The following is a 72,089-nucleotide window of genomic DNA, read 5'->3' as shown; positions in this document are numbered from 1 at the left end:
AGGAGCGAAAGTTTTAGTTTGCAATAATCAGGATGTGTTTTCTTCCCTGCCAGGATGCACTGCCTTAATAGAGCACAAGATAAATACACCTGGAGGAGTGGTGTAAAGCAGTGACCATATCATATTCCTGAGGCACGGCGACAAGCTATCCAGCAAGAAGAAAGTCCAGTCCCTGTACTTCTCACTAGACCGCTCAGATGTCACAATGGTTCTTGGAGGGATATGTTGTCCATGGAGTGGCGGGGAAAAGTACAACCCAGCGTCCGTAAGAAACGAAGACTATATGTCCCTGTGTCAGAGTGTGCCACATTCAGGGAAAATAAAGTATATACGCCAGAGAAGGGTAAAATTAAGTACTGTACCAGCCAGGTAGTCGACACAGAAACATGGACGTCTTCTCTAGAGGAAGTAAGATGACTAAAGGGTGTCGGCCATCACCAAGGAATATGTGCGCTTCCCCAAGCTTGGAAAAGTGAAAAGAGGGGATGTGTGGTGAGAAGGGTTGTCTCTTATCTGAATTGCCCATGTTCTGGTGGAATCAGCTCCCTCCAAGGTAGGTTGGAGTGAAACCTGTGCGTTCTGCATTAGCAGTGGAGGTGTGGAATTCCAGGTTTTCACATTTACACAGAACCAGCTGGAATAATCACTGGAGCACAGGAAGGGTTTAAACTCCCACACACCTGATGCTCCTTGCTCCTGATGCCGGACAATCTGGCCAGGCGATAGGCCGGGGGTGGTGGTTAACATTAGGGTGCCAGGACCAGGAAGGTCCACAGATTTTGTAACTACTACCTGTTAAGCACAAGGAGTGCTGGAACATTTACTTTTATATTTGTTTGCTTATTTTCTGTTATGTGCCTGTGTGCACACCCCACATTTTGAAAGAGAGAAAAAAGCATTAAAAGAAGGAAAAAGTGAAGCTGAAGAAAATTTATCAATTATTGTTTAAAATATATCTTTAATTATTCACATTTAAAAAGAAATAGATAATTATGCCCGGTATAAATGGTCAAAGAAAAAGTGGGGTGGGGGGAAAAACACAAACGAGTATCATCAACACAGCATTAACATTCAGATATATGTCAGTATGATATATCTGATAAGCTTTATCTACGCCAAACAACAACAAATATATTCAATTATATATTTTTTTCTCAATTAGTTGTTAATGGCAACTGGTAATAAAGATAACAAATTCATCTTAGGACATATTTACAATAATTTATCAACAATTTAAACAGCACTTATAAATGATGTTTCGAAAGATATCTCAGTCACGTGCACGCAATAAATTTAAGAGATTACCATATGTAAATGTATAGTCCTGCATCATTAATTGCAATCTGAATATACCAGAAACACTTGAGTATAATTGATAATAGATGGTATGGCATACGTAGCAAACATAGAAAATTATTATAAATTAATACAGTGACCATGAAGGATCAACCTTCATGTGTGCTGAAACAAAGGCGAAAATAAGACACAACATATATAACATGACATAGTGACATAATACATATAATAATTATTAAAAAGGTATTCACCAAAATCCAAAAAAATCAATCAATTTATCTCAATGGATATAATGGTAATCAGAGGCGTCCCTCTGTTATACCTTGGAGAGTGTACAGTAAAAATATATCTAAATAGTGATGAAAATTATAGGTCAGATTCTGCTGTTCCACGTCTTATGCATATAGAGGACGTGGAATGAGTTTCAATGTATCATGGCACAATAGGAACAGCGCAGTCCGCCACTGCTTAGTGCCAGAAAGATAATGAAATCCCTGTTGCTCTAGGCAGCACAGGGAATCACATTCAGTGGCAGCTAATGAGAGAGCAGAGAAGAATAAAGGCACACATACCTGTCTGGAATACTCTCCAAGTGGATAAATGGTGTGGGGGTCCTGAGTGCACACTGGGATCCCCCCAGCTGACGAGCCGAGGAGCGTTTCTCCGGAGATAGGCTTTATCAAGGACACTATATATCTATATACTCTAGGGAGCACCCCCTGATTTCATGTATGCCTGTTCTGGTATTTGTTTATACTGTACATACTCCTGTGCAGTTGTGTGTCCCATTTCCCTTTTTCTCTCTCATACACAATGTGCCTGTGTGTATCCAGGCCTATGCTCATGTATGCTAAGGTGCAGTGTTTGCTGCCATTGAAATACACTGTTTCACCGAGTACCTGCATGTCTGGAGTCCTCATTTCAATATTTGATGTTAAATTAGCTTTGCTAAAAAGTCTAAAAAGGAAAGGAGGTGTTACCCTTAGCAACCAATCAGATTCTCGCTATAATTTCTTACAATGTACTATATAAATGGGACCTAGAATCTGATTGGCTTTTCCTTTCTAAGGCCGGTACACACTAGATGATGTATAGTGTGTACTGACCTCATTAGCTATGGCACCCAGCGGGATGCCGGCATCGGCAGGTGCATACACAAGATTTGCTGCTCTTTGCGGATTTCCTGTGTGAGCTAAAGCCATCTTCAGAAGGCATTAGCCCATTACTTGCAATGGAGCTGCCCTGCCGGAGAGATATCTTGCGATCCTGCTCCGGGGGGCTGCAGGAGGTCTCGCAGCGCATCATGAGGTTTTCCGCACTGCACATGCGCAGCTGCGTGGGATAAGGCCATCAGTTTTCTATGGGTATGGTATCTATCAATATTTGCTTTTCTTTGCGGATCTTGCCTGCATGAGCTAACGCCATCAAGGCGTTAGTCCATTACCTGCAATAGAGCTGTCCTGGCTATAAGGGATCTTACGATCCTGCTCCGGTTGGCTTCAGAAGATCTTGCAGAGGATCACAGGGTTTTTCCGCACTGCCCATGCATAGTCTGTAGGTAGAAGTAAAGTGTTACATACCAGTGAAAAAAGAATCATCCTTATTGCTGCAATATACGGCGACAAGGATTCTTAATATTCTGGGGCAGACCGCATACTTTAATAAACATTCCTCTTAAAGTGGAAATGGGCTTGTACTGTAGCTCTGCAGCAGAAGCATGGATGGACTGGTTCTTCCTGTAATGAGAGTTAAAAGTTAGATTGCCTCTTGGCAGACCTGGGACCTAGTTGCTAAATGTAGGGAAGGACAGGCATGACAAATTTGCTACACCTCAAAGACAGTGCAGCACTTTGGCAGAAACACAACAACCTAGAGGCTTTAACCTTGTGAACCGATAGGAAGCTATTGGTCCATATAGTCAAATTCCACTGCCCGTAATGCAGCTCAGGGGGCTGTGGAACAATGATGGAACCATCCCTGGGTACTTAAGGGAAGAGTGGGTTTTTTAACTTGTGTCATCCCCTTCACCCCTATACTATTTAGCTACAAAACTATGTCTGAAACAGTTAGGCATAGCAATGTGTCAAAATGAGCCTCCTTATTCATATTATGCATACACAGGTGCACACCAACCTTCAGATTTGTAAAGCTTAAATCAATAATGAGAGTAAGGGAACCGTGTCTTTATTTTGTATGTATTATAGTTGAGTTGCACAGATATAATTTCATCATAAATCTAGTAGGTGTTATATGCTGAGAATTCACTGTAGGTCATTAGGTCCTTTTTAAGTAACAGTATCAGGTTTTCTAACAGTAAAGGTAAAGAGGCTGAGGCTTGGTTGGACAGCATTCCTGGACGATTAGTATCTATCCATCAGCTTGCTGGAATCTTCAGTGTGTCAAGGTCAGATAGAATAAAGATGTGAATAACAAAATCCCAAATTCAGAATGTTATATCATTATATGAGAATCAATGTAAGTGTTATGATGATATATCCCCTGTTGTATATCAGTGAAGAATAATTTGGATATTAATAAAAAAAATAATTGTCATTTGCTAGACACGGAGAATATACGAGTATTTGCCTTTGGAGGTGCTGTTATTACTGACATCAGAGAAGTTTCCCTTTGCCCTGAGGTCGTCCTGTGCTGACATTTGGCAAGTCTGTGCAAAGGCTAAAATAAGTCCATCTTCCAATTTTGCAAGCTGTAAAAATTTAGCAGGACAGGGTAATAACAATTAAAACCTACATGCTGGGTAATGACCACCCAAGCCCTGCAATCCTCTTTGCCTATACTTCTGCTGGTCACATTTATGTTGAGCTCCATTGGTAGAGTAACACTGACTTCAGGGCTCTAAATACTTAGGTAGTTTTCTACTGTCAGATGTTGACTAGTCAGACTTGTAAAGCCAGGTATGCTGTGAATATACTATATCAGTTTATAGCAAACTCAGATTAAAAGCTCATTTCTTTCTTAAATAATAAACAATGACCATGTTGAACAAAAATATAATTTTTCTGTAATAAAGCCACAAAATAATTATATAGTAATCCTCCGGTTTAAGCTTTTTCGATTAGAGGGGTTTTTTTTATATAAAGTTATTTTTATTTTATACCGCTTAAAAAAATAAAATGATGTTAAGCTAATTTTTGCTTTGAATGAACATGAATACTATTGGAGAAGGATTACATTTTATCTGTGAATCAGCTATTAATATGGTTGGAGACAAAAGATATCTTACAGTATATGAAGCAGACAGTTTATGGCATGAGAGCAGTAGAAGCTAATGCTGTCAATTCTGGTTACCTTCGGAAAGCCGCCATCGAATGGTGAAAACACTATCATCGAAAGGAAAATATTGATGGTAGTAAATCATCGGAATCCAATATCCATCCCTACTGTAAAACAGTCATGTCTGTGTGCCTCTTGCACAAGAAGTATGGCCTGTACATGTGTCTGTGTTTCTCTGGCACAGGCCACCCAAAAGTCTAGTTACGGCTCTGCCTAGGAAGGTGGAACTGTGGTGGGAAAGGGGGGGTCCAACACAGGCTGAGTACAGTAAAAATCTGTACACTTAATTGCAAATAGAGCCAGGACTGCATGGATGCTCATATGTGCCAGTTAGGAGTAAAGATGAGCAGTTCGGTTTTATTTGGTTTTACTCTGTTATGATCAGATCTCAAAAACATCATCATATCGGCTATCCGGCTTTCACGTGTTTTGGATAGCCAATAAGATAAATCACAAACAAATCCAAACAAGCACTGATTTTGAGAAAAGATTCAAGTAAAAACGAACCACTCATCTCTTTGTTAGGAGCTGTATCAACTGCGGTTGCCTGAAAACAGCTGATGGATCGTGCATATATTATATGATTTTGCACAAGCATATTATAAAAATATTTTCTACATTTTTTTATTTTGCTAGTTTCCTTTGTATGCAAGAAGTCTTGGATCTGCTGTATTATAGATGCATTTTTCCCACAAAATATTTTATTTGTCAACAAAACACCAGTAAAATTACAGCAAAGTACATCAGGATGTGCGAGTGGACAATAATAAACTCACATCCAAATAGGAAAATAACAGGTAATACATCAACATTATAGAGACAATAAAATAATAAAAAAAAGAAACAAAAAAATATGAAGTATAAACTTTTCATGTGCTTATGACCTTGTTGGAAGTATGTATGTATATAAACCTGGCACATATACTACTGGTACAGATCTTGTGATGCTTATGCCTCAGCCTTTGCATGTAAATAGTAAATACGGTATTTTTATATATGGCTTTTTAGAGATTCATTTATTGAATATGTAAAGTAACTACGGGAAAAATAGTCATTTCAGCATTCGTCCCATAGCTTTAATTTTATGTTATTTTCCATTATGGTTATTTTTCAGAATTAGATAAATTGCAGAAAATTACTCTGAAATACATAATAGATGCCAACATCATGGAGGTCTGGGGGACATGGTGCAGTAAGGTAGACAGTGCAGTAGAAATGGCACCAAGATTGCTTCACAATGGACTGACCACCACTATACTCAACTGTGATTCCCAGAATTGTAGAGTGGGGGGCGGAGCAACAACAACGCAAATTAGCACAAATTGAATCATCAAACCGCACGGACTGAACCACTTTGATCAGGAAGCGGGCGGGAGCGAGGGCTCAGGTAAAATGACTTTTCTAGGAATCTGGGAGAGCCGTCCGAGATTCGGGAGTCTCCTGGAGAGTAGGCAAGTATGAAATACATTCACATAGTCCTAAATATAATGAAATACTGTACTTGCCAATTCTCCCTGATTGCTACTATGTCAGGGAGTCTGCCTGACAATCACCCTGACTCCCTGAAGAGTATAGCAATCTCCTTGATTGCACCTTACCCTCATTATGTAACTGTTATATACTTAATAAAACAGAGCTATAAACATTCAAATGGTATAATCAGCGCCAAATCCCTGCATTGTTTATAAGGCAAAATGATCCCTATGGCTACATGAATTTTCATATAAGGTTTCTCTTGGTCACGTGTTTTTATCAACAAATATATCTTACTAACTGCTTTGGGACTCGTTTACCTTTGGATGTAAAGATGGGTACACATTAGACGATATACGTACCCAGCGATGCGACAGGATCGACATATCAGGTGGCCGGTACACATTAGACGATCCGGTGCCCGACCACCTGATATGTTGGCACCAACAGCATCCCTCTGCATGGGGTCGTCAGTCGCATTGTCAGATTGAGCTGCATTTAGGACCGACCTGATGATGCGACTGACAACCAAACGGGAGCGTGTATGGCCCAACGTAGTGGGTACACATTAGGCGTTTTTAGGCGAAATATTGCTATTGTGTACCCAGCTTCATAGGCAAACGCAGGGGGGGGTTCTGTCTACCTGGAAACCCCCCTCCCCAGTCCCACACCATAACAATAGAAATAGTAGATTGTTACTAGTGCTGCATGTTCTCAGTATCACAAATGAAATAATTAGCACCCCCTGTGGATCTTTTAACATGTATCAGCTAGTAATAAATAACTTGTGCACCAACTAGAAGATCTGGAAAACATGCACTGCTAGAGAAGCACTGTTATAGAGCCCAATATGTACATATATGTCCAGGGCAGTGCTAGGTTCTTCTGCTGCTCCTCCAGGATTCCAGACTTGCTCCAATAGTCTTGAAGGTGCCCACATCTAAAATAAATACATTCAGCTCAGGCAAGATGGCCTACTGGCGCATCTAATGGCTTACTGTGATCACTGGTCCTGCATATGCTGGAATTAATACACTTTGTATGACACTTATTAAAGCTGGTTAAGTACTAATTCTGCCCTCTTCATTGACTGGCCGCACTCGCTCTAAAATTAAGCATTTGGAAACCCCCATCTGGAAATCCTGCGTTTGCCACAGAGTTTTAGTACATTTTATGGCACGCCTCTCAGATGCAGCACACATCCACTTTACCACCGCGCTCATAGGTGTTGCTCTCACTGTCTCACTGAAATGCTATTTCAAAAGTAGGGAAGTGTGTATAAGGATAACAAATATGTACTATTTATTTAAACTGTGAGAAACTATTAGGAGAGTTCATACTCCGGTAAGTCTCCCCTATTTTTATTTGTAAACAATGCATTGCTGGAATGGATCTTATAGTACTGCATTAGGAGCTATCTGATCCAGCTAACCTTACCAAAGACCACGCCTGCCACATGCTGAGAGCCAGCACTCTAATTTAGGCCCGTATTCAATTAATTTCGCACCCACAATACTTTTTCGCATACAGAACTTTTTGCCTACATCACGTATTTTAGCCGTGGAAACTTATTGCATGCGTCTTCAATTCCAAAAGATGCGAAAACGCAACCCGACGAATGCAAAACAGGCGAAAAGTGCTGTCAGAATAGGGAAAATCAGCCTGACACCCCCTAGAAGATGCACTCAATGTACATGCCCCCAAATAGCCCTAATAAAGCTATTTGGGGTACTTAAGGTGTGTCAATATCTTCTAATTAGCGTCTTTGGACATGTGGTGAAGAAATAGTATTAAGCAGTCCTGTCAAATTTGGGGTACTTGAAAATGGGTGCAGGCATGGTTTAAAGTCGCTAAAGTAAAGTTTTAAAAAATAAAAAAAAAGCACCTGAAGCAACCACCTGCAATAAAAAAACACCTCACCCATACTTGCAGACCTCCCAAAAGTCTATTTCGCTACTTTTTAAGTTTGTACCCCCACTTTGTACTTTTTCACCCCCATTTTCAAAGTGCTTTTTTGGGTGTTTCTCTCTTTTTTTTAGTTTCTTTTTATGCAGTTATCCTTTGGGGGGCTGTCCCAAGGGTGCCGAGTGGTTTCCCCACCTTTGCACTCCAAAATAGCGATCTTGCACTTTTTTTCTCCACCTATTCAGAGGCAAATCTTTTTCGCCTACTACATTGCATTGCGTTTTCGCGTACGCGAAAAGTGTTTGCAATTGAATATGGAGATAAGTTTCCATCTGGCGAAAAGTTGCAATCGGCGATACTTTTCGTGGATTAGGACTTTTCGCGGCTAATTGAATATGGCCCTTAGTCAGAAACAGAATTACAGTATGTGGTCATCCCCCTCTTATGCATTTTTAATCTTCTCATAACAAAGCTGGAATCTAACACAATGTTTTTCACTTTCTTGTGACATGTTTACAAGGAACCTCTTGCATCCCTGACTGTTATTACCCAACCCCCTTTTTATTACTGTTTTGTTCTCAAAGAGCAACAGAATTTGCTGGCACTATATATATATATATATATATATATATATATATATATATACTTTTTAGTCAATTCCGCACTCACTTTAGAAAGATAAATGCTGGGGTGCAACATCAGATTGTGGTTCAGGTAAATCCAAGAAACCACAGATAAATAGAGAGTTTTGTAGGGGTGCACTCACCAGACTTCAAACAGGAGTTCAAAAGATCAGCTTTATTCCAAACAACGCTATTCCTACGTTTCGGCATGGGCAGGTAAAACTGTTGCTCGGTGCTGCGTGCCAAATTTCAGGGCAAAACCTTAAAAAAATCAGGATTTGGGAGTAATCTAAACTTCCAACTGTCAGTTTTTTCTGACACTCAGTTAGGACCACTTTTTTGCTGTTCTCTATGGGGATTATGGGAAGGCATAAGTCAGGGTAGGGGGCGAATTTAGACTTGGGGTTTGTTTTATTAGGTAGTTATTGTTCCAGGGTAGGGCCTTTTGGGGTTCAGGTAATTGAGAAAGTTACAGTTTTTAAACTATTACCTCACGAATCCACCAATATAAAGATTTATTAAAGAATATTAAAGAATATTAAAGAAGTTTCAATTCCTTGCGTAGTCTCAGTAGGAGCCTTCATCAGGTGTACTCACTGTGGGTTCACTTGGGTGCACCAAGATGGCTGTCCTCTGCAGGCGGTAGCGGGGGTCGGGACCAAGGTGCAGGAAGCCGGAGTTTGCTGTGTTGCCGGAACCCAGGGGGAGGTAGCAGGTGTTAGCGGCGGCCGAGACCCGGGGGAGAAAGCAGGCACATAGACTGCATGTGTGTATTCCAATGAGCACACAATTCTGTGAATTAGCAGCTCCACCATTTTGTGAGTGACAGCAATCTCACTCTGGGCCTGATTCAGAGCCGCTCGTAAGCGGCCGCTCATTCGTTCCGAGCGATGTTCGCACATCTGCGCATGCATATGGTTTTTAGTACGCATGCGCGAACCTGTCAGTGCGGCCGAAAATCGTGTGCTCGCAAAATAGCGAATGCCTACTAATTTGATTGACAGAATGAGGCGTTTGTGGGTGGTAACAGGGGAAGGTGCTTGAAAACGGGGAGTGGAGATCCGAACGCAGGCGTGCCAAACGGTCAAAGCAGGCGTTTTAAGGGTGTGCATAATTAACAAAGCAGCGTCATTGACCACGTCACTTGGTTGTCTTTTAGCCTGAACTGCTCGCATGATTGCGGAAGGAAAATCCAACCACAAACACTGCGAGCAGTTCATACGCCTTTCGATGTACTCGATTAATCAAATAAATAGCGGAGATGACGTAGGATGCGAGCGGCCAGGGGGCATTTTTTCCTAAAAAGTGAGCGCATGTTTTGTTCGCTCGTTCAGACATAGAGGCGTCAACAGACCGCAAAGAGCGAGCGCTTAATTTAAATAGCCAGGCCCTTTTTCTGAACGAGCGTCCGCAAATAGCGTCCGGCTCTGAATCAGGCCCTCTGTGAGAGTGCTGAATCTGCAGTTAACCACATGGTGTCATTGTCAAGGCATGCCATATCTGTATTACGCAAGAAACATGTCCATTAAGGCGTCAGCTTTAATGATCGTAATTTCATTGCTTTTCGAAGTTTGAGTGGCAGAAATTCAATAGGTGTTGAGAAATTTCAGATCAAGTCTAAGAAGCCTTAATGGGACATGTGAAACTGTAATGTTTTTTTGTCAATGGAATATATATATATAAAATATATATATATATATATATATATACACAGTATATAATAAGTAATAAATACAGTAAATATAAGCACATCCAGAAAGACTGAATTGTGCTTAATTAATGAGAGAGAAGCATGTACCATAAGCACATAGACTCCAGGGGTTCTCAAACCCGACATTACTACCCAGGTCTTATGGATGTTCATGCTTGAGCACAGGTAACTTAATTAGTACCTCAGTCAATTTGATTTAACCATCTCATTCTAGACTCAAGCATGGATATCCTTAAAACCTGGTCTGTAATGGCTGAGTTTGGGAAACTCTGATAAAGACAGTTACACAGGACACAGGTAAAGTGCTATATTTAAATTTAGGGAATGGCACCGCTGATCTCAGAGGTCTTATGGACAATTCAGAAATCTGCTGTTTATTTTACTGCTACCAGATATATTACAGATCCAGATACAGATGTGGACCTCACTATTGCTGTTTTTTGCTGTTTTTCTTTAATGATAGCATCTGTTTAAACGGTTTAACACAAGGCAAGCACCTATTACACATAAGCAAATCTGCCTGGATTATAGGTGGGCAGTTTGGCACGGTCCAGAGGGATTGTGGACCAGCCGCAGCAATGTAAAGTCAAATGCCAAGTTGCTATGATTTGTGGGTCTATAACTGAGGGGGCAGGGTTAATATGACATTATTCTATGATCCAGGGCCTAATGATGAGAAGCACTCCGCCCTGTCTCCATCAGCAGTCAATTGCATTTCTTTTCCAGGGCGGGATGCAACAAGCATCGCATTTTGCATGCAATGCATCCCAGCACTCATTGCATACATGCCAGGCGTTAATGCATGCATGAAGAAAATGGAGCTCTCCCAATAAGAGCTGCCCTGTGCGATAGAGGGACTTTCGGGTTTATGACTCAGAAGTCCCTCTGACATTCTTCTGCACATGCTCACAATGATGCGTGCACTCTGGGGGACACTGGGAGGGATCTGATTGGATCCCTCTCAGGTCAGAATGTGATAAGAAGCCCATAGGCTCATAATGTCATCTGAAGATGGTATTGCCCATCAGCTCCAAGCTGCGGAAATCTTTGCTTTCCAAAGCTTGGTACATATGAGAAATGAAGTCAGACCCCCGAAAACTGCATTTTTGGTGGTCTGACAGCAGAATAGAGGATAGTGCATCCTGCCCCAGAGAGGAGAAATCATATGTAGACAAGTATGCCTCTATATCACAGTTGAAATAATTAGCTTTATCTGTGGATCTTTTAAAAATGTATCAACGAGTTACAGTATGAATTAATCAGGTCAGTGGCGGAACTCCCGGAGACAATGGAGTCATTTGCTGCCAGGCGCCAGCCCTGAGGGGAGAACACCTGGCTCCATTGTCCCCGGGAGCTGCATGGAGAAGGAGCGCCGCTGATCGACGCTCCACCTCCATTGGCGTAACTACAAAGGGTGCAGGGTTGCGGTCGCACCCCCTGTACCCTCCATTTGCCGGGCGCCCGCTGAGTGTGTTACCAGCGGGCGCCCGGCTCCTATTCAAACCCCCGGTGGCAGCCGGAGGACGGAGCTCCCTCCGTCTTCCGGGTCATGTAGTGTACTATGGGAGCGACGTCATAACGTCACTCCCATAGTGCCGAGGAGCGGATGCCAGGGACAGAGCTCAGGAGTGAGCTCCGTCTTCCGGGTCCCACAGTGCACTATGGGAGTGACGTAATGACGTCACTCCCATAGTGCCGAGGAGCGCACGCCGGGGATGGCCGGCAGCAGCACTGGAGCGGGGATAAAGGTAAGTGTTTTTTTTTGTGTGTGCGCGCGTGCGGGTGGGGGGGCCTTCACTACTGGGGGCAATTATAGGGGGCTCACTACTGGGGGCAACTACAGGGGGCTCACTACTGGGGGCAACTACAGTGGGCAACTACAGGCGGCTCACTACAGGGGCAACTACAGGGGGCTCCCTACTGGGGGAAACTACAGGGGCCTCACTACTGGGGGCAACTACAGGGGGCTCACTACTGGGGGCAACTACTGGGGGCTCACTACTGGGGGCAACTACAGGGGGCTCACTACTGGGGGCAACTACAGGGGGCTCACTACAGGGGGCTCACTACTGGGGACAACTACTGGGGGCTCACTACTGGGGGCAACTACAGGGGGCTCACTACTGGGGGCAACTACAGGGGGCTCACTACTGGGGGCAACTACAGGGCGCTCACTACTGGGGGCAACTACCGGGGGCTCACTACTGGAGGTACTGCATAGGGGGACCATTACAGGGGGCACTACATAGGTGGGCACTGCATAGGGGGACCACTACCGGGGGCATTACATAAAAGGAACTGCATAAGGGGGGCGGCGGCAGCTGGGGCTGGCATAGGTGCTGGGGGGTGGTACATTTTAGTTTGGGGGGGCACTAACATTTATCTTGCCTCCGGGCACCTGGGATGAAGTTATGCCACTGAATCAGGTTATCAACTAGGAGATCTGGAAAACATGCATACTATGAGTCCCTGAGAGCTGAGATTGGGAAACACTGCTATTAGCCATCTTTAGTGGTAATTATTAATTTTATACACTATTCAGTGTATAAGTAGACCAGTGTGTACATATATGTCCAGGGCGGGTGCTAGGTTCTTCTATCGCTCACCCAGACTCCTGAACTTTCTCCAGTGCTCCGCAAAGCAGGGAACTTGGATTGTGGAATGGTGCCCACATCCGAAATAACACACATTCAGCTCAGACGGGATAGCCCTACCGCCGCATCTAATGGCTTATTGAGATCGCTGGTCCTGTATGTCTGAGCATCACATACACTGCACTATCTGTATAAGGTAGACTAAAACAAATTATGTCATTTTCATGGACTAGCCACATTCGCTTTAAAATCAAGCATTTGTAAACCCCTCTATAGAAATTCTGCATTTGCCCCATGCTGATATGTTATATTTAAAAAAAAAAGCACAAAACAATGATAAAAAAAACATCTTGGGAATGCTGATATCTAGATAGATGTAAAAATAGACTTGCGCTCACAACACTTATTAAATACAAAACGCCATTTTTGCATTTAATAACTCCTGTGTGTGCCAGTTTATCTCTACAATTTATATTCTATAGCAAAACACCCAAGCAGGTTTTACACAAGGTCAGTTGGAGGGCCCCTCTCTTTACGCACAGTGGAAGAGATAAATTACTAACCAATCAGCTCCTAAGGTCTCTTTAGCAAGAGTGACGATGTTAACCCGAATATTATCAGGCAACATCATCACAATATTTTATCCATTATTACATTTTATGGCCCCTATTCAGCATTTTGTTTTATGCAGGGATAGCGGTTGCGTTAACGCGCTGTCCCAGCGATGTTGCAGAAGGCATTGTTTTTGGGATTTCAAAAACAAAACCTTCTGATTCTTCTTCTGCGCATGCTCAGTGATGCGCTTGTGAATAGTCTCCGTCCCTGCTTTGCTGTGACTGCCGGGGGTCCAACTCCAGCCTGTCAAAACTGTCTAAATTGATTGAAATGTGTACACAGGCTTTATATTAGTCTGTATATATTTAGATTTATGTGCTTTTATATTTCAGATGTTTAAATTTTTTAATTAATGGGATGTGCAGGCTCGGTTCTACTCGGTTCCGTTCGTTTTTTTTTACCGAATCTTATTGGGTATCAGCTGTCACGAGTTTTGGATAGCCAATAAGATTCGGTAAAAAAAAAACGGAACCGAGTAGAACCGAGCCTGCACATCCTATATATACATGTTAAATATAAAAGCATATAAATATATACAAACTAATATAAAGCCTGTGTAAACATTTCAATCAATTTAGACAGATGTGACAGGCTGGAGTTGGACTTACCCTCAGCGGTCACTGTAGTGACAGGGATTGGGGCTGAGTTTCAAGATCCTACAGTGACTTATGGGAAAATTATCCTCTGTTCCTGCAGTTTTCGGGATAATAAAGAATTTTCTTCATATAACGCCATTTTGAGACAGCGTTATATAAAGTATAGATTGTTTGAGTAATTTAATGCTTTTTGCCTGGCTGAATAGCAAAAAGTGTTAAAGCACTGTAGAGATCAATGGCCAGTGCGATACTCTGCGATATGGTAATTAATGGAGAAGATAATTTATCTTCTCCATTAACTCATTAACTGAATAGTGGAAATAGTTTCCATACTGTTTAAGTAAAGATTCATTGCTGAATAGACCCCTAAGTGACAGTGTACAGGCAGTGTTTGAAAAATTACAGTTAGGAGCTGATCGTTGGTAGTTTCTCTCTCTCACCAGTTTCTCTCTGGGCCAGATGTACTAAGCTCTGAAAAGTGATACAGTGGAGAGTGATAAACCACCAGCCAATCAGCTCCCAACTGACATTTTTCAAACACAGCCTGTAACATGACAGTTAGGAGCTGAGTTGGCTGGCCGTTTATCACTCTCCACAGTATCACTTTTCAGAGCTTAGCACATCGACCTCATTCATGATGGCCTGTCACACTGTCTGTGTTTCTGAATATATGGAATATAGGTGAAGCCAGAGACCCAATAATGTGGCCTCTTCTCGCCTGCCCGCCGCCTGCTTCAGCTGTTGACAGTCTGCAGTAGTACTAGAACTAGAGCCTGACATTTGCAGATCAGCTGTGTGCTCCCCCCTCCACCTCTGTCCCTCCCTCTGCTGCTTTGAATGAGAAAAAAATAATAGGCAGCTCTGTGTGCTGGATGGGCTGGATTCCCTCCAGATCTCAGTGGATCAGCAGCTCAAGGGAGCACTGCCGTTTCCAGCTCAGAGCTAAGCAAGTCTGCAGTGTCCCCTTGAAGGACCCGCACTACGAATGCAGCAAGAAGCCGGGACCATGTAAGTGTACTGTAGCCTGTGTGCTGCTGACCTCTGTCCATCCCACTCTGTGGGGCTGCATGTACAACTTTCTGCTAAGCCTGTGCAGTCTGTCACTGTACCAAGTCCTGCTTGCTGCTCTCTGTCAGCGCCTCCCTGTCACTCTCTCCTCCCGGTGGCGGGCAGCATGCAGGATGCTAGAACTAGAAACAAGGCTGTGTGTGTGTATGTAGGTCTTACTGACCCTTCAGGTCAGCATGAATGGTATGTGCTGTATCAGGTGTGATAGAGGATGTCAGACCGGCTGGATATTATTCTATACTTCTTTCCCCTACTCGGTAAAGTTGATTTTTGTTGCAGCAGTGACAGTATTAATTTGTCGTGACTTATTATTGCTTTGTTATATGGTTATTAATTATTCCCGGCACCTACATGATCTGATCACTGCATGCCAGTAGGGTCAGCTTTGATCACCTTAGAGAAAGTGTTAGCTTTTGATAAATGAGTGCCAGCCTTACCCTGGCAGTGTACAGCACTCACCTTTCTGTAGCCTCCTACCACATGCCAGTCATCTCGAGCAGCATGGGTTAAACAATGGGTACAGTGATATTCTGTTTCATACATGATTTCAAGTGAAGTGAAAGCAGTTTGTGTTAAAGAGTAGAATGGGGGCATTGATCCCGGGCTGGAATTCCCATTTGGTGTACCTATGTTTACAGTACAGTGCCTCCCTAACATTGCACAAGCTCAGGTTACTGAACGCCGAGATATTATACCAAGTTAACCTGTTAATGGCATAGTATGTGTATGTATGTATGTATGTATGAGCAACTGTATACCGGTATCAGCAACAGGACCCAGTCAGAGGTGAGCATTGCTGATTAACAGTTTCTGTAGAAAACCCAAAGTACATTGTGACAGACGTTATGATCAGTGCATAGGAAATGACCACAGCATTAATGTGACAGCAGCATACCTCTATGTTATTTAGTCTCTCCCATGTACAAAGCCTGTGCCATAACAAGGGTCCCGTCCATGGCACAGGCTCAGGATTGAATAATACACATAACTTCTGCCAGCAATCTTGCAGTGCCGTCAGTCAGGGAAGAGGTGTACTGTAGGTCATACTAACAGGGCTACAAAGGTGATATGAGAAGTATGTAGGCAATGCAGCAGATACATAGAAGATACTAAGTGTATATAGGTTTTGCAACTTAAAAGTAATACGTGTGTGTACATATTTACATACGTTTCATCTTTTACAGTAAATATGCAATTTCAATATACAAAATATAAGTGACACATGGCTTGAAGCTTAAATTGAACAATCAGATACCAGACCAGAGGTATCTCTAAATTCTCCTCTCATTACCAGAACTTCCATCTCCCCAAAGCAGTACCCAACATTATAACAGGTCTATTACAGCTTTGTTATCTAACACATCTGTTTTAGGTACATACAGTATACATCCCTATAATCCATGCTATCTGTGTATACTAACTTGTAGCCAGACAGATAAGATTGGGCTGTATCTGTCAGGTAGACTTTCGGGGGTAGATTTACTAAAATTTAGAAAAAGTGAACGTGTTGCCCTAGCAGATTGTAACTATCATTTCTCTTTTGCATTCTACAAAATAGACAGAATTAGGTTGCTGTGGGCAACACCACCACTTTTCTGTTTTAGAAGCTTTAGTAAATGTACCCCAGGGAGCTTCCTGCCTAGTGCAGTGCTGTTTAGAAGGCTAGAGAGAAATAGCTGTACCGATATGTTTCCTTCTGTAATATTTGCCCTATTCACATTTATGCAATTACAAGTATGTGGTTCTGGCTTTTGCTGGCTGAGAATGCATTGTATACAATTATCCATTGTGCCTTGGGCAGCAGAAGCTGGAATACAGCCACAGATCTTTCTCCAGGGTCCCCAATGCTTCTGTCCAACGGTTGTCTGGGCTGCTTAATATGTAGTGTAGTTGGGTATAATCAATGTGGAATCAAGTGCAAAAACTATTTGGTACAGTAGGTTGTGTTGAACAGAGATAAGAAACCACCTAATAAGACAGATTGATTTGCTATCTAGTAGCCCAATGCCATCTTCTCCAACTTACCTCATTGTACGGTGACCACAAGAAATAGTGGTGTCTCTATCAAAGCTCACTTACTATAAACACACGTACATCATGATATAGGATTTCAATGAAGATAATTACACACAGATAGCATTGCAGACTATTTGCTACAGCATTGGGTAATAGAAGTAGAAATTACATCTTGATTCATGATGTTCTATCCCAGAATCTGCCTTGTAGAGTTTGTGGCACTTGCTTGATCTCAATGCTGTACGAATACCTGCAGCCAGAATAAACATTTATGGCAAGACACGTTTTGCTTATTTTTATATATATAGAAAGAAAATCTCTTCCCAAGTGTCTCCTATATAACTGTGACAGCCAATATCACACAACTTTGACTAGAAGGATTCTAAGAAATTAACCTAAATAAACTTTAACATTTCCCTAGACATTACCCTAGATATCAGTTCAGCGAAGAAGCTTATTTTCATGTTGGGAATAGCATCAGTTGTTTGCAGAGCAGATAACAATAAAGTTTATAGTCCTTTAGAGAAACACTATTCCCAGTGACATATGTGGTGTGATAACTGTATTACTGAGTGAAATCCTAAGGTATTGTTTTACAGAGTATTGTAGGCTCCTGTAGCTCTGAGCAATGTATATAAACAATTGTGGTCTTGGTATTATATCTCCCATATTAATATTCATTTTTTTCCTCAACCTAGTGCCTGGCCTAAAAGGGGTCCTGTGTGTGCCCAGTAGGAGACTCAGATTTGTCTGTGATCTGTGAATCGGAAGTGAGGAAGAAATAAACATCCATCGGATCAGGTTTTCCTGGGAGTTGACCGAGGCTCTGCCAGACATGGTAGGTCATCTGAATTTACAAGGAATGGAAGACAGTTTGAAGGACAAAAATCGGGAAGGTTTATTGGACAGTCCGGATTCTGGCCTCCCACCGAGCCCAAGTCCTCCTTTCTACTCTATTTCTCCTGGCATTTCTGAGGGTAGAGCTGAGGGCAGCACCACACCAACACAATACCAAGGATATGCCTACAGGAAGGAAGTCAAGGAAGGCAAAGTGGTATGTATTTTATTCCTGCTTTCATAACTAGGTTGTTTATTTGATCACACTTGCATTCCTCAAAGATTTCCTTACTCTTGGCAAGTGTCTTGTGTTAACTTGTTCATGGTCTTTTTGCAGGTATTCTATTGTGTTTACACCCTATTATAGCATGTTAATGACGACAGGGTGGGGTTTAATGTACAGTAAAAAAAAATGCACTTGAGGCTTTTATGAAAAATAAATGGTTTAATAATCCATCTAAGTTTGGTGGTATTACTTCACAAAGCAACAAGTAACTTTCACTGAATCAATATTAATTATTTCACTAATTATTTAATGAAATATTTACACGTATGTCTAAGTGGCATATTCAATTAACCATGATAAATAATTTTGTTTACCGTGGCTTGATTTAAAGCACCAATTGTGCTTTTTTTCACTTTGCGTGTCTATGCACGCTTTTGATTCGCGACCAATTTAATTGGAAAAAGCACTTGTGCGGTAATTCGGGCTGTTAATAGCTGCGGTCAGTGTGGAAAAATACAGTCTATACATTAAAAAAGTGCAAATAAATATTGGCTAACAGTATAAATGTCTATTAGTGACCTATCACAAATATATTTGGGGCTCTTAAAATATTTCAAATGGCCTATTGGAAAGTTGAAGTGTTTTTCTGCAGATAAATGCTCTAGATTAATTTGGGGTGCATAAAAATGCATGTAAAGCTGCAACCTTTAAAAATGTGTTACGAAAAATACCTGTAACTCCCACCTGCAATCTTAAAAACACGTGTACCATCCATACAGAACCCCCATATACCTGTCCCACATCTTTTAACCTATTATTCTGAACTTTGCAGAATATCACCCCTAAACTTATTTGTATTGGTCAAAGTAAGTTCATTAAAAACAAGTGCCTAATTATTAGGGGGGTGTTCCAGGGGTTCTGAAGAAATTCCAGATATTTTTACCTTAAAATAGCGATTTTTCACAAAGTTTTCACCTGGTCAGTGGCTACGAGAAAAATCTGGGTAGCAGAGAAGTTGCGCCTGTTAGCTTTAGCAGGGTTAACGCGGCAAATTGAATATGGTCCTAAAACTAGATAAAATGTAATCTGTCCCATTGTAGTGGTGAGCGTACTATTATTTGTAAGCTGCTTTCCAGCTTCTAACATATTGTTGCATTATTGAGACAAAAATTTAGGCTTATTAATCATTTGACATTATGTCAAATGGAGGATAAAACTCACCTGCGAAAACATCTAGTAGCACCTCCAAGACATGTAGAATACCTATATTTGCATATATTTTACTATATAACACTAATAGTGTGTTGAACTATTTAGAAATAGCGGGAGGTTTCTTTGACCAAGTTTCCAGATATGGGTGCAAGAGGTGGTTTTATTTTGCTTCCTTTGGTAAATACAACAGTGTCTGTCAATGCTGGCAGGATACATTATTGCACAATACTGGTAAGGGAATGCAGAACATTGCATTTATCAGCCATCTGCACCACAAAATATTTTTGTCAAACATTTGTATTTTTTAATTGTAGAAATAGAGCTATTTACTTTTACCAAATGACTTACCTCTGAAACTGTAATGTCTTTCTTGTAAACCTGGTGTTATATTACTACTTAAGACTCATATGCAGGCCATACACTGTGTGATAAAGCAGCTGATCCGACTGATTGGTGCGATTTGGCTGCTATATCGCACCGTGTATGGGCCTGATGTCGGACCGAGCGCACTCCCATGGGGTCGTACATCGCACCCCCTGATCTTACTGCAGGATCAGTCGATCAGGGGATGCGATGTGCGATCCCATGCATCGCTATGCGAGTGAGAGGGGAACCGGCATATCGGGCGGTCGGCCACCCGATCGCACTGGGTGTGGGGACCGCCCGATATGTTGGATCCCCTCTCACATCGCACCATGTATGGCACGCATTAGGGATATTTAAACCACATCAGATCTTGCTTCTGATTTTATTTGTACTGATAACAGCTAATTGCTGATTGTTTTTTGTGGCAGTACACTTTTAGTAAAGACCGTTCTGCCTTTGTATGGAGGGTAGGAAATGGTGCCTTTATCTCCATTAAAATGATTATTATTATGACATGTTTTGTTATTGCTGTTTTAATAGAGTTTTACCTTTTTCTTAATATGGGCATCAAGTACAAACATTTAAGTTTCATATTGCACCAGATTTGCACTACACTTGCCTTTTTATATATGTATTTAATATACTCTTGTATTCACAAATGTACTTATAAATGAGTATGTGCTAATTTTCGTGAGGTAAAAAATTGCATTAGCTCTGCGGAAATATTGCAAAAGTGTTCTTACTTTGCTTCTTACTGATTTGCTCATAACCATAGTTTTTAAAATGTGGCCCTAAGCCAATGTCAGTGTACAAACACATTGTGAATGAACACTGAAAACTACTAATGAGTCAGTTTACCTGGGAAGTTTACGTTTGATCACTTCATAGACCCTAGAGATTAATGCAGAAAATAAAGAACCAAATTCCTGATATAAATACAAGGATAACCTGGGCATAAAGTCAGAGATGAATTCATTTTTGTTTCCACAGCAGAAAAATAAGATCTGAGCATGAGTGCCAATCATGGTTCTTGTGTACTATGGGCCTGATTCAGACCCGTTCGCAAGCGCTGAGCGCTCGCAACCGGGGCGATGGTGGCCCAGAGCACATGCGCACGACGGAGCCAGCTCTGTCGTGCGCATGCGCGAGACCCGGATAGCGACGGGCAATCCGTCGCTCCGGGTCTCGTACCAAAGGGGACGTGCTGTCGATGTTGTTGAGTGACAGCACGCCCCCTTTGGTGGGCGGACCGGGGGGTTGCTTCCCAGACAGAGGCGTTCCTATGTGAACGCCTCCATTTGGTGGCAGCCCCACTGACATCACGAGTGATGTCAGTGGGAGAGATTTCGGCTCTGTTAGAGCCGAAATCTCTCTGGGGCTTGCGGCCACGAGACCCTACTACAAGGGTCTCATCGCAAGCCCGATGGTCGCGATGGTCTTGACCATCGCGACCATCTTCCTGGCCGCTCGCTATAGCTGTGGGTGGTCACCCACAGCTATGCGAGCGGCCAGGAGGCCGTTCTAAAAAAAAAAAAAAAATCGGCCCTGATTCTGAGCGAGCGCTCTGTCAGAGCGTCCGGCTCTGAATCAGGGCCAATGTGCTGTCACATCGTGTTTCAATGACTTTGCTAAACATCTGGAAATATTCAATGCTGAAGCACATGGCTTTAAAGCAGGGGTGGGCAATTACCGGCGCCTCAGCTGTTGTAAAACTACAAATCCCAGCGTGCCCTGCTACAGTTTTGCCATTTGGACATGCTATTTGGGCTGGAATGTGTAGTCCAACAGCAGCTGGAGGGTTGCTTATTGTCCACCTCTACTTTAAAGTGTTGATTGTGGCTTTGTAAGAGTTAAATTGATCATACCAATCCATGCTTTTGACTAAATTGTTGCATCTACAAATCTGAAACAATTACTGTTTCCCAGTAGTGGACCTTGTGCAGCATCTAGTGAGGATATGGTTAGTGCTAATTCTTTGCAGATGTTCCTGATGCACTAGATTCTTGGTGGCTAACCTTGACACTCCAGATGTTGTGGAACTACATATCCCAGCATGCACTGCTACCATTTTGCTATTAGGGCATGCTAAAACTGTGGCAAGGCATGCTGGGATATGTAGTTCCACAACATCTGGAGTGTCAAGGTTAGCCACCACTGCACTAGATGAAAAGGGGATGGCCATTTAATAAGAGGCATATAGCAATTGCTTGAATTGAAGTGTCTGTGTAAAGGCCCCCATACATCATCAATTGATTGCAGCAATCGTGCACTTTGCAATGGATTGTGTATAAAAATCTTTCCCTTTTTCAGTCGATTGCAGATTTGCCACAATCTATTGAAAAAGGGAAAGATTTTCATACATAATCGATTGCAAATTGCACGATTGCTGCAATCAATTGCTGCTGTATGGGGGCCTTAACTTAGTCCTGTTTCTGGCATCTGGGTGAACCAGGAGGATGTTAATAGTGACAACTTTAGAAAGATCTAGTTTGTATCCTGTTTACAATACATGTCAGAGTGCAAAAATACAGACATAGGGCCATATTCAATTAGACGAGAAAAGCCGTGATTGGCGAAAAAGTATTGCTGATTGTGTCTTTTCGCCAGGTGGAAACTATTCGCACTATTCAATTGCAAAGGCTTTGCGGTGCAAAGGTGGTGAAACCACTCTGCACCCTTTGGACAGCCCCCCAAAAGATAACTGCGTCAAAAAAACGCAAAAAAAAAACGTAACACCCAAAAAAAGCATTTTGAAAATGGGGGCAAAAAAGTACAAAGTGGGGGTACAAACGCAAAAACTAGCGAAATAGACTTTAGGGGGGTCTACAAGTATGGGAGAGGTGTTTTTATGATTGCAGGTGCTTGCTGAAGGTGCGTTTTTCACACTTTTTAAGACCTCACTTTTGCGAATTTTAACCATGCTTGCACCCATTTTCATGTACCCCAAATTTGCTAGGACTAGTTATTTTCACAAAAAAACCCTGCTAAATGCTATTCTTCACCACTTGTGCAAAGACGCTAGTTAGCAGCTAATGGGGCAGATGTATGAAGCTCTGGGAAGTTATAAAGTGGAGAGTGATAAACAACCAACCAAACAGCTCCCAACTGTCATTTTTCAAACAGCCTGTAACATGACAGTTGGGAGCTGAGTGGCTGGCCGTTTATCACTCTCCACTTTATCACTTTCCAGAGCTTCATACATCTGCCCCAATGAGAGCAGTTAAGTACCCCAAATAGCGTCACCAGGTCTATTCAGGGGTATCTACCGTGATCCTCAATGTTAGTGCTTCTTTTGGGGGTGTCACACAGATTTCCCCAAATCTGACAGCACTTTTCGCCTGTTTGCGTTTCGCCGGGACACGTTTTCGAATCCTTTGGAATTGAATACCGGGATAAGCGGGGACGGCCCCAATAAGTTTTCGCCGCCAAACCACATGATGTAGGTGGAAACTAGATTGCACCAACGGCAGCAAAATTATCGCGGGTAATTGACTACGGCCCTTAGTATCAGGATCAACACGAAAGCAACTTACAGATGTGTCCATATACATCTGACTTCCTTGCGCGGTAAACAGTCCTTCTATTTGCGCCATGCCATGGCATGACTCTGTAGCGCCTATCGTCTTTTCATACAACTTTTTGCATTCAAATGCGTCTTATTCGCAAGGCGAATAGAACGCACAAGCAGCTTCTGCTGATTACAATGATACGCGGTATGCCTATATTCTGTGTGCTGACAGTGTAACTTAGCATTTTGCAGGGAGATACACCAGCAGTCGCACACTGTACCTGTCTTATCACACTCAAACCATTATTTCTTTTTCCCAAAGGTTGAATACAAGATACAGAATGATTCACATGTGAATAAAATAGGGATGAGCGGGTTCGGTTCCCTGAGAACCGAACCCACCCGAACTTCGGGGATCCGGGGCGATCCGAGCCCAAGCTCGGATCTCCCTGTCTGCCCCGGATCCCTCTCCCGAGGCAAAACCTCGAGATCTGCTGTCGGATCTCGAGGTTTTGCCTCGAGCGGCCATTTAAAAAAAAATGCCTTTGCCTTTAATGGGCAAAGTGCTGATTGGCTGACAGAGCCGTCTGTCACGGCTCTCAGCCAATCAGCATTATGGTGCTCATTTGCATGTAGCACGGACTCGTGAGATCCGTGCTACATGCATCTGTGTGATTGACAGTGACACAGAGCACAGATGGGTCAGTGAGACCCGTCTGTGCTGCTGTGTATTTCAATGACACAGATGCACGCACGGACCAGGAGATCCGTGCTACTTGCATCTGTGTCATTGACACAGAGCACTAACGGGTCCGTGAGACCCGTCTGTGCTGCTGTGGTAAATAAAAAAAAAAAAACCTGTGTAAAAAGAGAAAAAAATGGCGTGCCCCCCCCCCAAAAAAAGAGCAACCAGCCCCGGGCATTAGTGACCCAGTGCTGGGTGTGCTTAAATACAGGGGACAAACGACATAGGGGTCCCCTGTACTTAAACACAACCAGCACCGGGCTAGTCAGAACCAGAGCTGGTTGCCAAAATACGGGGGACAAACGACGTAGGGGTCCCCCGTATTCTGCGCAACCAGCTCTGGGCTCTGATCCGGTCCTGGTTCTGGAAATACAGGGGAAAAAAATGAGTAGGGTTCCCCTGTATGTTCCAGAACCAGCACTGGACTTTTTCTAGCGGGGGGCTGATGCCACAGCCAGGGGAGCCCTTTCACCGGGCCCCCCAGCCGCAGCATCAGCCCTGACCGCTAGTCAGCCCAGGCCGGGGATCCCTGGAGAGCTGGGGACCCCCCCAATAAAGGGGTCACCCTCTCCAGGGCACCCCAGGCCCAGGCTGATAGCCCGGGGCTATCCCCGCCACCCCTGGTGGCGGTGGGTGGCGGGTTGATTGTGTGGTGTGGTGTAAATAAAGAATATCAAACATTGTCTTTACAAGTAGAACTGCAAGTCCCAGCAAGCCTGCCCCGCATGCTGGTACTTGGAGAACCACAAGTACCAGCATGCAGGGCATTAAGGGCCCACTAGTACCTGTAGTTCACCTGTAAAAAAATGTTTAAAAAAAACACAGGACACACACACCGTGACAGTATAAGTTTATTAAACATACATACACACACACACACACACACACACATGTACACATACTCACCTATGTAACCCTGTAGCATCGGTCCACTTGTCCGGTAAAGTATCCATAGGGGACCTGTGAAAAAAAACATACTCACCATCTCCTATGCGAGGTTCTGTCCTCTTCGTTCCAAAGTAGGCATCCCCGGACTTGGCAAAAAAAAAAAAAACGAAAACGCGATCCACGAACTTAGTACCGTTCTATAGAACGGTACTTCTCGAATGAGAGCTTAGCGGCGGGGTATCACCATGGAAACCCCGCTGCTAAGCGTTCATTGGCTGAGAGAGGCCATCTCCCGTCTCTCAGCCAATGAACGGCTCCCTCCATTGTAGTCAATGCTGGGAGCCGCAAGGTTATTAAAGTTTACCCTGCGGTTCCCACCATTGACTACAATGGAGGGAGCCGTTCATTGGCTGAGAGACGGGAGATGACCTCTCTCAGCCAATGAACGCTTAGCAGCGGGGTTTCCATGGTGATACCCCGCCGCTAAGCTCTCATTCGGGAAGTACCGTTCTATAGAACGGTACTAAGTTCGTGGATCGCGTTTTCGTTTTTTTTTTTTGCCAAGTCCGGGGATGCCTACTTTGGAACGAAGAGGACAGAACCTCGCATAGGAGATGGTGAGTATGTTTTTTTTCACAGGTCCCCTAGGGATACTTTACCGGACAAGTGGACCGATGCTACAGGTTACATAGGTGAGTATGTGTACATGTGTGTGTGTGTATGTATGTTTAATAAACTTATACTGTCACGGTGTGTGTGTCCTGTGTTTTTTTAAACATTTTTTTTACAGGTGAACTACAGGTACTAGTGGGCCCTTAATGCCCTGCATGCTGGTACTTGTGGTTCTCCAAGTACCAGCATGCGGGGCAGGCTAGCTGGGACTTGCAGTTCTACTTGTAAAGACAATGTTTGATATTCTTTATTTACACCACACCACACAATCAACCCGCCACCCACCGCCACCAGGGGTGGCGGGGATAGCCCCGGGCTATCAGCCTGGGCCTGGGGTGCCCTGGAGAGGGTGACCCCTTTATTGGGGGGGTCCCCAGCTCTCCAGGGATCCCCGGCCTGGGCTGACTAGCGGTCAGGGTTGATGCTGCGGCTGGGGGGCCCGGTGAAAGGGCTCCCCTGGCTGTGGCATCAGCCCCCCGCTAGAAAAAGTCCAGTGCTGGTTCTGGAACATACAGGGGAACCCTACTCATTTTTTGTCCCCTATATTTCCAGAACCAGGACCGGATCAGAGCCCAGAGCTGGTTGCGCAGAATACAGGGGACCCCTACGTCGTTTGTCCCCCGTATTTTGGCAACCAGCGCTGGTTCTGACTAGCCCGGTGCTGGTTGTGCTTAAGTACAGGGGACCCCTACGTCGTTTGTCCCCTGTATTTAAGCACACCCAGCACTGGGTTACTAATGCCCGGGGCTGGTTGCTCTTTTTTGGGGGGGTGCACGCCATTTTTTTCTTTTTTTACACAGGTTTTTTTTTTTTTTTTTACCACAGCAGCACAGACGGGTCTCACGGACCTGTCATTGCTCTGTGCCAATCACACAGATGCATGTAGCACGGATCTCCCGGGTTCGTGCTACATGCAAATGGGCACCATAACGCTGATTGGCTTCCTGTCTGCCACTGCAGTGCCACTCCTAGATGGGCCACGTGTTTGTGCCGCCCCCTTGTGTCGCTTAGCATAGTCATCCAGCTTCCTCGGTACAACCTTTTGGCCTAAAAACAATATTGTGAGGTGTGAGGTGTTCAGAATAGAGTGGAAATGAGTGGAAATTAATGTTATTGGGGTTATTAATAGCGTAGGAACAAAAAAAGGCCCATTTATGTGATTTTAGCGTTTTTTTTTTATTTTTTAAGAAAAAATCCAGATCCAAAACACAAAACCCAGAACCCAAAACACGGAAGGGTGGTTTTGGCAAAACCAATCCAGATCCAAAACACGAAGAAAGATCCAGATCCAAAACCAAAACACAAAACACGAAAAGTGTCCGGTGCACACCCCTAGAATAAAATAATATAGAGGTGATGGTCTGGCAGTCTCTTTTTAGCCAATCAGGTATATGTTTACTTATGTTACATCAGAGCAGATGACCTCAGCCACTGTGAATGATTGTACACTTGCTGCATTTATCACCTACCATCATCGCTCATTTGTCAGGGCCAAAACTCTGCAGCTCTGGTCAGTCAGAATAACAAACTATACAAATACAAGTAATACATAAAAACAGAACAAGTATATACAAGATTGCAGATGTGAGACAGAAGGTAGAAAGCTAAGTAACAACTTAGGTTTGATGCAATGAGGACCAATTAAATAACAGCAATGTTTGCACATTGCATTCATTTGATATTGTGATAAATTGCACTTTCATTGCCAATTCAATGGGTTAGAGTCAATTAGTGGAGCCACACGGTCTGTTGTCTCGGGTATAGTGCCTAGAGCTGTTCAATTACAGTCCCCCTGTCAACCCACGAACAGCCCCGTGCAGCAGTTAACTTTTATTTGTACTTGCACCTCCTGTGTTTTTGAGACAGTATCATGAGAGTGTGAATTTATTTTAAATGCATTTTACTGTGCATGCTAGTTTAGTATGTCTCTGCCAAAGCCTTATAACAGTAGCTAGGTCACACTGAGCTTTATGCCTCACACAATTTACTCACCTAGGAACATATGTATGATTACTTACACCATGCTGAAACTGTAGTTGCTACGTAATTTTAAGTATCAGGGCTACTGATCTGCAGCCTACTGCAGGAGATATTACAGAAATCACCTGCAAAAGACTAATTAGAGCTGCAGACCGCAGTCCTCATTATTCTCAGTGGAGATAGGCTCAGACTGCTATGTGCTGAGCTCCATAAAGCAGAGCTTCTCAGAGATGGCAGTAGCTACTGTACTTTATGCCTATGGAGGATTTCTCACAGAACATATTGCGCAGGGCCAGCGGATTTCGCAAATATCCCTGCATACATTTTTAATACATAGTTGTGATAAATAATAACTATGTTAAAAAGATTGTACATAATGGTGGCACTGCATAGGCCCCTAGTCTGGGTCATGCTACCTGGGCTAGGGATCACTCTCTCAGCTAGTTAGGGTTCCCTGATCAGGGTAAACTGACCATCAGTAGAGGCAGTGGAAGAAATGCTACACAACAATACAGATATCGTCATCATGAACAGAAAGCAAAAAATAAATCTGCAAAATGTAATCTGCACAAAATAAGTAATAACTATGTCAAAAAATAAATGGTGCACAATTGGAATAAAAGCCTCCTGATCGCTGGCAGATGATTTGTAGAATTCACTGAAAGCTGAACATGGATCTGAGCACCAGTCCCAACATACAAAAAGCTGGTTGTAAAGATGGTTCCCAACCCAATAGACGCTGTCTTCTGCTGACCATTTACCATTGTACATGATGTACATCAGTTTGCACACGTGACATTATTTTGGTGCTCTGAAGTTGAAGAAACAATGTTTTATTTCCCAATTTAGAAGCAAAAGTTTATGGAAGAAGACTACACATTGTATTGATTTTTTATTTATTTTCAGCCACAGAAAAGAAAAAAACTAGAAATAATTGTAACACTGAGGAAGACGGACATGCGTCAAAATATAAAACCCATCAGATTTATGCCCCTATTACAACAACAGATCTGCACCCGTCACCTATGTGTCACATTTAAGTCAGTTGTACCTGTACCAAGGGGGGAATGTAACATGGGGATGCAGTCAGGAAACCAACAGTCGAAATGCCAGCCGCCGGCTCCCGACTGTCTAATCCCTGCAAGGTACTAATGACAGGCGTCGAAATCCCGACGCCTGTCATTAGACCTATGCGGCCGGCGTTATTACATACTAATTCCGTAACAAGTCTCCATTTGGATGTAAGCGCATGCCTATGTTTGTGGGCACACCCAGTACATCTTTGACTATTTTATGCTAAGCAAACAGGGATATGCGCTCGCAAGTGAACCGTTGTAAATACAGTGTTGTGCTATACACAGATCAGGCTGTAAATCATTACACATTGGCCTTTTTTGTGTTCTGTTACCAAGTATGATGAAAACCCAGGAAGTAGTAGTAAGGAAAGTATGTGATTATGATGGCAAATACAGGAGGATGAAATGTAGATATAGTATAATTATCATTATTATATTCATCATTATGATACTTTGTGCATGCATGGCTGATGGTGATATAAAATCACACTAAGGTTGCATATTTCATAATTCAATGTATCATTTCCTATTATCTAGTGTAACTTTACTTTGCAAATCTTAAAATATAAGTATTGCTTAAATGTGCAACTCTGCACTAAAACCATCAAACATTCATGGTATTAGCAGAAAATGATTAAGATCTGTGTGGGCCTCTACCAATAACATTGTCAAAATGATATACTGGCAATGTTAATAAAAAAGTGTAAATTGTAAATACTCCCAGCACCACAAATGTAATGAGCGCACTGTAGTGCTCCCATTTCACATTATGATATAGTGTCCCCTATTCAATATGCCACAGTGCTCTCAGCTCACATTATGCCACTCCGCTCTTCCCACCCGTCTGTTGTGGCCTCATTTGTTGCAGCCTGTGACCTGCACCCCCACAAACCAGTTGGATGCTGATGATGTAGCTATGTGTAGGGGCCCTTAGTGTGTGTGGGCCCCTGGATGACCACCCCAGTCGTTCTGTTGTTAATTCAGCACTGGGTATTTAGCTTTACATGTCAAGCACAAGATAGGTGTTGAAAGCAACATGTTGGTATGCAAGGGTGGCATGTTGTGCAAAGGGGCATGTTGTGCAGTAAGAGTATGTGGGTTTGCAGTGTTGGTGTGCAAGATAAGTATGTTATTGTGCAGGGGGGAGTATGTTGGTGTGCAAGATGACTTTCTTATTGTGGAGGGGAAGTATGTTGGTGTGCAGGGGAGGCATGTTGATTTAGAAGATGAGTATGTTATTGTGTTATCGTGCAGAAGAAGTATGTTGGTGTGCAAGATGACTTGGGATGGGTACGGAATGCTGGCACTCGGGATCCCGGTGGTCAGAATCCCGATGCCAGTATCTCGTCAGGGTTAGGATACCAACACCTGTCGGTAGGTATCCTAACCATCTCCCTAACCCCACCCTTCCCTGTGCCTAAACCTAACCTCCCCCCCGTGCCTGAACCTAACCTCTCTCCCCGCACCCTAAACCTAACCATCCACCTCTAGTACCTAATCCTAACCCTCCCCCTAACCCCGCTACTTGCCTTCGGGATTCCGGCGGTCAGGATGCCAGTGCCGGGATTCTGACAAGTGAGCGGTCAGGACATTGACTGCAACCCAATGAGTTTGTTAATGTGCAGTGGGGCATGTTGGCGTGCAGGCTGATACATATGTTGGTGTGCAGGCCAGAGTATGTTGGTGTGCAGGGGGAGTGATAGTGAGAAGGGAATTACAGTGGGTGATGTAAGGAGGGTGGGAGTGATGGAGAGTGCTACATCTCTGCTTACTCTCCAAGAATGTCCAATTTGCAGCACACACCATAGTGGATAGGTCCTGTTTATGAGAATCATGATGTTCATCACATTTTGCCCTTTGCATTTCCCCTTTAAGTGATCCTTGAGTGTAGGACCAAAATGAAGAAGGCCAATATAGTTTTACTGTACATTTACTCCTTTTAGTAATAAATAATCCTGTAAAAGTGTGTTTATACTTTACTGTAACTAATTATGGGGTCAGTGTATGAAAGAGTGCTTTATCTCAGCGCTAAGAGACTTCACCACTTATTGTAGTGAAGCAGGATGACTTTTCTCTAGAATGTATTAAAGAGAGAGTCCCCGTAGAGGTGTACCCCTCTAGCGATGTCTGTTCCTCTGTACTACATTAGCATAGTGCTGATTGCTAGCGAGTGGCTGTAATGTGCATACACAACATTTTAGCAAAATGCATGAGGTGGACTGCGCATACACAGACTCAACTGCAACATCCTAAGATGACGCTATGTGTTACGGCATTTGATAAGTTTACAGCATGCTTCACCACCATAGCTGGCTATGGTTTTGATGTCATTAGGAGAAAACAAAGAACTGCCTTTTAATACAATTGGAAGTAAATGCAGAAAAAGGGGTAATTAATTACCGCTTGATACTTTGACCCCCGTGTCCGTTTTACAGAAATGCTCCAGTTTGGATTGTGGTTGATTCATGAACATGGGTAGGTCACCCGATGGCCAGAGCAGGTCATGTGATATCACAGCAACTCACTAAAGCTGGGTACATACTGACAGATATATTGGCCGATCAAGTGATCAGCCAGTATATCTGCTGCCCGTCTGCCAGTGTTTACCTGCGATATGTCTGTGAATGACGTCGTTTCACAGACATATACAGTAGCATTGGCTGTGCTGCACAGCCGATGGACAGATAGGTCTGCAGAAATATCTATCCATCGGCAAGTGTGTACGGGCGGTCTGCATGGTTGTTCAGTGTGTACGAACAACCATCATCTGCAGATATATCTATTAAGTGTGTACCCAGCATTACACGACTTTTTGCCTGTAGGATCTAATTATGACACTGTCTTTAAGATGTGGAAGCTGTATGTAATGGAGAGGGAGAGAATACTTTACTTTTTAACAAATCTACAGTGAGTCAGAGTAACATCGAACAATGTATTTAACTTTCATGGTTCTAATCTAAATAATTGTAATGTGTGTTTTAGTGGTAATCTAAATGAATGCATCACCATTAATGTGGAAAACAAAAACGTGGAAAAAGTGTGTGTTAATTTTTTAAACTGTAATCCAATTCTATTAATTTACTTCTTGTAAAGCTACTGTATCAGGGCTCCTAGTGTCTGCCCAGTCTGGAGCTGTCTGCAAAGGAGAAGAGCTATGCTGGGTACACACTTGTCCATATATTGTTTGTTCGATCGATGAATTATAAATCGCGAGCGCATCGGCGGGTGTTTACAGATGTATCGGGTCGGCACTGCAGCACAGCCGATGCCAATATATTTGAAATATATATCGCTACGTCTGCCCATTGTACAGGCGACCCGCCGACCGTCGATAAAATGTGTACCCAGCATAAGAAAGATGGGGGATAAAATAGTTCTGTAACACATCACTAGAAGGATATGTTGATATTTTTCTGCATACAATGTGAAGCAATAATGTGCTGTATGCCATAGTAACCAATAGATTTTCACCTTTATCTAGGAACCTGAGTCACATTACTTGTTGTGCAGTAGTTTCCAACATCACCCTTGGGCTTTATGTCCATTTGCTCAATGTAAAAGATGAATGCATGTAAAAATACAGAAATGTAAGTGTATGGACACTTTTTTTTTTCTTTTACGTAAAAGTCACAATTGTATTTTTAACCTTAAATCAGGCCCATAGTGTCAATTGTTGGTAACAGTTTTAGTTTGGGGACAGCTGAGTAGATCTGAGCAAACCCCGTCTGTGCCTTCTCATTACAACAGCTTTCACTACATTGTAACTGAACAAAACAAAGTTTCAAATAAGCTCTGTCCCATTCACCTGTCACATTTGCAATCTTTTATTTACGTTATTTTGCACCTCTCACACCTTACAAACCTATCCCATATTTCTCAGCTATGCCTCTATAGACTGAACTGTCATATTTGGGGGTTCGGTCCCACTGGTCTAACTTGGACACCTTTGTACTGATCCAGCCAGCATTTGGATAGATATGCTTCGTTCCCCGCTGCTCTGCATAGTGAATGGGTGCAGTACATCCAAAAGCAGCATATATAGGAAAAAATGTTTTAGCTGAACGAAATCCTTAATTTATTATAGACTTGTTGGTAGGCTCTTAAAGCATAAATATAATAGAGTGCAAGAGTGGATGTTGCATGTTTTATTCAGTAGTCCTCTTTCCCTTCCCTGCACATATTTCTCTGTACACCTCTCCCATGTGTCTGTCATTCAATACCCATTTCATTTAAAAATACATCCACACTCACTCACACTGCCATAACTCATATGTGATTATCCAATTACATTAACACAAACATGCCTGCCGCCAATCACTCCTGCTACATGGAAACCACGATAGCAAAGATGGAACCTGAAAAACGGATTGGTACGGTACTGTAAGTTTGATGAATCTAAACCGAAGAAATGTTTCAAGTAGATAAATAAACAATGAAAATTGTGACACAGTTAGGTTAGGGGGTCCCTCTCCTGGGTAGAGGACTCCTTCCTTACACACACACACACAGCAGCAGGGAAGCAGCACACCAGTCTGGATGCAAGTACAAGCTGGTCGGCGCCAGTCTTTATTGTACAATGTCAGAAATATAAAGAAAACATAAATATAAATCCTAGCCCTGTCGGGGCACTAACTTCACAGGTAGCTCCCTCACTACCAGAACCTGGCAGGGCCTAATGCCCTCGCCAGCAACAAAAGCACAGCACAACACTCACAGTTAGGTTTCCAAGTGTCTCTGAGCAAACTCCCTGCCTGCTCTCCCAGGTGAGACAATCAGCCCTCAACACACTAGGTTTATATTTGCCACTCTCAGGTGGAAACCCTAACAAGCCTGTTACCAGGCTAAGAAAACCAAAACCTGGAGTGGCCGTGGGTGGAGCCCTCCCTCTCCTCTCACCCACAACCCCCAGGTCCCAAACCGGCTTTTCAAAAAGCCGAAACTCAAGCCTGCTACACTGCAGACTTTCTCCTGGTGGTTTAAAACACATAAGACAGGAATCTGGGACAAATGTACCTGCCACAGACCACTTTACCAGTGATCCTATCACAAAAAATATAGTGCTGACAATGGAGGAGAAAATGCGCCATTCGCTATAACCTGAATAACTCCAGAAGAGGTGGTGATAGATTTCATCAAGGTTAAAATAGATGATCGTGTGTCCCAGAAAGCAGCCACGAGTGTTCTAAGGGAATTTAAGCCCAGATTCATAACAAAAAGTAATTAAAGATGTTTTTCCATCTATGGACCAGATTCAGAATTGTACGCTTTTCCGATGTTCATGCAGTTGAGTGATTATTGGCCGCGTGTGTCTGAGTCGCACAGTACATGCATCAGTGTACATTACAGTAGTCGCTCGCAGCAACTCTTCATTCGCAAAGTGATTGAAAGTTAGGGGTCATTTGGTGGAGGTAACAGGGAGTAGCATCAAAAAACGCAGGCATGTCTCGCCCGTCTTTGTGGTGTGTCGTAGCCTGCATCTGCGATCCCATACGCAGATAAAGTGGTTCAAACATCTCAGTTAAGAGGGCTACTCAGATTGCCGATTATCGAATGATCTTTGATGGTGGCTGCATACTTGTACTCAGGGCCTGATTCAGACCCGGTCGCAAGCGTTGAGCGCTCGCAACCAGGTCGATGTTTGCCCACTGGGCATGCGCACGACGGAGCCGGCTCCGTCGTGCGCATGCGTGAGACCCGGCTAGCGACGGGTGCTCCGTCGCTCCGGGTCTCGCACCAAAGGGGGCGAGCTGTCGATGGTGAGTGACAGCTCGCCCCGTTTGGTGGGGGGGTTGCCGGCCAAACAGAGGCGTTCCCAAGGGAACGCTTGCCGTTTGTGGGCGGCCCCACTGACATCACCAGTGATGTCAGTGGGAGAGCTTCCGTCTCTGTTAGAGCCGAAAGCTCTCTGGGGCTTGCAGCCACGAGACCCTACCACAAGTCTCATCACAAGCCCGATGGTCGTGATGGTCTTGACCATCGCGACCATCATCCTGGCCACTCGCATTAGCTGTGGGTCACCAGGAGGCTGCTCAAAAAAGAAAAAAAACGCCCTGATTCAGAGCGAGCGCTCTTTCAGAGCGTCCGGCTCTTAATCAGGCCCTCAGTTCCTTGGATTTGCGATGGCACCAGGGGGCATCTCAATACATTTTCAGGTGGCTGCAACATTTGCACATTTTCGCACATCTGCTTCCTACGAGATCGCAGCTGCGACTACAGTACCACAAATATCATCAGGTCCTATATTCTTAAGAGGGAAATATGCCAGGGAAAAAGTTGTGTGTGACATTAACCTAAGAACATCATTAAATGTCACATATCAAACAAGACAGATAAAGCAGTTTGGCCCAAATGGTATCCACCCATGTGTGCTAAGGGAACTAAGGGCCTGATTCAGAGCTGAACGCTCTGAATCAGGGCCGTCCTATTTAAATGAGGAGCGGCCTTTTGGACGCTCGCATAGCTGTGGGTTACCACCCACAGCTTATGCGAGGGTCCATGATGATGGTCGCGATGGTCAAAGACCATCGTGACCATCGGCTTGCGACGAGACCCTGCGATAGGGTCTCGCTGCCACAAGCCCAGGAGTGTTTTTGGCTCAATGAGAGCCAAAGTCACTCTAACTGACATCTTTACTGATGTCAGTGGGGCCGGACTCAGACGGTAGGCGTTCCCATGGGAACGCCTCCGTCTGGCAGCCACGCCCCCGGCACGCCCACCAAAGGGGGCGTGCTGTCAGTCACCATCGACAGCACGCCCCCTTCGGTGCGAGACCCCGAGCGACTTATTTCTCATCGCTCGCCGGGTCTCGCGCTCCCTCCGTCATGCGCATGCACATTCGCACAACATCGACCCGCTTGCGAGCGACCTTTGCTCGCGAGCAGGTCTGAATGACCCCCTAAATTCAGCAACTGTTAGGCCACTAGTTCTTTGTGAACTCCCTCGTTACCAGGTCAGTGCATAAGATTGTCTGAAAGCAAATTGATACAGTTCACTGTGCAAAAGAAGAAAGGACTAGGTCTAGGGCAGAGGTATTTTGTAATTAGGTGTAGAACTGGTTGGTATACATGTAACATATTCAGGCTGGGATAATGCTATTATGAATCAGCAATGATCCCTGTCCTTTTCAATCTATTTATTAATGGTCTTATGTGAACTAGAATTGTAAGGTGCCCATATACACTGAATGTAATGTTACATAAAGCAGCATAGTTACTTGTTACAGAAATAATTACACATAATGATATATTGGACAGCGACATAGCAAATTAAATGAATGCAGATCATACTTGCTGACTTTTGAAAGATAATTTCAGGGAGAATATGAAAGCATCACCTAGGCATGCGGTGCTGAAGAGGACATCCACTGCTCCATGTGTGAGGTGTGTCAAAACATTGACTTACATCCAACTGTAAATGGGCACCAAAGTAGTTACATAGGGCTAATTTATGCATGCCCATGAAACAGCGTTCAAACGGACAGACACTCCTGCCTTTTTCGGACCACCCCTAAATGCTGACAGCCTGTCACTCACTTTGTGATGGATCTCCCTGTGTAACCGTAATCACAATGCGATCGCTGCGCAGGCGCAGTGTGGCTTATATGCATACAAGATGGCAAACAATCACTCGATCCGCGTCTGTAATCACCATTGCGTACACTGCTGAATTTATAGATATATATCGATTATATATATATATATATATGAAAGTATTCACAGCGCGTCACTTTTCCATATTTTCTTATGTTACAGCCTTATTCCAAAATGGAATAAATTCATTTTTGTCCTCAAAATTCTCCGCACAATACCCCATAATGAAAAAGTGTAAAAAGTTTTTTTGAGAGTTTTGAAAATTAAGAAAAAATAACAACTAAGAAAGCACATGTACATAAGTATTCACAGCCTTTTCTAAACACTTTGTTGATGTACCTTTGGCAACAATTACAGTCTCAAGTCTGTATGCTATCTATGTGTTCATTCTACCTCCATGTAGTATTAATAAATGAATATATTTTATTTACATTTTTTATGTGTATCTATCCACTTCTAGTTTTTCAAAATCAGTCACACGGCACGTTTATATTTGTATAACCCCTTTTTTTACATACACTTTTTATATATGTATGTGTATTTTAAATAGCACTTGCACTTTATACACATTTCCATACTCTGAGGCACTTTCTAGGCGCTCTGATCCAGTTCTGTTTTCTATATATATATATATATATATATATATATATATATACATGTAGTATTTTGTATACATATACACACTGGTTGGGGTCATGCTGCAATTGGGGTTGGGGTAAGTTTTAGGCTGCAATAGTAATGATAACATTCTGACTGGTATGTTGGTGCCAACATTGTGGATGTCAACATGTCATTTGTCGACATTCTGAACATATAGACATGTTGGGGACTAGCTAAGCATGTCAACACCCCAGGGAAAAACATTTTTTATTCAACCAGTCTTCAACAATTTTCTAATATAAGCGCATGTTTCAGCAGAAGGGAAAATCAATTTTCAAACACATTTGACATGTGTAAACCTAAAGAAAATTGTAGAATAATATCACGTACGATATTTTCGTACTTATGTTTTTGTTCATATTGCGCCACCAATACTCCTCTAAATGTCCGGGCGGCAAATTTTCAGATTTACCCATGCTCTCCTCATACTCCTCACTGTAACAAAATGTCACGGTCTCCACCCCGACCACTGCCACTCGCTGTTCCAAGTGTCACTTTGTCTTACCAGCCACCTGACCCCGCTCATGTAACATGTGGCTCTTGACCCCTTTTCTCTTACTTGCCTATGTCATATCATGTTGACATACTTCACTAATACCGACATGTTGAGCACGTCTACATAATGAATGTCGATATTCTGCATGTTGACATATACCTAACCTGAAGAATATGTAAAAGGATTTGGGAATACTAGTTAACAGATCCTGAAAAGCAAGACACAGGGTCTGATTCAGCAAGGATCGCAACTGCGATTACGTACGCAATCGGCCGATTGTCTGCGCATGCGTATGCATCGCAATGCGCGAACACTTCACTGCATTTGGGACTCCAATCGAAGTGACTACACAGACTCCTCATAGAGTGATTGAAGGGAAGTGATTGAAGGTGCCGGTGCATTTGAACATAAACTACCCCCTACGCAGCCTGAGCTCTCACTGGGTACCGGAAGGCTAACAATTTCTGTGTAAGGTCTGACCTTGTGCAAGTGAGCGTGAGACTGCAATGGTACTCAATGTTACCGATGGTTTTCGCAATCTTGCTAAGTATTACGTATGTGTGTAAGGTAAAGTGGGCGTCCTTATGTTGTGTTGTGATGGCATAGCAATCGCAACGGATTAGCATATGATCGCAGTGAGACTGCGTGCGTAATCACTATTGCAATCGCATCTGCGATCCTTGCTGAATCAGGCAGTACATGTCATGAAAACATATAGCATTACCAGTACATAAGTCACTAATTAGACCACATCTTGAATATGGGATTCAATTTTGGGTCCCTTACTATAAGAGGTACAAATAGGAACTGCAGTGTTCAGAGACAGACAACCTCATTAATAAGAGGAATGGAAGGGTAATTTTAATTTTAAAAATTAGAAAAACAAAGATTGTTTACTTTGGTAAAGGGTACCTTAATTGTGACCTTATTTATAGCTATAAATAGCCCCAATATTGAACATTAATATAAACCAAATAGATAAAATACAGATGTGTCCACATACATCTTACTTCCTTGCGTGTTTAACAGCCCTTCTAGACCCACCACGTGGTGTGACTCAGTAGCACGGGGCAGCTTTTCGTGCCACTTTGTACCTTCAAGTGCATCTTATGCACAAAGCGAAGATGAATAGGACGCACAAGCAGCTTCAGCTGATGAAAATGATATGTGGCATGCCAATATTCTGTGTGCAACTGCGGGTGTATCTGCATGCCAAATATAACGTTATAGTGCCACAGCCGCTGACACTGCAACATAGTATCTTGCATGCAGAAAAAAGACGCACAAATAGACGCTCGGCGCTACCGAGTCGCACAATGCTCACGCATTGACCTGGTCTGATGAATCACTTTCTTCTACATCATGTGGGCAGCCGGGTGCATGTGCGTCATTAACCTGGGGAAAAGATGGCACCAGGATGCACTATTGAAAGAAGACAAGCCGGCAGAGGCAGTGTGATACTTTGGGCAATGTGGGACCTGGCATTCATGTCAATGACACGTACCACTAACCGAAACCTTGTTGCAGATCAAGTACACCCCTTTGTGGCAATGGTATTCCCTGATGGCAGTGACCTCTTTCAGCAGGATAATGTGTCCTGCCATACTGCAAAAATTGTTCAGGAATAGCTTGAGGAACATGACTAAGAGTTCAATGTGTTCACAGCCTCCAATTCTCCAGATCTCAATCTGATCGAGCATCTGTGGGATGTGCTGGAAAAACAAGTCCGAGTCATGGAGGCCCCACCACCTGAGGAACTTAAAGGATCTGCTGCTAACATCTTGCGGCCAGATACCACAGGACACATTCAGAAGTCTTGTAAGAGTCCATACCTCGACAGATCACAGCTGTTTTGGCGGCATGAGGAGGAATTACAAAATATTAGGTGGTTTGGGTTTATTTGAGTTCAAATTCTAATGCAAGGAAGTCTGAAAATACATCCCTGTGTGGGAAGGACCAGTTAATTATGATTAATAAGCTACATCTCCAGCAAGCATGTACAGTAGGTGTAGATTCTCCTAGATATCATATGTTGCCATCTGCTGGCTGCTTTCATCTCTGCAGCTAACTTTCTCTTAATAATACCATACACCCAAAACTCTGTGCCTAATAAATGGTAACCCGGCCAGTTGGTAAACAGAAGCCACAGCACAGAAAAGCAAATGATTATTCTACCCATGTAACTTTAATCCATAGCTATTACCTCTGTCTGTACAGTCTGACTGCAAGAGTGTAAGCTCTGAATTCCACATACTGTATGAAGGATCATCTTTCTGTGTCAATCTCTCTTTAAAGGAGATAGTTTAAATATGACAGGTGTTTCTATGTCAGACCTCATGGAGCCGAAGCCTTGTTTACAGCCCCAACTTAAAAATGCAATTTGATATATTGTGATGTCAGTGTTTGAGTTATTTATATATTTTATTGGGTTGGAAGAGCTGTCCTTTATTTTATCTTACTTAACCTTGCACGTTTTAGGTATTCCATGTGATACAGCAAATATGTTTCAGACAAAAGTAAAAACAGATTGCCAGGTGCAGAGATAATACAAGACTTTGAACCTCTGTGATGTATATATTCTCTAATTTAACATGATTTACCAAGTAATTTATCTGTATAGAGGGTTGTACATAGTTGTTTAGTGAAGCGCTATTCTTGATCTGAGGATGGAGTTGCTATGAAAAACATTTTACCAATACCTACAATTTTTTTTATTTCTTGCTTACTACAGCGCTACCAAGTCAGATCTGTATATGGGACACACATGTTTCATGTCTGCATTGCAGTTATGTCAGTCTGACAATAGCACTCCCACATATCTGCTAGTTTGGAAGGGGATGTTACCCAAAAAACAAAAATTAAATAAATTGATTTTAGGTCGAATTATCCTTTAACTAATGGTGATGACAGTCATTATAGTCACGATAGATTATAGTATTCATCCTAGCACCCTGCACCTGTCACAACCTGTACAGTTCCTCTTTTCTGCTTGGGGTGTCACTCTGCTCTGGTGCTTCTAGCACACTCCGCTCTGTATCTCAGTGTTTTGTTGCATTAGCTGAGTGTTCTGGAAGCACCAGAGCAGAGATCGACACCCCAGGCAGGAAAGAGGAACTGCTCCGGTTGTGACAGGTGCAGGGTGCTAGAATGACACTATAGATAGATAGAATACAAAGGTATACTGATTATTGGCCTATTCCCATTACAAACACTATAGGCAGTAGCGCACGCAGGGGGGAGAGCAAGCACCACCATGTTATTAAGCCCCACCCCTCGCATCAAATTGCCGCGATTCACAGGTTACGGGAGGAGGCGGAGCCAATATGATGCAATAAAAATTGCATCATTTGGCTCTGCCCCCTCCCAATTGACCCACGAGGGGGCAGGGCTTATTGACATGGCGCCTGGTCCCGTCTCCATCTCCAACCTGCTGCATGCCAAGTGTGTGTGTAATGTATGTGTGTGTGTGTATTTTATATATATATATATCAGTGGTTCTCAAACCTTTTTGAATCACGGCACCCTAGAGTATCAGTATTGTTTTCACGGCAAACCTAAGCCAAAAGTTTGTTATTGTGAAATTCAGAAAAAAATCTAGTCAAGTAGTAAAGTGTCATAAATTGTGCTTCCCTGTCATCCTTAGGTTTGGTTTTGTAGTGGTAGACAGGTTTGCGCTTCTGTTTGTCCACATATTTACATTACACTGACCATAAAGAATTAGACTTGGTGCTGGACCACCAACCTGAGGCACCACTGCAAGTCTCCCGAGGCACCCCAGAGGTGCCGCACCACACAGTTTGGGAACCACTGTGTATGTTTGTTTATATATGTATATATCTATATATATGTATATATATATCTCTATATATCTATATATCTATATATATATATAAATATATATATACTGTATACACTTATTAGAAACCCACCCCCCCTTAAAAATCCTGTGTTTGCCCCTGATAGGGAAATATGAATACTATGTACACAGGATATCATTCCTATCCCTTTGTATTTTTGCACAATTAGTTAAACAAAATAGAGATGACCAATTTTGACTCTTTCCGCCAAATTAGCACAAGTTTGGAGTAGTTTGGATTTATATTATTGGCTATCCAAAACACGTGAGAGTTGAATAGCCAATATGATGCTGTTTTTGAGACTCGAACATAACCGAGTAAAACCAAACCGATCATCTCTAAAATGAAAGCTCTTGATACAATGAAATCCTGCCATATCGTTGGACTTTTTATACCTCGTAGAGCTTGATTATGTAACTAAAAAGCAACAGACACATCCCCACTCATAATTGCTAGCCCTTAGATAATTCTGCTGAGAACTTTGAATGGTAGCACACTCATACTTTCTCCTACTCTCCCGGAATGTTGGGAAGCTCTCTCTGTGGGATAGAATATAAGCCTTCCTGATCCGCTCACTTCTTGGGGGTTTGTGATGAAAATTGCCGTATTGTACCGCAGGAGTTAGGGCCATCATGATACGATTCACCATGACACGCAACCAGTGCCTTCCAATCCAGAATATGGGTAAAATGTAGGCAGTATGAATCAAATATTTACTAATATTTACCCCTTCTCATATGAACCTATTCTTATTTGACTATTCTAATGAGACAGAGATGCTGTAATACAACAGTACCCAAATCTGCCTGTAAGACAAATGACAATCAGTAACTGGTACCAGGCATCAGCACACCTGACTCCTATCAAATAGTTTCCTAGAGATTGTGTATAATATGTTGTAATCCATCCATTATTGCATGTTTAGAATGGTGGTTAGTTTATGTACTGTCTGTCAAGCCTTGTGTTCATATTTGACTGCAATAAACCTGCCATCATGATCATACACAAAAGAAGGCGATTAGGACCTGTACACAAATAGCAGATGTAAAAAATATTAATGTGATATTAGAGGCATTATTTTCTAATCCAACACTAGCGTCATTGTTCAAACACTGCTCACTTAGCCATGTTTGTATAAATAGGCTGTTTAAGGCTGAGGCGCATATAATATTCCAAGGTAAATAAGGCGAGCAGCAGTGCTTAGTGGCACTATTGACATCTAGTTCCAGTCGAATGATACATTTTATTGGTATCAAACTGCAATGGCTGTTTTTGTTGGAACAGTTCTCTTTTTCTTGCCAAAGTACGTTACTTAACCCTTCAATTACAAAGCAGTCTGTAACACTGTGAATAATGTGTCTGCTAAAATAAGGAGTAGAACAAATCGTCATCTGTTGAACAGAACGAGAAAAATATGTAGTTTAATCTGAAATCAATGAGTGTGATTTCAATCCTATCTTAAGCTTTTAATCATAAATACATATATTTTTGTCAATTTTCAAACGTAACAAATTGAGCACAGGTTTGCTTTAATATTAGTATAAAATTAAAATAGTTACAGCAAGTTGATGCAGAAAACCTGTTTCTTATTTGGAGACATTACATTACTTTTACGGCTCGCATACCTGAACACACTTCAGAGGTTGCTGGGCTTATGTTATAGTCACAATATTTTATGCCTAAAGCTTACAGCACAGTGTGTGTATTTGACACCATATTCTATTTCTATACTGAACAAAGAGACTTGGCTTAAAGTTGAAACAAACCTACAGAATACCGCATGAGAGAGTGTACTATACAGTCTAACTTTAATTTGAAAGCAGATAAGCTTTGATTATGACAAAAAAATATACCACATTCTAAGGTTGCTCTCTACATACAGCCATATTTCAGTGACCACACACACACCATCCCAATTTGAATCAATAATCAATGTCACTTATAGTACAGCAGTCACATGAGTTTTCATGATATAAAAAAAAAAAAACAAGGGCATTTTGTTTATATCATATATTTGTCTTTGATTTTAATATGTATATTACCGTAGCAACCTCCAGTCTGCATTATAATAGAGAATGTAGAATTGATGGAAGTCAATTAATTGTATCCATTTAGCACTTTTATATATATAAACATGTAAATGGTATCCTTCTGCTTTAAACTCAAGTACACCATGCATAAATTAGATGCTGTACTTATGCTCTACTTATAGAAGATCTTGTTTGATGGGTAACATCCTCTCTTAGGGCGGGATCTATCAAGTATATTATGCAATACATCCCACCCACTATCGTATGCATACTGGCGTTTAATAATGCTGGTATGCATAAATACTTACCTCTGGGATAGATCTTCCAAAATATAGAGCTGTCCGGGTAGGTTCTGATTTCTGTGCTTATGACCTGAGAGTCCTATTGCACATATGCAGCTGTCACCCTATGCATGCACAGTCACCAGGGAGTCTGGAGAAGGATCCTTCAGAATTTCTGTATAAAGAAGCCCATAGGCTTCTATAGGCAACGCCGTCTATAGTTAGCATTGCCTATTGTGCAACATCACAGCCCCATAGAATTCTATTGGGCTTGCAGTGGCGGCAGTCTGCAGAGGATATCTCCAAGTCACCAGTCACCAGGGAGTCAGAAAAGGATCCTTCAGAATTTCTGTATAAAGAAGCCCATAGGCTTCTATAGGCAACACCATCTATAATTAGCATTGCCTATTGTGCAACATCACAGCCCCATAGAATTCTATTGGGCTTGCAGTGGCGGCAGTCTGCAGTGGATATCTCCAATATCCAGTGGTCGAAGTAGGGCGGTATATGGCGGTATGACATACCGCCACTTCCCGGCCCCACTTCATTTTAGCTACAGAAGAGAATGCACCAGCGCTGGGATGCAGTTTTAATAAAGCCATATGTATTGCTGTAAACCTCAGAAGACTTCATTTTTCAGAGGTTTGACCGCATTGTTTTGCTTGAGACATTCCACCCATAGTTACTGAAGTTTGAAAACAAGTGAGCAGCTGCCATTTTGTGTTTATATACAATAAATGTCTAGCATGCAGCATTATACATACACACTATTATCTTTGAAATGATGCAGAGTATGAACAGTTAGCGGAAGTTGCATTTAGAACAGAGGAAGCTACATTCTGAGCTGACATATATAACATTTCACTTCCAAGAACAAAAAGTACAATAGTTCAGGCAGTAATGTTCTAAGGTTCTTTAGGCACCTGTCTGAGGTCAGGATCAGTAGAAGTAAAACACTTAAAGAGAAGTTCTAAATGAGGAGCTTAAAAGGAAACTTACACTGTACTCTCCAAAAGAAGGACTTTTATAAGGATGACCAGTTCATGTTTTTCACACCACCTGGTAGAATGCTACTGCACACATGAGATGATGAAGAGGGAAAATTATTCCTTGTGCGCCCTACTTCTGTGGTATGCTGTGACAAAGGGTCGACTTTGGAGAATGAGGGAACCATGTCTGATATCACACGTGTACAATTTCATATGGTATTATTTGACTTTACTCCCTTATTTATTAATTTATTATGTTTATTCTTTTTACTTTTTGTTTTATCAAATTTTTTGTCATTTATACATTGTTATGTATATCACTATGTTTTTCTTGATTCCTGACGATTTGTGTTATTTTACATTGCAGCTGTCATTTTATATATTGTTCCAACATAGAAAAAAGTTTTTTAAAAATTATGAAAACAGAGAACTGTATTCCATAAAAAAAGAACCGAATTCTAACTGTGATGCTTAGTGATGAAACCAGATGCTATATAACCTTGTGATGGTTTCCATCCATGAATTGAAGCTTAACTACTTAATGACTGCAGTGTTTTCACCCCTTCATGACCTGACCCATTTTTATGTTTTAATTTCAATAACATTTTAGTAAAGAATTTTACAGTATACAGTATGTGATATGGTAAAATATACAGTTCATCAAATGATATGTGAAACAATAGTAAAATGGGGACAACAAACTGGGCAGGAAAAATAGGGGGGTATAGGTAGGAGGGAGCATCCAAGTGTAAAGTGAAAAAAACATACCTATTTAGTAACATAACATGAGGAAAAAGGAAAACCCAAAGGACACTAAGGGGTCAATCCAATTAGGTGCGAGTTGCCAGTTTGTTTCATGAAACTCGCAGACTACGCACTAATGTGTGCACCCGAGAATTCTCTAATCCAATTAAAAATGCCTATTCGCGGTACTCGCAGCAGAGGTTTGCGAATTGACTGCCAATGTCATGTGAGAGTAGTCCATGAAAAAGTGGGGAGACCATCCTGGACCCCCAAAAACAATTTCATTAGCAGGACCGTATAGAACGCTGTTGGTGGGTATTAGGAAAGCACTGAAGGTTTTTAGATGGTGTCAAATGGCTGATTTGTGCTTTTTTAAAAAAAATAAAAAATAATAAGCAAACTTTCATTTAATCTCAAACAAATTAAACAAGGTGATTTTGGGGTACTTTGAGGGAACTTTGAAAAAATAATACAAAAAAAATTATTAAAAAAATATGTATATTTTTTAATTAAAAAAATATTATAATTAAATTTGGGTTGCCTAAACTAACGAAATAGTTGATTTAGGGATAATTTGAGGAGATTTTTTTTTTAACCCCAAACAATGACATGTAATTATTGGACTAATTAAGGTAATTAGAAACTTCAATTTGCCTAATTAGTCATTAGGGGGGGTGTCCAAGGGGTTCAGCATGGTGCCCCGACATTTAAAATTTTCCTTTCCATCTCTAACCCTCAGCGGTGCGAATGGAAAAATGTGAATTCAGTCTGACTGGTTCAGTGCAAGTTGCTAATTGGATTACAAAATTAATTTGCTATGTGAATTCCAAGAGAAAATAGCACCTTGCACCTAATTGGATTGACCCCTAAGTAGAAAACACAGAAAATAGTTACAAATCTCTGGCCCTGGAGGATGAACTTGGGGGGCTAAGTGTCCAGAATAGTAGTCAGACTACAAAAAAAAGGGATTTTCCCTCCAGCACACTGCAGCAAAATCAACAAAAATACTTGAATCCTACATGATAATAGAAATTCAGAGGTATTGGTTTACATACATTTGCAAATATATAAATAAGCGCTGGGCCAACGTCAAGGCTCCTCTATACCAGCGTCCCTAATATTACGGGGTTCACGTCCGAGACGCAGGGAACCCCAAAAGAATCCACCCAAGGACTATCCCCAGGGCATCACACGAAAAATGGAAAAAAGGTGAAAGTGAAGCGTAAAGTATAGTTGTGTAAAGATAAATCAATAAGTGTTAATGGTAAGGGGTTAAAATTACATAAATAATAGACAAACAAATAGAAAGGTGATAAAAAAATATCTATGTGAATTAAGTGGTGATGCCCTGAAAAAAGGCCCAGCCAGAGCAACTTCGGGGGCCCCACGCCCAAACGCTCACCCCAAAATAATTGTTGCTACCTAATAGTAGCACCCACTCTGGGTCATATAATTACAAATTAATGTACTGCATAATAACAGTACATGTATAAGCTGAGAGCAGACTCACCTAGAAGGTACCCCAGAAACCTCCTAATGGCACTATTCAGACCAACACATCCTCCCAATGCTGGCTCCTTTCATGCCTCACAAAACTGCAAACAAAAAGTATGGTGGTCGCTCACATCAACTTAATGACTTGCACAGGTGCTTGTAAAGGGTGGGGTTTACACTGAGCTACAGAAAAAAAAGGGATTTTCCCTCCAGCACACTGCAGCAAAATCAACAAAAATACTTGAATCCTACATGATAATAGAAATTCAGAGGTATTGGTTTACATACATTTGCAAATATATGAATAAGCGCTGGGCCAACGTCAAGGCTCCTCTATACCAGCGTCCCTAACATTATGGGGTTCACGTCCGAGACGCAGGGAACCACAAAAGAATCCAGGCAAGGACTATCCCCAGGGCATCACACGAAAAATGGAAAAAAGGTGAAAGTGAAGTGTAAAGTATAGTTGTGTAAAGATAAATCAATAAGTGTTAATGGTAAGGGGTTAAAATTACATAAATAATAGACAAACAAATAGAAAGGTGATAAAAAAATATCTATGTGAATTAAGTGGTGATGCCCTGAAAAAAGGCCCAGCCAGAGCAACTTCGGGGGCCCCACGCCCAAACGCTCACCCCAAAATAATTGTTGCTACCTAATAGTAGCACCCACTCTGGCACCTGTGCAATGTCATTAAGTTGATGTGAGCGACCACCATACTTTTTGTTAGTAGTCAGACTACAAATGCCATATCATGACTGAGATGGGGAAGCCGGCTGACATTATACCGACAGCCGGCTTCCCAAGAGTGAAATGACCGGCGTCTAGATGTAGACGCCGCTCATTTCACAGACGCCGGGAGACCGGCGCTCGGCATCCCGATCGAAGGGACGCCGGGAGACCGGCGCCCGGCATCCCGATCAAAGGGATGCCGGGTGCCGCGAGTGGACAGCCGCGGGGGGGGGCAGGGTTAGGTTTAGGGCTCCCGGGGGGACTTATGGTTAGGCAACCCCCCGGGAGGTTAGGGTTAGGGTTAGGCTAGGAGGAGGAAGGGTTAGGGTTAGGCACCCCGGGGGAACGTTAGGGTTAGGCACCCCCCGGGGGCATTAGGTTTAGGCAGCGGGGAACGGGGGGTTAGGTTTAGGCACTTAGAGGGGGGATTAGGGTTAGGCACTTGGGGGGGAGGTTAGGCACCCCTAAGGGAGGGTTAGGGTTAGGGGGGTAGGTTAGGTTAGTTTATACTTACCTGGGGACGATCGGGATTTCCAGCGCTGTCGGGCTGCCGCTGCCGGGATCTGTTCCACTGTCGGCCTGACGCTCCCGGGAATCGAACTGCCGGGCCATGCGGCCGGCGGTATTTCATACCGATTCCATCATGACTATGTTGGATATTAAGAATGGTCTTTGATAAGGTCAGGGGAGCCAGGTTCCTCTAATATTGGGCAATAACTGCTGTAGTGGCTATAAGTATATGCCCCGCAACTTATTTACAGTGTAATAGAAGATGAGAACTGTAATGATGGGAAAGTAATAAAGGGAGAGTCATCCCAGTCACCAGATTCAGAAAATCAAACACATCTTTCGTGGATGACTGAACAGGGCCAAGAAATTTGAATTGAGCTACCATTCTCACCACAGTTCCTTCAAACTGAGATGTGCCAGGCAACATTCTATGGAGCTGGTGAGGCATAACCTGTGCACAGGGCCATAACAGGGTGATGCCCGGAGCATCCTTAAAACACTCAAGGCAGTTCTGCAAGGAAGTTGCTGACAATCTGGGGCATCCTTAGATTCCTGGCACCCCGCCAGCCAAATGCAGGTACTACAGGGGACCAATGGTGCCGCCCATTAGGCACTGCGTCCTTGGTTGTGGCAAGACTTCCTCACCCCTAGTTAGGGGCCCTGTCTGTGTACAAGTTTTACAAGCATTTAGACATTTTAAATACATCCTGATGGATTATTTCCCACTCCGCATCTAACAGAGAAATATTCAGATCAGTCTCCCATTTAGATTGGACTCCAAGTTTGTCATCCTACAGAGGGGATCAGGGTTTTACATTCTTTTGCTTTGACAATGTTTTAGTTTCCTCAGTAATAACTTAAATCCAAGCACATTTAATATTGTTTTATTATTCAGGATAGCGCTTTCTTTTAGCACCGTATTGTTGTAACAAATATTTTATTTTATTGTGTTTTATATAGGGAAAAAGTAAATAGGAAAAAATTTACAATATACTTACCGAGAAAACCTTAATACAATCCTTTACCTCAATATTTAGCCACCTAGTTCTGTCGAGTGAAGCCTTGTAACCACTGGCATTAAATATTGAATGTAAATGGGTATGGCTTTGTGAACCACTGTTTCTAGTGTCACTTTACCCACTACTGCTGTTAGCTGCATTTGCTCACAGCTCAACATCATTCTGATTACAAGCCAGTTTCCAAAATGCATATTGAATTTGTTAAATGTTTTCACATATTCACGTGTTTAATGCGGGTAACAAACCGGAATGGGTATGTAATGCCAGCTGTCGGGATGCCTCCTGTCAGACTACCGACAGCGGCATCCCGATGGTTGGTAACCCTCCCCCCTAACCCTCCCTTCTTGTAGCCTAACCCCCCGCACCCTAACCCTCTCCGTTAGTGCCTAAACCTAACCCTCCCCCTTTGTGCCTAAACCTAACCCTCCCCACCCCCAGTGGTGCCTAACCCTAACCCTCCCCCCTAGGGACGCCTATTACTAACCTCCCCCCAAAACCTAACCCGGCTACGCTCCCTAAACCTAACCCTCCACCCTTTCCCTCGCAGCTAACTCTAAGGGCGCCCCAAACTTACCTCGTTTGGGCACACAGCCTTCTGCGTTCCTACGTCGGGATTAAGTTAGGCATCTGTATTTTGACGCCTATCTGCAGTCCCTTGTCTGGATTTCATTGTCGGTATTGAGACCGGCGGCATTGTGGCCGCCGGTCTCATAACTACATGTAAACTACATGACTACATGTAAATGTAAAGCACTTTGAGTCCTTTAGGAGAAAAGCGCTATATAAATAAAATTATTATTATTATTACATCCCAACAATCCTACTGTGATAATACTAGTAACAAGTTTGTGTCAAACACATTTTCACCTGCATATATTCTAGTTATAATAATTGCAGTGTCTGTGGGTGCCTGGCCTAATGGACTGGCAGTCAGAGCTCAGGTAAAATTCAGTACATTTCAGTTTTAGAAGCATTTTCTTCTTTGAAGGTTACTGTAAGTGACAGCCAAATAATAATGGATGCAAAACTTCCATGTACGTAAATCCTTACGGTGGTGGGTGTAAGTAGTAGGGCTCCCCAGTCAGTGTCCTAAAATTGGGGTGATGACATACCGCATGGGTGACATTATTTTGGGAGCTGGCATGGTTCCTATACCTAAAATTTAGCAGGACAGCAACGTGCAACGGGGCAGGTGTGAATATACCCATGGGACTAAAGTATACACAAGAGCAGTCTATTTAAACAACAAGACTTTAATGGCTTTCTAGTGTTTAACAGCCATATTAGTTACAGAATTGGCTACATCCACAGTGCTCAGAGAGAAATAGCCTATTAGAGGTAATTACAGGGCTTCCTTGAACCAATACTGTGGACAGTAAATATCCTTTTCCCATTGCTTTTTTAAGCCTGTTTTCTTTTTATCTATTGCTATTCTATCATGTGACAATTGTTTGCACATATGCGCCTCATTATCTATAAACTTGGGGTGCAATGATTTCCAGAAATAACCACATTTTCTATTCCATGAACAGCAGTCAGAAACCTAGAAGGTACAGTACTGCAGTCAGCATGTCCCGTGAGCACAGGGTGGTCTGAGTACACAAAACACAATTTAAAAATACATCTAGAAGTGTGTGTGTATAATAATAAGCACTCTCCCCTTCTATAAAATACTATAAACATCTTTTAACAGCTATATAGATATATATGATAAGAGAAGTCAGTAAAATTATGCTGTAAATGTATTTGTAGCCTGGCCAGGCACGCACATGCCTGCAGCAGCAGGAGTTATACAGGAGAGCTGAAATCTGAGGACAAAATTATTTTTCAAAATATTTAACTGTTTGTTTTCCATTTGACTAAAGTTGTGCTTGTGCTGCACTTTGTGTGGACATACACTTAATTTTTAATTGCAAATCTCTCTCTTCTTCAATTCAATCTAAAAGGGGCTATAAGAGCATTAAGTAAATACAGGGAAAGTAACAACATCTGTGAAGCAGAACAGCAAAAAGAGACTAAAGGGGCCCATACATCTAAGACCCCGATTCCCCATTCTGCCGATCTGCAGAGCGGCGGCCATCGATGACTGATGATCTGTCGGTGCATAGGGGAAAATTAACATGTAAAAATCCCCAACTTGATGATTCTGACCAATTTGGGCCGGGATTGGGAAATCAAAATTTTTCAACATTTTGAATATTGCCAATTCCCCAACCCTGCCATCGGCAGAACTGGGAGATACCACAATAGCGGCTGTATGTATGTATATATGTATGTGTGTTCAAATATTTGCAGGATATCACCAGCAAATTAAGTATCCAATGGATGTATTTAGGGGGGGACTGCAGCAGATATTGGAGATATCTGCCGTAGACCTCCATTTTCGACAGCAACAGCAGCCCCCATAGATTTCTATGGGGCTGTTTAACTGTCGAATTCACCAAGCTCCGGAGCTTGGCCCTGGTAGCTAACACCTATAGGCTACACGTCTCAAGATTTTCCTGGAGGGGAATCTGCAGGATCTCTCCCCAGCAATAAATACAAATAACTATAAATGCTTATTAATAGAGACGTGGATAGCATGTTGTTGCAAAAATATTTGATAAAAGTTGGGAACAAAAAAACGTATGAAAAGATGAAATGTAGTGTAGATTAATGTAGGATTAAGCACCATAATTCTACCGACAGTGGCATCCCGATGCTCAGGATCCCGAAAAGAGTCTGGTCAGTATAGTAAACCTCCCCCCTTCTCCCCCTAACCCTCCTTTCCTGCATCCTAACACTAACTGTCCCCACCCCACACCCTAACCCTCCCCCCTTGGTGCCTAAACCTAACCCCCCCCCCCTCCCCCAGTGGTGCCTAACCCTAACCCACCCCCGGGGGTACCTATCCTTCCCTCCTCTAACCTAACCCCCCGTGACGCCTAAACCTAACACTACCCCCCTGCGGCTAAGACCTAACAAGCCCCGCTATACTTATGATGTTCAGGATTGTGCTATCAGCATGACTATGATACTGTACTACTCTATTAGCTATGTTGACGCTCTAGGCCAGATAATATTGTCATTCTTACTTACAATTTAATGTTCAACACACTATATTTTAGTACTCTCTGTACAAAGAGTTCCTCAATTGCTGGCATGTCACACGTTTCCTATCATTGACTTACAGAATAGAGATCTGTGAGGTGTTCATCTCATTCTGAGTTTGGCCACAGAATTGTACAGGTTTGGTAGTGTTTGGCCTTATGTCTGTCCAGTCCTCTCCCCACCACCACACAGCACTCCTAACTGTATTACATGGAATGCAAATTTACAAATAAAATTATAAATGGCATTCCGCAGAATAGCAAAAGCTAAACTCAAAGACTATTAAATGCTTTCAAGTAAACATATATCTACCAAATAACCTGTTCTGCTGGGAAACTCTATTACTAGTAAGAGCAGGACCGGCTCCAAGGCTGCCGCGCCCTGTGCCTGCTCGGGGTAAAGCGACTCTAGGGTGCGTGGCCTAATTACCATAGGCCATGCCCCCTAAGTGATGTTATTTGGGGGCCTACCCGCATGGCATGCCTCCCTTGTAACGTCAAGCTGGGGGAGAGGCCAGCACTCTATCACTAGCTTGGCTTCTCCCAGCCCTTTCCCGGCACTGAATGGATGCTGCGTTTATGTGCGCAGCATCCATTCAGCTATTCCGGTGTCTGGCACCGATGCACAGCTGCAGCAGTGGGGGTGCCCAACCTCCCGAGATGACAACATGCGGGACACTTTGGCCCACGGGTGGAACAGCAGGACAGTTTTGTCCCGCTAAAATTGGAATGTTGGGAGGGAGTGCGCCCTCTATGGGGTGGCGCCCCTGTTCGACCGCACTGGTCGAACACCCCAAGAGCCAGCCCTGAGTAAGAGATGTCTCGCTCATCTACCCATTTTCAGATTGGATGTATTCCAAAATAATATTAGATAGATAGATAGATAGATAGATAGATAGATAGATAGATAGATAGATAGATAGATAGATACAAAGCAATAGCAAATTATAAACAATATTCTTGAAGTTTTTATGGACTGTAAATAGCACAGCAATATTAGACAGAATCTGAAATATATTAGGACATTGGGTTCCCACATTCTTATGTATGGAGGAAATATTATGTCATTGCATAGAAAGATTATTTTTAAGAGTCCCAATTTAATGTCACCAGTTATTTTATCCACTTAGAACATCTCATACTTTAATCACTATTTAATCAGCATTAGAAATTCGTATTTCGTATTTATGTCTCTGAGCTGTAAACTTTCAGATTCGTATTTAATACAAATAAAAAAGTTCAAATAGAAAGAAAGACAGAATTTGTACTTTATAGGTCATACAAGGTTAGGATTCACATAGGATAGGAAATATAGATCTAACTTTTGTGTACTTTAGATCAATTTAAAAAGCAGATAATATAAAGGAAATATGTAATGATCTACCTGTCTGACAAAGGAGAAAATAGTTCATTTATTTCTCTTGGTTAATACCGGTCTGAGGCATTAAGACGGGATGAAGTTTTAATCCTGGCTGTCGGTGCCGGAATCCTACACCAGTCAGAATCCTGGAGCTGGCACCCCGGCAGTAAATACTGGGGTTATGGGGAGGGTTAGGCACAAGGGGGAGGGTTAGGGATTGAACACTAGGGAGGGAGGGTTAGGTTTAGGCACTAGGGAGGGTTAGGTTTAGGCAGCAGGGAGGGAGGGGTAGGGTTAGGCACTAGGGAGGGAGGGTTAGGTTTAGGCAGCAGGGAGGGAGGGGTAGGGTTAGGCACTAGGGAGGGAGGGTTAGGTTTAGGCAGCAGGGAGGGAGGGGTAGGGTTAGGCACTAGTGTGATACCCCTAAAGTGTTTATTGGCCAGTTCATATATGTACATGGTAATAAATATATAGAATGCATTGTCTTTTAATAAAATGTTAAGTCATGTATTTACACAGGTTTGAAAGGCAGTGAAGCTGCCTATATATACAGTATGTATGTATCTTCACCCCTCATCACAGAGGGGCACTTGAGACTGCCCACACTGGGCTATGGATACAAAGGGGCACGTGGCCAGGGTCAAAACATTGCAGATGCAGCATAGGGGAATTCCCCCCCCCTTAAAGTAACAGAGGTGGCCAGTGAGTAGAGCGGTGTGTGCGGTCGGCGGGAAGCTAACCCGCACGCGACCACTGGATATATAAGCAGCACCCGCGGGGGCCACCGGGAGTGATGTGTGGTCCCTGAGGTAAGCCAGCAGCAGGAACAGCTCTGTGCTTACCGAAAGGTGTGAGGGAGAGCCGCCCGTGGTAACAGGAGAGCACTACTCACACTACACCTGCAATGACAGTTACTAATTTCCTCCAATTTTGGTCTGCAGAGATTTTTGCTCGGTAATGATTTCTGTTCTGCAGTGAATTCTGAAACCGCAGTGATTTGGAAAGCTATACTGATTTATGTCCTGTAAGTCACTCTGCTCCTGATATACTCCAGTCCAAACAATCAGAGAATACACCTGCCTGCACTATAAAATAAAGGCTGCAGATATTCTTCAAGGTCCATTCTTTAACTCAGGCAACGTCAGGTATCCAAGCTAGTTAATAACAACCCTAGGGAGCATTTTGGCTTGATCTACCTTCACCGACGTGACCCACAAGATTTCTCCAGACTTTCCAAGTGAACATTTATTACGATGTTTTATCCATTTTGAAGCAATCTGTAACTATTCTCCTATGAAGAAAATTATTATTTTATATGTAATATTCAACATGTAATATTGTAATATATGTAATATTCAACATGTTACATTACTTTAATTTGCAGCCTTTAATGAAACATGAATCTGATTGGAAAAAAATATTTAGGCCTCCACCAGCTGAGAACTCTTGGCTAATCATTAGACAAGGAGATGCTAAATCATCTATCTCCACCCTAATAAGAAAATTCATATTTTCAAGGTGGTACATGGTTCCAAATAGATTAAGTACAATCTCTCCATCTGCTTCTCTAGGTTGTGGCCAAAGAGGCACTTTTATCATATCTGGAGGACTCTTTTGGCTGAACATTAAAAAGCTATTAGATGAGGTATTACAGACTAATATCATGCTGAACCCTTATCTGCCCCCTTGGTCTGCCCGTTCCACAGCTCCCTAACAAAACTCCATAAACTAACATTCCGATTCCATCTGCTCCAGGCTGCTAGCAGTTCAGTAGCAAAATATTGAAAACAACCTTTACCTCCTTCTATCCAGGCACTGGAAAGGAACTTGTGATACATAGCTAAAATGGAGAAAACAATATCCCACTATAAACATGATAAAGGAGACAAAATTAATCACATTTTTTTTTTACATTTCTGAACCGTTCCCAGTTCCCATTATACCATTTTATAAATCAAGATTATATATTGTATAAACTTGTTTATACTGTTTGAAAAAGTTCTCATATGCGGATCACAATTTTACATGCAGGTCATGTTTGTGTTTGTATTAACTTGACATAAAAACACTGTTGCAAAAAAATTAAAACTAATGCTGGGCATACACTGCCATATAAAATGCCCATCAGACCGACAAGACATTTTATCTGGTAGCCTGTCACTCTGCAAATATCGCGGCCATACACTGAGAGATATCTCAGTGTATTTGCCCCGATATCTTCACTCTGCCTCTGGGGTGGAGACATTTCACCATTCCTTCCATGGGAACGAAACAGGGGAAATGTCTGTCTGTCGGCCACGGTGGGCCATACACTGCCCGATGCGGCTGACATTTAACATACAAAATATCGAATTGAACAGGCATACTGGACGATCCGGCATGACCGATCGATGTTTTACCCTCGCTCGTCCGCACACACAGTGCAATTATTGGGGGGATCCGCTGATATCGCCCCGATAATTATATAGTGTATGCCCGGCATAAGTTTAGCAATCCCATGATATACCATTATCTGTTGATACTGCACCACCCATGATGAGATTAGATACATACACTGGCTCAGCAGTAATATATGGACCATAAATAATTTTCCATTTTAATTCATATTTTATTATACTGTATATACCAGTGACTAGCTGTTTTATGGACCTTGATCTTAGTTTGAGTTTACTTTGATGTTTCTACTCTTTAACTAACTTAGATTTGTTTATATATTAACATTTATTTATATGGTATTTTGTCTGCTCTATCTTTTGTATCCCTTTTGTGTAAGGATAGAAAGGCCCAGAGGACTTAAATGTAAAGTCTTTTTAGGTGTATTGTTGATTTCAGGAGAAATGTGAAACCATGCAAGAGCTTCAGTTCCATTCTGGTTGGAAAGTAAATTTTTGGTGCCAAGACGTTTGCTTTCTTGGCTGTCACTAGCAGTCTCATTGCCCACTAAAAGAAATTCTGGCAGTTTCATGTGCCATAAACCATGCTGCTTTTAAATTGAGAAAAACAGTATGCAAATATTCGCTGGCGATATATTCATGCAGAGTTACTTTTGGCTGTACACAACACTTCTTACCTCTTCAACATGCACAAATGAAATGGTCTATATTTTGCTGCATGTAAACTTACACTTTCTGCTGCCAATAATAAATCAGGACTTTACATGTACATACGGATGAGTAGACATACAGCACCTGTAGATCATGTTAAATAATTTTTAAAGTGTTTTGCAGAGTGATATTACGCTAGGGCATAATTGCCAGCTCTGTGGGTCTGTTCTCCAGGAGATCATGGAGGAGGGGGTATCAGTGGTCCCCTGTGGGAGTGTGGTGTGGTGAATCACTTAATCTCGGCTACAAGCACAGCACTGTATAAGTGGATAATATATGGGTAGGTTGCTCACCCACCAAAATGTGTGAGTCTTTTTGGATTTCCTGGAGAGTGGGCAAGTATGGCCTAGGAGGCCTTTAGTAGCCATAACATGCTTATATTATCTATAACATACTTATTTGCAGATTTATGCATAATTATTAACACCATTGACATACCTAAAATGGGAGCAGGGTATGCAGTGCAAGTGGGTCCCCGCATTGCATGCCCTGCACCCAGAATGGTATACCTGCAGTGGGTCGCTCCTCCCTATGTTTTGCCTGCAGCACAATCTATCTTGCAATATATTTGGAAATATGGCATAGGTGATAGTAAATGGTCAGTGCCTTTTCCCTCTTCTGGAAATATCACGTGGAAGATGGTGGCAAAAGGTGCCACACACCGCCCCCCCTCCCCCCAGTTGTAAATATGCCTCTACCGTTAACCATTTAGTTCATTTTGTTTAAAAGTTATAAACACATCATGCTATGTCAAGTAGTATAATAGCTTCATATAGTCTGTAGGAGTCGCTCTTGTGATTGTCTTATAGTGAGAGCTGTTAGACATCAGTTACAATTGTTCATGTATTGCATTACTGGCAAACTATTAGTAGTTAATATCCAACATACTGGACAGGAAGGGCATATTCAAAACAAATAGAAGCAAATTTGTCATGTATATAAATGTTAGAAGCTTTTCTCTCATTTATTGCAGATAATCACACGTGTGCATTGGCCACATATGGGTCCTCCAGGGTCCAGTCATTATGGTACTAAAGCATGTGGAGGGATGGAGGGATGTTGTTGCAGCAGATCTCTCAATGTGATAAGTGTGCCAGTGGCATTTCCTTCTGCAGGAGCCAAATGAACATGAAACACAGTGTTCATTCGTAAGGATGTTTTGCAAGATAGGCTGGAGGCCATTTATGTGACTATGGTCTAGAACAGAGAAATGCTAAAACATGTCAGCCTGGTTCTAATTTCTGAGCTCTGCAGACGTGGGAAGTGTCTGGGCTCCAGGCTCTTTTTCCAACCGCAGAGAACAAGAAGCTTAACGTCTTTGTGTATTTATAACTGATCTTATAGCATAGGCATACTGTTATACTAATGTGAAAGCCAATACAAATGTACACCTTACTACCAGAGGGCAATGCGACCGATTGTTTAAAAATATATATTATTTAATGTTTAGAACTTGCTGAGGGGAAATAGATCCTTTGCTGTATACAAGTATTAAGAGTCTTAATGAAGGTTATTAATAGCTTTAGATATGTTTTAGTAGAGTCTGCCATTCAAACTATGAGTCCTGTGTTTTCCATACTATGTACTACAAGCCTAGGCAGTCATTAAGGCAAAAATGAAAGGGAGATCAAACTATATTGCTTATTTTCATGGAAATTTTCTATGAGTCTTCATATAGACATAAGATCCGTATATGCTGTATATAGAACCACAGACGCTCAAAATATATATATATATATATATATATATATATATATATATATATATATATATATAATCCAAAGTCTGGAGCCCGGCACTCACACATGCAAATAATTCAATACTCCTTACCCCGTTGCCCTCCGAGATAAAGGTACATAGAACATGAACCATATACAAATGTGGCAGAAACGGCGGCACTCAAGGGTTTTAAAAAAAAGACAACAACTGCTAACTTCAGTCAAATTTGACGTTTCAATGCTGTCGCATTAAAACGTCGACTTTGACTGAAGTTTGCAGTTGTCTTTTTTCAAAACCCTTGAGTGCCGCCGTTTCTGCCACGTTTATATTATATTTACATATATATATATATATATATACATATATATAGATATGTAATGTATTTGTATATATATACATGATATACATATATATATATATCAATATTTGTGTCTGTGGTTCTATATATACAAATATTATAATTGTTCATTGACATTGACGCAATTCATGCGAATGTCAGGTGTGGGTGTGCATAGGTCCAGTGGCTTACATTATTAATTGGACTATCAGCATTAGAACATGTTGAAAGCATACTATTTACACCTGTGTGTCCTACCCTATCAGTCAGAGACCACTACTGTGCTCTGTGTCTGCACTTATATGATAAAGCTTTTGGCAGCAATTCTGGCTGCAGCAAAGCAGACTATAACTCAATCTGTCACCCTGAAATAAGAAGTGAGTCTGGAATTTATGCTAAGAGTTATTGTGAATAGCATCTATCATTACATTACACAACGCTGCTACTGCTTCCCATGAATCTGGGAACTTCTAGTGCTCGGAAATGGTGAGGAATCATGATATGTCCTTATTTACCTTCAGCAGAAATCACTTTATCTGTGTTCCATGAAATATTTTGTTACGGATTACTGGTAATGGATAGGAGTTAATTTGAGCCCCAGCTGGTAGTATGGTAAATTATAGGGCGATATGACAGCAATGGTGGGAATGCAATAACTCACAAGCAATTGTTATAACTCCAAGCAGGTAATTATAAATTACATTTTATAATAAGATTGGGGCAGCTTCGATCTGGCTGGTACTGTATGTCCCATTTCCTGCTAGTATGTATGAAGCGTTGCAGCATACTTGCCTACTTTTGAAAAAGCATTTCAGGGAAATTGTGAAAGCAGCACTTATGAGCCTGCGTAAAAGTGGACGTGTACTGCTACATCTGAGAGGCGTGTCATAAAATTGCCTTACATCCATGTGTAATTGAGCCCCAATGCAGTTAGTAAGATCTACTTGTTGATGAAAATATACTGATACTTTTAAGAAAATGCCTGTAGCCATAGGGATCGTTGTGCCTTATACCAACAGCTTCATAATGGGGTAAGGTGCAATCAGGGAGATTGCTAGACTCTTCTGGGAGTCAGGGAGATTGCTACTATTTCAGGGAGTCTCCCTGACCATCAGGGAGAGTTGGGTAGTATGGGTTGCAGCACACTCCTGTCATGGTGCATGCGATCATTAAGTGTAAATTTAGAGGTTAGAACGTGAGTGGGGTAGTGGCGCACGTTCCTTTCCTTCTTAGGCTAAATGATAAGTTGGGATGTGTGCCACCAGATGTTGTGAGGTATAAGGGGAGATGCATCAAACCTTTGAGAGAGATAAAGTGGTGACATTGGGGCCTATTCATCAACACTAAAATAACGTTTTTAAGGACATTTTCCTTAAATAACGTTATTTTAGTATTCATGAAGCCAGTTAGCACAGGAGATATTACTGATATCTCCTTGCTAAGCTCCCCTACGTTAATTTCCACACTCCCCATACATTAGTATGGGGATATGGAAATTATGGTATTCATCAAATTCCGAAAATTATGTATTTTTGGAATTTGATGGAGTTACTATTCGCCACTGTGAGGTGCAGGACAGACTTACCTGCTTCCAGCTGTGCAGGTCCCCCGGAGTCTTCCTCTGGTGCTCTGATGCATCCTCTGGCTCCGTCTGCAATGCTGACATTGTGGTCTACCAGCAGAACACAATAAAGTTTAGAAAACATATATATAAAAAATTTTTCTAAACTGCACTGTGTGCTGCTGGGAGACCACATGACAGACCAGCAGGACGGAGCCAGAGGTGCTGCAGCACGGGCAGGTAAGTGCGGGACGGGGGGAGGTGAGCGGAGGGGGCGCACACAAACTTACTGCAGCTGTAGGCAGTGCTGCGCATGCGTTGGTTTTACGATTGTAACAGCGCATGCGCAGCACGGATTCCAGTTGCGGTGAGTTAGAGCAGGCAGGGAAAACTATCTATTTCCCGAAAAGCTGCCATCGCAAAAATGACAGCTTTTTCGAAATAGACACTGATGGAGAGGTGGAATGATGAATTCCTCCGGTAATTAGGTAGAACTCCATGCGAGTTCTAAACCTAATTACCTCCCTCGAAATTTTAGGTATGATGAATAGGCCCCATTGTCCTTAGCAACCAATTAGCTCGAGCTGTCATTTATCTGGCACAGTCTATACAATGACAGAAGCTGATTGGTTGCTATGGCCAACTTCTGCACTTTATCTCTCTCCGATGTTCAAAACGTCTGCCCCATATTGTTTAATGTGTAAACCTGTAATACCTAATGTGACATAATTTGTTGTACATGCACTGTGAACCATATAGAAATAAAAGCTGTTGTGCACATATTACTACTTCAGTCTTTAGTGTTATCTTTACATTTGTTACCTCTGCAGGGTATAATCTATGTATGGACACAGTTTGAATTTTGTACACCAATTAAGTGTACACCCAGCTGATGCAATAATGTTATCTAATTACTGTGAAGCCCAGTGAGAGAATGTATTGTACTCCGTTACATTATAGAAGTTTAGGGTTATCTACTTGTATGTGGCAGACAATATTGAAGATTATACTTTAAGTGTAAAAATGCTGACTATACTTATTGAGACAACAGCTGATATGAACATATGTCTCTCCTACCCCTGCAGATTCCATATGTGCTTCTCAACAACACCGCACCAGAGACACGGCCAAGGATGCACCCAGTTGTGTTCGGGGAAAGTATTGAAGTAAATCCAGAGCCAGTCCGAGAAATCAGGTAAATTAGGAACCTAGATTTCTGGATTGTCAGTATTGTAAGCATACCTTGAATTGTATCTTGTTTGTTTATCAAGATGTAGTGATAATAAAGATTTATATTGCCAGAAATCTTCTATTGCTGAAATGTATCAATAAAATGTAGCGTAATAATACTCAGCTCCCTGAGATACTGGCTGGTAGCAGTAAGAGGAGGCAGCTTTGCCATCAGGTATTGCATGTATATGCGTATGTGTACCAGATTTGCCAATTCACACATACAGCGTGGATATGAAGACCGGAAACACTGCAAATAACGTGTTTTCATCAGAGAATGCACTTAACTCCTTCAAATCGATAAATCTATTTATCTTTACATTTTACTACCATAACCAGTTACACATTTGAATATATTTATTTTATTATATTTACTAAAGATAAAACAGGCTTATCTGATCAATGCTGCAAACTGGTAGAAGATGAACCCGATCCCTTGCAGCCACTCAAAGAAAGTCAGGCCAGATCCAGAAATTGAGGCAGTCAGATGCAAATCCAGAGGATCACTGACGCTTTTTGGGGACTGAAAATAATTGATAAAGTCCTGCTAGGATGAAACGCGTTGGGTTCCTCTGGATTTGCATCTGACTGCTCTGAGTTCTGGACCTGCCACAAGTCCTGGCTTGTGGCAAAAAAAACATTATTCTTTCAATAAAGCATGTATTCAGTGTTTAAAGCTTTTTAGGTTTTTTATATATCCTTTTATATACTTAATTTTTTTTTATAGTGTAACTGAAAGCCCAAATCTTTTAGTTGTATTACACACTTGTCAGATGGCTATCTGGCACATGCATAAATATATCATTAGGGACTATCCCAGTGAGTGAAGTCACAACTTTACGCCTTCAGCAGATTATTTGATAAATTGTGGCCACAAGAATATTTGTGATGTGCTGACACAGTGATAAAAAAAGCAAATCATCCTTCTCAAACATCCTTGGGTGCCATATTGTGGCATTAGTGCTTAGAGCTATCTATGTCTGGGCTATGGGATACTGTACTATTTAGAATTCAGAGAAAACAACGTATCTGTACATTGTTTTATTGGATGTTACAGTATCAAAATACATAGTAAACTGTACTTATTTGTACAATATAAATGTGTTTTTCATATATTCAGTACTGTGTATTGTAGACCTTTGAACTTCCAAACCTCTAATCATTCTAATATTTATATTTTAGTACGATTTTAAAATATTTAAACTTCTATTTCTAGGTGCAATTCTGAAATTAAATATGATTCAGAGAAGCATTATCGAGATCATGTGTTCTATGCCCCAATTCCTACTGTCACCTCTTTCAGCGAAACGATCATCTCCACTCCAAACTGCACATGGAGGAATTTTAAATCTCAGCTACTCTTCGAGCCTCGCAACAAGCCTCTGAGGTTTCAAAGCACCACCATCATTTTCCCAAAACACGCCAAGAACATTTACAGAACGACACTCAATTACAACTGCGGGGGGGCCAAGAAATGGTTTGCTTCCAGTGTGCAACTGGAACTCTGCGAGGAAACAGGCCCTTGTATTATATACACAGATCATCATTAATCCAGTTCCAGATCTAAAAATGACCAACTTGACTGGCCTTACAAACATGAGATAGGCGATCTGTACCCTAAGAAGTTTGGATCCTCGTAAACAAACACCATAAAAAATTTCCTGACTATGACTGAAAGAGAAGAGTAAGGCATGGGTGCTGGGTTAAGCAGTATTGTTCAAGTAAATAATGTATCTGTCTTGTATTGTTATCAGTTTATTTCATGCCCTGTTGTACATAGAATAACAAACTATTTACCCTTGTTAAAATCTGAAGATTTAGCAACATAATTTTAAAATCAGATTTTGCCCATTTTGGGTGAATGACTGGCTATTATGTACTGATTGTTCAACCTCTAATGTTATTATACATGATGAACTATGAATATGTTGACTGGCGTTAAAGGTAGGGAGGTGTGTGACTTTAAAACCACCACTGGATTGTCCAGGGTAAAAAAGTGAAGACATCCCCCAGCAGATATCTATTTAAGGTTCTGTGTTTTACTTTTGGGGATATAAAATGTGTAGACGAGTAGCAGGTCGGGTGGTCAGCTCTTATACAGAGGGATCTGTGCAATGGATGGTTTGGCTGTATAACAGCTACCAAATCTTGATTGATATGTAATGTACGGTTAAGGCTGGAGGAAGAATGTTTATTGGGAGAAAATGGCAACCCTGTGGAGTTTCTTTAGCTTGTAACCTCAGCCCCTTCCACTAGCTGAGGAAATATTGGCAGATTTTATACACTATTATTCTAATAATTTCTGCTGTAACAATTTGGATGCTTGCAATGAATTATGCTTGCGTCTTCATCTATGGTACATTCTGGTGCTTCATTAGGAATGGAGGTCCATTGTATGCTATGCATAAAAAAAAGAGCTTTTAGGATTTTAGGGAATTCTGATCACTAACTATGCTATTTAAGCTGGACATGTATACAGCACATTGGTGCAGATGTATGAAGCTCTGGAAAGTGATAAAGTGCAGAGTGATAACCATCCAGCCACTCAGCTCCCTACTGTCATGTTAAAGGCTGTGTTTGAAAAATGTCAGTTGGGAGCTGATTGGCTGGTCGATTATCACTCTCCACTTTATCACTTCACAGACCTTCATACATCTGCCCCATTGACTCTTAAATGTGAATGGACAGAGTAGTGACCTTCTGCTACTATGGCAGTTACTCCTATGCCAGAGTAATGAAATGTAGCGTGTGAAGTACAGGTTGAGTCTCCCATATCCAAAATGCTTTGGACCAGGGGTATTTTGGATAACGGAATATTCCTTATTTTGGAATATTTGCATTTAATAATGAAATATCTTGGGAATGGGACCCAAATATACACACAGAATGCATTTATGTGTTATATACACCTTATACACACAGCCTGCAAGTAATTTTATACAATATTTTCAATAATTTGTGCCTTAGACAAAGTTTGTGTACAAAAATGAAATTTATTTATGTTTCATATACACCTTATACACACAGCCTGTAGGTAATTTTATACATTATTTTTAATAATTTGCGCCTTAGACAAAGTTTGTGTACATTGAACCATCAACAATCAAAGGTTTCATTATCTCAGTCATGCCAAAAAAATTCAGAATTTCGGAATATTTCGTATTTCGGAATATATGGATATGGGAGACTCAACCTGTACCAACATCCATACATTAGTATAATGGACACCTCCATGGAGCAGTGCTGATATGACATCTTAGTACAGTATGTGTAAAGGTATGAGGTCCCAGTGACAAGACTATTTTTACTCTTTATGTAGAAGGGGCTTAAGCAAGGCTCTCCTTATATACGGGGTTGCTTTGCTTAACTTATTCTGCTTTACATTCCACATGTATATGCTGTAGATGTCATGTGTATTTGAGTAATGAGACAGGACAGACATGAGATGGCCTGTATACATGGGCATTATCAAAAACCGTGCATAACCAATTGCTAGTGTCTATGGACCCTCTGATCTCTGTATACTGATTTTTTTACCATGTAAAGTACATAATGTACAATAGATTTGACATCTGAGATTAAATGTTCTGATGTACAGGGCCGTAACTAGGGTAGTGTGACTTGTGCCATGGCATATGGGCACCGCAGGGCAGGGGGCGCAGTTTGGGCCGTGCAATTTTCCTGTTTATTATCATTCTTACTTGTAGCTTCCTCTTCTTTTATCCCCAGCATCTCCTGGCCTCCCCTATCTCTTCCTTAGCCCTTCCCCATGAAGCTAAGGTCCTTTTAATTGGGAGGGGGGGGCGCCAATCCTCTCTTTGGCACAGGGCACCAAAAAGTCTAGTTATGGCTCTGCTGATGTATATAACATTGAGTGATGGCATTCAGTGCCTGACAGATAAATAAATGACAATACAATCTAATAGCATCTTCAGAAGATGCTTTTTAGGCCGCATTTGGGTTAGGCACCATATGGAAAACAATTAACAGTTCATATTTAAAAATACAACTACGTGGTTTTAGGATGCAGGGTAAAAATTAAATATAATTTAAGATTAGACTATATTACTAAGTAGTTTCAAGTGTGTTTCTGCAAGTCAATTTCACCCTTTTTTATTCATGTAAACCAGTTGATAATAAGATGATTGTCACTTTGTTGTTCCACTGATTTTGAGAAAAACAACCATATTTTTAAGTAATTTCACATAACACATTTACTTGTAATTTGGATATATAAACTAGCATATATTGATTAGGCATGACAATATAGCAATATGAGCGCTAACACTCTCTGCTTTCACTATTTTTATTTTAGCTTACAACTTTTATGTTTAGATAACATTTTTAATTATTTTTTTCTATTCCCTCTCACCATTTTTCTCCTATTTACTTTGTTGTAATAATGCAGCTGGAAAGTACAAGACAGCAGTGAGTTCCCTGATGTCTGTAAACTTTTGCTGTTCAGACAAACTAGGAAACAAGGGCTTCTGTTCCAAATGCCAGCATGCACAATATTCCAGCTCTTTCTTCCATGTTAAGCTGAGTACACACCTGTACAATCACACTTTCTATGCAATTTTACACTCTATTTCACTTACATTGGGAAGTACCGATTACAGTACCAATAAGCGCGTACACACCTATACAATCTAAGGGGTCTATTTACTAAGCAGTGTTAGGAGACAGAATGAAAAGTGATAAGGTACCAGCCAGTCAGCTCCCAACTGTCATTTTTCAAACACAGCCTGTGAGATGGCAGTTGGGAGCTGATTGGCTGGCACCTTAACACTTTGCACTATGTCTCCTAACACTGCTTAGTAAATAGACCCCTCAATTGTCATCTTTGACCCCCATATGTCTAAAATATCTGCTGAAAAGACAGAAAAGCGGCGCTGCTGGAGGAGTATGGGCAGAAGCATTGAACAGAACGGTCGGCAGTGCGTACACATTTCACTTTTTGTCCGATATTGTACCATCGAATAGCATAAAAATGTAACTGCACATAAAACCTGATCTTTCGATACAACCAGTTTCCTTCTGATAAAACATGATGGAAGATGCGTACACTCTCTTAATATATCACACGAACAGGTCAGGAATCGAATGAACAGCCGGATGTGTGCACCAGGCACTGGTCTGAACAGCAGGGACATGCAAGCACCAAGAATAAATATCCAGATGCCTGTACAATATTTACAGTGGTTATTTCGTATTCCATTGTGCCTCATTAGACTCGGTAACCGCTTTAGAAGTAGCCCTTACTCTGCACTTCTTAAGTTTATTGTTGGGGATTCAGAAGACTTTCTGTGACAGACTGTGGACAACATAGTGGGCAGGTTGCAATGAAATTTCTTAAAAGTGCAGTAGCAAGAAATATTTACCTCATATGCTCTAAAAACATCCGGCTGAAATCCTATGAGAAGTCTTATTTAATATTGTAACTTCTGTACAAATATGATGTTAAATTGCAGCTGGAATCTGTTCCTTATTTATGACAATTGTACAACATGGCAGGGGTGCAGAGAGGGGGGTTAGGTGGATATTGATTGTTCTGGTTTGTCTGGGGATCCTAGAGGGGACCTAGGCCACACATGGAGGAGGAGAAATGCACTCCCATCACTCTTTTCGCTCAATTTTTGTAAGTTAAACTGTCAGAGGGGACGTAACCATGCCCCCTCTCTAGTAATGGGGCCCGTCTGATATTTTGATCAACTTGCAAAATGGTACAGCAGTTCCTTATTGTTACAAAATATTGTGAATTTTAGAAGAGCTATTAAAGAAGCCTACAGTCACACAAATGTAATTAAAACAATATTAAAATATAGCTGATCTGTTTTTTAATTGATAAACAGAAAAAAAAAGTCTAGGCAGTACTTATTTCCGTGGATGGATATTAGATGAAGACATTACTTTAGATCTACCTCTGGCCTGAGCTTTGTCTCTGGTAACCATTCACGCCTGCAAGACTTCTCCCCTGTTGCTACCCACTTATGGAATTCTCTATCACGCCTGCTCAGACTCTTACAGCCTCCACATTTTTAAGCAGTCTCTGAAAATTCATCTATATATTAGAGCTTGCCCGTGTGTCACTACTGTATACTGCTCACACTAATGCCCCCTCACAACTGTATCAATTCTCATATTCCTCGTTTCAGCTGTGTCCTCTTCCAATTATAAGGCTTGCTTTCTCATGAGGAGGGACCATACTACTCTTTGTTTTTTTTTGTCTGCATTTATTTTGTCTACATAGAATGTGTGTGTTTTATGTATGTATTGTCCTTCCCTACTGTCCAGCGCTATGGTGCTTTGCAAATCTACAATAATAATAATAATGGTGGGGCCTAAAGCTGGGTACACACTAGGTCGACCCGCCGACCTATCTGATGATTGGCAAGTGTATACACAGTGGCGCCAAGATCTGAACCGGACCTGGGTGAAAGGGTGTGTGACCTAATCGTGGGAGGTGTGCCCCTTAGGAAAAATGTATAAAAATAAAATTTTTGCAGCGCAGCCTGGCACATAGACAGTGGGGGGCACGATCATTGTGATCGCTTCCCCCACAGGCATAGGAGACTGCTGTGGCTGCTGCTTAGCAGCCATGAGCAGTCTCCCAGTGCAGCCCTGTGATGTAAGAGGGAGGTGGGCAGCGCTGGGCACCTCCAGCAAGTAATTTGTACCCGCTCCCCCTCCCACCCTCTAGGCACCCCTGTGTAAACACACTTACCAATTTATCTGCCCAATGTGCTGGGCTTGACAGCTCAAATGGACGGGCATGTAAATTGCCTGCCCAGTCTCCGCAGGGTCCCGTAGCATGTGTACGGGCGTTTGGCGAGTCACCCATCCACACCAGCAGATGACCAATATATCTTTCAGATATCTGCTGTGATACACTGCAGATCAGATATGTCTGTGAACAACGTTTTTCACACACATATCCGCTGTACACATCGGGCGATGCACTATAGATATATCGCCCGTTCAATGGAACGGGTGATATATCTATCAGTGTGTACCTAGCTTTAGTGTTACAGAAGCTGGGTGTGTTGGATATTGTGGGGTTAATTAAATTGTGCATAAGGCGGTTATTCAATTGTTGCTCTATTTGGGTGCTATAGCCGCTGGTGCCGGCATTTATGCTCTCATCCTTAGGAGGATGCGAGCAAAAATGTGCAATAAACCCGTGGTTAGGGCACCCTAACCAGGATTTTAGACGGGTTTAGCCATTTTACATGACTAAACCCGGTATAATAGGGCGTGAAGACTGCAATAATTAATGGGCGCCCAGAACAATTGAATTGTAACACTAGGCACCCATTATCGCCGCCCAGGTAACAATTGAATCGCCCTCTGTGAGTGTTTGGCGGCTGGGTTTAAATGGACTTCAGCTTGTAGCTCTGGGATATACATATTGATAATTGGAAAGTAGCACTTTGTAATATTATTTTTCAACAAATATAGATGTGTATAGGAGCGTATAGTAATGTTCGTTATATCTTAGACATGTAATGTGGCTGTAATGAAGTTAGTTTCATGTCAGGATTCTTTTTCAGGTATATAACAGTGCCACATTCCTAAATAAATGGACCGTTTCATTATAACTAAAAAAACATTAAACATTTATAGCAAATAACATTCAGCTCAATCCAGTTTAGGAACCTCTGCACTACATATTCACTTATCCGGACACCTTTCAGCTGGGAAACTACTATTATTTATTTTCATTTATTTGGTAGTGTGATTTGTACACTTTCCATTGTAATTCACAGTGACTTGTTTTCTGTATGCACAGTATATCAGACCTACAGTAGCTGCCACAAGGATGCTTGTACAGTATGTATGTTTTTGTTTCAGATAAAATAATTTTTAATGGTGCTTATTATTTGCGGTTTTCGGAGGACTTCTCTAACTACTTATGAGACTGAGGACCTCATTCAGAGTCGGTCGTAAGCGGCCGCTCGGTCGTACGCATCCGATGTTTCCAAACCACGCATGCGTACAGTTAGTTGTGCGCATGTGCGTACGAGACCTTGCGAACCAAAATGCTGTCGATCGTACGGCTTACGAGCAGGAAGTGGCTTACGAGAGTTGATTGACATGAAAGGTGTTTGTGTTAACAAGGGTGGTGGTCTAAAAACGCAGGCGTTCCTCACCGTTTTCAGGGCGTACATAAATTACCTGCTACGACAGACATAGAAGGCCGGAAGTAGTAAAACGTCACTCTGCGAGCAGGTTAGAGGCCTGGCTGACTGTACAGCTTGAGGTTGGGTATGTGCTTTCTCAAGCCCCAGAGTACAATCGATACTATCGAATGTTACTGATGTTAGTAGTGATGTTTCTATTTTGAGCCACACAATGCAAGCAGCTAATAATCATTTGTTGTAGCTAATAACACTGCTAATTGGCATGTAATTGATTCAGCTGCGTTTGCATTAGCGAATAATAAGAATAAATATATTTCATGGGGATGGCTTATTCTATGCGGTTTTTATAAATTTTTGGTTGTAATTTGCACACAACACAAACGGCCGCAACCATCAGAAGAAAATTAACATGCAGTGACTGACGATTGACTCGATCGCTAGCTGCTATCACTCGTTAGATAGAGGAGGTGCTTTGTTAATGTATGGGCGTCACTTTGGTTGCGATCGCCCGGCCGTGCGATTGTTTTTTTTTCTGATTCTCGATCGTTAGGTGTACGACCGAGCGGCCGCTTACGACCGACTCTGAATTAGGTCCTGAGTCTATAGGAGAAGCTAAACGCGTATATATGCAGTAAGTACTCGTATAGCTTGCAGCTGTATATGGCTTCTTCCACTTCAGATAGTCTTATCCAGTTTTCTCATGTAATAAACTGTAGCCTATACAAGTTTCACTAGTAAGAATCCAAATGTTGTAGAATTATTTACACTTACAAATTAAAAAGTGTCAATTAAAAGGCTTCTTTTTCAATAAAATAACTGTAGAATTTGTATTTATGCTGTTTTTTTATTGAAATAATTTGAGCAAACAGACACGATCACACTAGAAAGACAGCGCAGACATTAAGGTAAGCAATGTTGGTTTTTCTTGTGCTGGTAAAAATAATTGCTAGCTTTTATGTTTCACTAGTGCAGTGTTGGCTAACCTTGACACTCCAGCTGTTATGGAACTACATAACCCAGCATGCACTGCTACAGTTTTGCTATTAGGGCATGCTAAAACTGTGGCAGGGCATGCTGGGATATATAGTTCCACAACAGCTGGAGTGTCAAGGTTAGCCAACACTGCACTAGTGTCTATTATAGTACAACAGGAAATGATTTAGGAGAATATTCATATACTGATACGGGAGCTAGCAGAACATCATATAAGCTGTAGTTACATTTGTGTACATACTCCCAAACTGCATGCTCAGCACTGTCACGTGTTGCCTGTGCTATAGAGAATTAGACAACATTACTAACATAGCAATTATACAATAGTAGCGTTGAGAGGACAAGACAATAAAATATTATTCAAAGAACAACTAAAACTATTTAGTAACTGTTCATTTCTGAGAAAAACGATGTCTTAAATAAATAAATTGAGTATGCTTAAAGGAAAACACTACAATATTATCACTTGTGAACCAGAATAATGGTCAGTACATTTATGGATGTGCAAATGTGCCCAATTTATCCATGTCAGATACATACAGTAGATGCAGAGGCACATTGTCGGTTTTCAAATGGTCTCTAGGACAATGGCCCTCATTCAGAGGCGTTCGCAAGAAGCGAGCGCTCGTTCTGAATGAGGGCGGCCGCTTCATTTATGAAGTGCGGCCTCCTGGTCATTAGGTAAGTTAGCGACCAACATGGTTCGGGGCTTGCGACGAGACCCTAAGGTTGGGTCTCGGCAGCCGCAAACCCCAGGGAGCTTCCTGATCTGAAAGAGCAGGAAACTCCCCACTGACATCACTGATGATGTCAGTGCGGCCGCCCACAAAACGGTAGGCATTCGTTAAGGAACGCCTCAGTTTTGGAAACCACCCTCCGGCCCACCTACAAAATGTGGCGAGCTGTCGATCAACATCGACAGCCGCCCCTTTTGTAGAGAGCTCCGGAGCGAGAGAGTTTCTCTCTCGCTCCGGAGCTTGCGCACGCGCAGTGCGGCCGCTGTGCGTGCACAGGGCTAACTATCGACCCGGTTGCGAACTCAGTCCTCATGGAACACCAACAGTGCGCGTTTTCAAGGTATCCTCATGAATAGTTAGTGCGATCTGTAAATCTATTGTGTGTACCTCATGGAAATAGTAACAATGTCATTTCACATTAGGACCACCCCATGCATTCATTTCAGCATTTCCACTTGTATTCTAAAATTTGGCTTATTGAAGATTATATTACACACACGTCCCATTAAACAGGCCCGGCACAATTTCTGCTTCCAAAAATAAGTTTGCCCACATCTCCCTCTTCAAACAAGGAACAGCAACTAAAAGCAATCAATCTGCCAATTCAATTAAATTTAGATATCTCAAAATGAAATCTCGTTCTTGCCTGTGTGCATGACACGAGCACACAACTGCACCTAGCTCGTATTCAGCCAGCATCAGTGCATCTCAGGACT

The 72,089-nt window shown here is 42.0% G+C and overlaps 1 protein-coding gene across 1 annotated transcript; it reads left to right on the top strand.

Annotated features, from left to right (window-relative positions):
* The first annotated feature begins 14,954 nt into the window (after positions 1-14,954).
* On the top strand, positions 14,955-63,426 carry RFLNA (refilin A). The gene is made up of 4 exons (XM_088482143.1): positions 14,955-15,115; positions 17,890-18,245; positions 61,358-61,467; positions 62,719-63,426. The coding sequence occupies exons 2-4, from the start codon at positions 18,027-18,029 to the stop codon at positions 63,050-63,052; spliced, it is 663 nt and encodes a 220-aa protein (XP_088338269.1). The 5' UTR covers positions 14,955-15,115; positions 17,890-18,026; the 3' UTR covers positions 63,053-63,426.
* The last annotated feature ends 8,663 nt before the right edge of the window (positions 63,427-72,089 follow it).

Source organism: Taudactylus pleione, unplaced genomic scaffold (genome assembly GCF_031769625.1).
Source record: "Taudactylus pleione unplaced genomic scaffold, aTauple2 ptg000282l, whole genome shotgun sequence".
Taxonomy (NCBI): Eukaryota; Metazoa; Chordata; class Amphibia; order Anura; family Myobatrachidae; genus Taudactylus; species Taudactylus pleione.
This window is presented reverse-complemented; position numbering and strand designations above follow the sequence as displayed.

Bases quoted from the DNA above. Each gene is read 5' to 3' on its own strand.
- RFLNA (XM_088482143.1), top strand. From the start codon at position 18,027: ATGGTAGGTCATCTGAATTTACAAGGAATGGAAGACAGTTTGAAGGAC. The intron at 18,246-61,357 runs GTATGTATTTTA...CTACCCCTGCAG, and splicing joins AAGTCAAGGAAGGCAAAGTG to ATTCCATATGTGCTTCTCAA. The intron at 61,468-62,718 runs GTAAATTAGGAA...TTCTATTTCTAG, and splicing joins GAGCCAGTCCGAGAAATCAG to GTGCAATTCTGAAATTAAAT.